The sequence below is a fragment of the Lolium perenne genome, chromosome 1 (assembly GCF_019359855.2).
Source record: "Lolium perenne isolate Kyuss_39 chromosome 1, Kyuss_2.0, whole genome shotgun sequence".
Taxonomy (NCBI): domain Eukaryota; kingdom Viridiplantae; phylum Streptophyta; class Magnoliopsida; order Poales; family Poaceae; genus Lolium; species Lolium perenne.
Window position 1 is genome coordinate 269,702,791 of NC_067244.2, and position 70,178 is coordinate 269,772,968.

Genomic DNA, 70,178 nt, shown 5'->3' on the forward strand with positions numbered 1-70,178 from the left:
CCGAGAAGAAAATAATAGTAGTAAATAAAAAACAATTTAAATGCCTGCTAAAAAATATGCGGTAATCAAGGACACGGAAAATTGTTTGACTAGCTACCCACGTCCGAGCTCTTTTACGGTGATTGGCACGAAACCTAGGCTCAATCTAATTAAATCTTGATTCCGTTTAATCTAATATTTTTTGGGTGTTGATTAAGGATAAATTTTCTGTAACTTCTATAATGCTACATCAATTCTTGACGAGCGTTTTAAAGTCAACTCGTCAAATTAAATCAGAATCAGAGCATCAAATCAGAATAGACTCTCTGTACCTATCGTGGAATCTTTCGCACAAGCGCCGATGCCGACCCTCCCCGTGGCTTTTTTGTGTAATTTTAGCTCAGTGGTTTTGGCATGTTACTTGTTACCACCCAAATCTAAACATATGCCCTTTATGTAAATGCCCGGTTTTCCGCTCTTGCTTAGTGAATAGACTGTGCTCCTGTCGGTTGCTCAAAAATAAAAAAACATCACAAAAAAGGTTATAGGATTTAATCCTACGAGTTTCCTATGTGCATTACAATCTTTGAATAAAAAGGCCCTTAAGCTTAGCTTAACGTCGTGGAAAAGGAAAGTGATCACTGGCGGGCTCCTTGCATGTAAAACTGGTCCTGGCCGCGCCAGCGTGAGCCCAGTACAACACGTGCACGATACCGGAAACGAAACGAAGCGAAGCGAACGTGGTCTTGCTGGCCGTGTCCGACTCCGACTCCGACCTGACCTGGCATCATCGTCTCGTGTAGAACGATGTCCTTGTCCTCAAGCCCAAGCTACACTCGATGTGCACTGAAACAATGTCGTGCATTTTGGTAGCACGAGTACTTGCACTTGCCTCTCCACGCCACGTGCTTTTATCTGCCAAATTACTCAAAGGCACGCAGAAATATCAATGCAAACATGCATTTTTCATTGATTGGGGATAGGGTGAGAAATGGTAAAGATATTTTCTCACGAGGAGGACTTGACTTGAACACGGCGAAGGACGGTTGGTAGTCTACCATCGCTTTAGCTCGCATCTGTATACACTTTTTTTTTGTCGGTCTGGTTGTCTAGCCTCACTCGCATTCTTACATGTCACAGGTTTTAAATCACCTCTGGGACATCCCTAGAAAAAACATCCAGTTTGGCGGTTACTAGAGGGCATGTCCCCTTCTGGCTACTCCTTGGCTCGACAATGCACTCTACACATTCTCTCTTCAAATCAATACAAATATATGCCGAATCAAAATAAGATGTACATAAAAAAGATGCGTGTAGATGATACGAATCAATTCCCACAATCGGTTTCAAGTTTCGTTGATCATAAATCGTCAATTTTGTGTATGAAGTTTTAAGCGAATTTTGCCAAATTCGTCGCACACGCTCAACCGTTTGAAATTTCCTTTGAGGAGTAGTTTTCACATCATCATTCCGCATGACTTTCATATTGACAGGTTTTTATTTCGGTGTACATGCACGGATAGATAAATGACTCGCTAGTATACTATAACGTGTATGTATGTGTGAGTATAGTTTGGACTTTGGAGTACTCTTGCTCAACTTCTCGCTTGCCATCTTCATGGACATCGACGTGATGATGATATGTGATAATTGAGAGGTGATAATCCATGGTGGTGGCGGCATGCTGATGTTCATCTTCGTGGTCGGTGACATGGTGATGCTTTTGACCGGCGTGACCGGCGGTGTCATGGTGGTATTCAGATTCTGTTGTGGGTATACTTCATGGGTGTACCATCGACAGTGCCTAGATCCGGCAAGCCCGGGTGGCCCACAGACGGTGATGAGGCATGTGGCCCATCGGGCGGCCCAGTTGCTGTTGATCATGCAGGAAGAAGTCCAGCCCAGGATCGCAAGCGGATCCGTACCGACATAGGAGTAACCCGGATCCATGGAGGCCCATGAGGAACCCGGATCCAGTACGACGTGTATGGAAGGCGGATCCGTGACGTGCACGGCAAGATATTGTACCGTAGCTAGGCTATCTGTAATCCGGCTAGGACTCTCCATGTAAACCCTAGATCCGTGCGCCTTTATAAGCCGGATCCCGGGAGCCCTAGAGGCACAACCACAACTCATTGTAACAACGCGAAAGCGCCCAGATAATTCCAGACAAGCAGCAGTAGGCCCTGTCATCGTGCGGTGTGTTCCGGGCTGGGTAAATCGCGTACCACCGTCCCGAGAGCACTCCGCCCTATGGCCCCTACTTCTTCTCCCCTCGTGAGGATCCCTCCTCCGAGGTACCGTCGATTAGGCAACGAGCGCTTGGCGCCCACCGTGGGGCCTGTGGCGTCTGGAGGCCGGAACCGGGAGGGTTCCGCCATGGGAAGCTACGACGACACCATCGCTGTGGGGCGCGTCCTTTACGCCGGGAATCTGCCGATCGTCCCTCCGGATGAGTGCTGGATTCCGGCTAGGACAAACCCCGTCAAGCTCTCCATCGTCCCAATTGGCGGCATTCACATCTTCATCGGGGAAACCGTCGATTCCGACGGAAACCCACTGGTAAGTAACGCAGACGCGACCGCCGCAGAGCTGGACGCTGTCGCGAAGATCCGATCTGAGATGCAGGAGCTTCCCAAGGAAGATTCCGCCTCGGATCTGGAAATTTTAAAGCCCACCCAATCCGCCCCTGTGCAGGAAACAATGGTGGAAGACCAATGCAGATCCGCTTGGGTCTCCCAGGTGTTAGAAAAGCAGAGGTGCCACTTCGTACACTTCTTGGCCCATACCGCCGGAACCGCCCCTCAAGAAGCCGGAGCTGGTCCTGAGCAGGTAGAGGCACCGGAAAACGGCGCAGATCTGGATCAGGCTCAGCCTGTCGGAAAAAGCGAAGCTCCGGTTGAAGAGTCGATTTTGGGCAATCTGAGCCCAATTTCCGGAGATACCTCCTCCATGGAGTCTGATGACTTCGTTCGCAAGATAAGGGAATACGGATACAGCGATCAGCCTGAAGTCGACTCCGCCCAGCCTAAGCAGGTTCTCGCAACGGTAGCAGCGCTGGGACAAACTGGATCTGGAGACCAAGCCAGCCAATCTGACCCCCAACCATCCCAACAAGGATCTCCAATGTCTCGGGTGCGACCCCAAAGGGATTCTTCCTCGGAGGAAATCCTGTCAGCGAGAGGAGGTGGCCGCGCGAGCAGTTCTTAACACACCTATAACCCTGGGCGACGCCGCAGATCCGGGAGGCCCTAGAGACCACCGGAAAGGAAATGCGGCCACAGCCAAGAAGCTCGCCGATACCGAAGCTGCGTTAAAGGTAGGGAGGGCAGATCATGCACTCGGGCGGAAAACTTCGACGGCAGGGACCGCGAGATTGCTGCCACGCTCGAGCAGGTCAAGAGCATGAGGGCTGAGTGGGAGGTAAAGATGATCTATGCGCAGGCGGAGGCCGATCGAATTGTTAGAGAAGCAATTCCGCCTCGCAGGATACCCTTCAACACGCCCGCAGATCACCGGCTACTGAAACCCCAAAGGACAACATGCAAAAAGCTGCGGAATTGTCGAAGAAGAAGGACGAAGAGGTTGATATCAACTATCTCCGCACACTTGTCGCTTCAGCAATGCAGCAGCAAAGCAAGGCGGATACTTCGCGCAGGTTGGAATCCAATCCGGATAACTGTGTATCTACCGCGCAGAAGGACGCCCGCGCTGATCGGCATCCCGACGATGAATCACACACCTGATCCTCGGAGCGCAGAAGAAGGAAAGCCAGGGAACACCCAAATCCGATCCCCGTACCATCAAAGACGCCACCGTCAGATCCAAGAAAGGGAAAGGATGCAATGTACTCTGGACGAGACAAATACCGCAACCCCTCTCCTCCGCCCAACGGTTACCCGCGACCCCCTCGCCGCCGTAGTCCAACCGGAAACACCAGGCCTCCAGGGCATGGTGGGATTGTTATCCGCGACAACGTGCTGCCAAGAAACAGAAACAGGGAGCGCTCGCCGGAACCTCGCCGGAACCAGAACAATGTTCATGAGCCCGAGCCCAGAAGGAGTCGGAATGAGGACCGTGGTCCAGAACCTCGCCGGAACCGCGATCCAGAACCTCGTCGGAGCCATGACCCAGAGCCTCGCCGGAGCCGTGACCCGGAACCGCACCGGAACGATCAGGGCAGCCAACGCCAGGGCGAAGGCAGCCACAGGAGCCGGAGCCAGCACCAGGAAGGCCGAGGAGATTCAGATGGCGGAAGCAAGAAGTCAGACCGCCCACCTCGCAGGTCTCCCTCACCACCACCTAGCGGTGGCGGCGGAGGTGGAGGCGGAGGCAATGGCCGGAGATCTCGCTCTCGCTCAAAGTCTCCTCGCCACGGCTCGCACGACGCGCGGGATCGCCTTAACGAGTACAGAACCGACTACATTGGTCCGAAGTGCTTTGGCAGGATGATTCGAGAGGAACCAAAGCCAAGGATGAACCTCAAGCTACCCGGAAACCTGAAGCATTATGACGGCACCGAAAGGCCGGATACCTGGATTGAGGATTACTACAATGCTGTAACCTTCGCCGGAGGAACCCCTAACATCGCCTGCCGCATGCTTCAGTTGTACCTTGTAGGTCCAGCCCGGATCTGGCTCAGCGACCTCGAGAAGAATTCCATCTTTCTGGTTCGACACGAAGAACGCTTTCGAGAAACACTTCAGGGGCACCTACAAGAGACCTGCCACAACAAGCGACCTGCAGGCATGTATCCAGAAGAAGGGCGAAACATCGAGGAATTTCCTCACCCGATGGTTGGCATGCAGAAACGAGTGCGAGAACGTTGACAACCGCACGGCAATGCACGCTTTCATTGGGGGCTTGCAGCGAGGAGGATTGCTACGGCACAAGCTAACTTGCATGGTCAATGCAAATCAACTGACGTTGGACGACATGATCACCATCGCCAGCGATCACACTGCCGCCGATGACGACGCAGGCGGTGATCTCGCAGCCACGGCAATCCTTGCATCAAGAAAAGAAGAACCGTGACAACGGTAGCAACAGCAGCCATAAGCGCAAGAACCACGATGACCGAGAAGAGTGGCGGATCCGAGATGGTCGCCATGGCGTTTCAACGCGGAGGTCCAGGGAGGCGGAAGAGGACGCGGACGTGGAGGCGGAGCCGGCCGGGGTCGCAGCATACCTCCGAGGTCATTGCTGGCGGATCCCGCGCTCCGCAAACCTACGAGGAGTACAGAGACATGCCCTGCCTGGCCCATCTGGATCCGGTTACAGGGAAGTCCACTCACACCAACCGCAACTGCAAATGGGTCAATGATCTAAAGAACGACCCGGAGGCAGGGTACAAGCGCGCCCGGAAGCACCGCCCACGCGGCAAAGGTGGCAAGGGCAAGAACAAGGACAAAGAGGACGATAGTTCCGAGGCGATGGATGAGGATGATAACTCGCCGGATCCCAAGGCAGGAGCCGCAGGTAAATCCAATCCATTCGACCAAAAGAGCGTGGGGGCTTACCACACTTTCCTCGGAACCCCAACAGTACGCGCCTCCAAGTCGCCTACCGGATCTGAACGCCATAGTTCCGTGCCGCAAGATCGTCAGTGGTCGGAAATCCCGTGCACATTTGATCGGAAGGATCACCCCGCAATCGTGCCAAAGGAATGCTACGCCTTGGTTGTAAGTCCCCGCATAGACGGGTATGACTTCTCCAAGTGCCTCATGGATGGCGGAGCCAGCTTGAACATCATGTGCACTGGAGACTCTAGAGCGGATGAACCTCACCAAGGAACAGCTCAAACACAGCACCACTGAGTTTCATGGTGTGGTTCCGGGTAAGAAGGCGAACTCCCTCGGCAGCATCACACTTCCCGTGGCCTTTGGCGATGTTCATAATTTCCGCGAAGAGAAGATCACGTTTGAAGTTGTGCCCTTCAAGAGCTCCTACCACGTCATCTTCGGCAGGCCCACCTACCACAAGTTCCACGCAAGAGCGTGCTACATCTACAACAAGCTCAAGATTCCGGGTCCTAAAGGTATGATTACCGTATCCGGAGACTACAAAAAGGCTCATGAGTGCGAGTTAGGCGAAGCCGCCTTCGCAGAGTCTGTGATATCCGGAGAAGAGCTGAAAGGCTACAGAGCCGCGGTGGATCCGATCGAGATGCGGACCACCAAGAAGCAGATCTCCGAGCGAAAACCTCCTTCAAGCCCGCGATAGAAACCAAGAAGCATGATCTCATCCCAGGTGACTCTTCCAAGCAGGTTTCAGTCGGAGCCAACATGGACCCCAAATAGGAAAGCGCGCTCGTCGAGTTCCTCCGCGCTAACATGGATATCTTCGCATGGCAACCTTCTGACATGTCCGGAGTACCTAGGGAACTCGCCGAGCACTACCTCAACATAAATCCGGGGGCCAAACCAGTGAAGCAAGCTATGCGACGCTTTGGAGATAAGAAGCGCCGCGCCATAGGAATGGAACTAGCAAAGTTACTAGAAGCGAGGTTTTGTAATAGAAGTTATCCACACCGATTGGGTCGCGAATCCCGTCCTTGTACCCAAAAAGAACACCGAAATACTAAGAATGTGCATCGATTACTCTGGCTTGAACAAACATTGCCCGAAGGATCCGTTCCCCTTGCCGCGCATTGACCAAGTCATTGATTCGACGGCGGGGCGGAACTTCGTGTTTTCTTGATGCGTATTCCGGGTATCATCAGATCCGGATGAAGGAATCCGACCAAAAGGCGACTTCATTCATTACCCCGTTCGGTACTTACTGCTATGTTACTATGCCCTTTGGTTTGAAAAATGCAGGTGCTACTTACCAACGTACGATGCGGCGGTGCACGAAGGACCAAATTGGCCGAACGTGCACGCTTATGTCGACGACATCGCGGTCATGACCCGGAAAGGATCCGACTTGATCGGCGACCTCACGTAAAACCTTCGACAACCTCCGCAGGTACAAGATGATGTTGAATCCGCTGAAGTGCGTCTTTGGCGTGCCAGTAGGAAAACTCCTTGGCTTCATAGTCTCTCACAGAGGCATTGAAGTTAACCCGGAAAAAGATCAAGGCAATCCTGTGCATCAAAAGGCCAACTTGTCTCAAAGATGTACAACGACTAATCTGGTTGTGTTGCAGCACTCAGTAGGTGTGTTAGCCGTCTTGGCGGGAAGGCACTACCTCTGTACAAGCTGCTGAAGAAAACAGACAAATTTATGCAGGGACGACGCAATGACGCAGCTCTTCGAGGGTTGAAGGAAATACTTACCTCCCCACCTATCTTGGCAGCTCCAGCAGAGTCGAGCCAATGCTCCTTTATCTGGCAGCTACCAACAAAGTCATCAGCCTCGTCATCGTGGTGGAGCGAAAGGAAGAAGGTCATGAATATGACGTCCAAAGACCTGTCTACTACATTAGCGAGGTGCTGACGGAGTCAAAGCAAAGATACCCTCACTTTCAGAAGCTAGCCTATGGAGTATTCCTAGGCAGCCGGAAGCTGAGACACTACTTCCAAGAGTATCCAGTAACAGTCGTGAGCAAGGCTCCGCTGTCAACAATTCTCAACAACGCTGACGCAACAGGACGTACGGCTAAATGGGGCATTGAACTATCCGCCTTCGACATCGCTTACAAGCCCAGGACTGCGGTTAAATCCCAAGTCTTGGCAGATTTCGTCGCAGATTGGACGAAGCTTCGGATGCAAGTCCTGGAGCCGGAACCGAAACATGGGTCATGCACTTCGATGGATCCAAGCAGCATCAAGGCTCAGGAGCCGGAGTCACCCTGAAGTCCCCTACCGGAGAAGAACTGCAGTATGTTCTGCAGATCCACTTCGAAGCTACTAACAACATGGCGGAATATGAGGCTCTACTACACGGTCTGCGCATCGCTAAGGAAATTGGGGTCAAGCACATCATATGCTGTGGAGATTCCGACCTGGTGGCACAACAAGTAGCCGGAACCTGGAACGCCAGAAATTCCGTCATGGCGGCCTACAGAGACGAAGTTGATGAGATCGCCAAGTGCTTCCTCGGATACGAAGTCAAGTACGTCAGGAGAGACGATAACACAGCGGCAGACATGCTATCCAAGCTCGGATCCGGTAGAAAACAAATTCCGCCTGGCATTTTCCTGGAGCATCTCCGGATACCCTCAGTTAAGGGCGCTAACCCGGAAAACCCAGAGGTGGCAGTGTCTCCGGCTAGGGAAGTGATGGCTATCATTCCGGCTTGGACACAGCCTTTCCTGGACTACCTCATCGATCAAAAGTTGCCAGAGGACGAGGTCCTCGCACGACAGATCGTCAGACGAGCAAGAACCTACACAATAGTTGATGGACAGCTCTACAAACGAAGTGCAGCAGGGGTATTTCTCAAATGCGTCTCCAACCAAGATGGCATTGAAATCCTCAGAGAGATCCATGCAGGGGATTGCGGGCATCACGCCGCTCCCAGATCACTCGTTGCAAAAGCTTTTCGGTTAGGTTTCTATTGGCTTACAGCTAAAGAAGATGCTGATAAAATAGTCAAGACCTGCCGAGGTTGTCAGTATTACGCTACTCAACCAAACGCTCCAGCCCAAGAGCTGAAGACCATACCTATCACCTGGCCATTTGCGGTCTGGGGGCTCGATATGGTTGGTAAGTTAAAGAGATCATCTCTGGCGGTTTTGAATACCTCACTGTCGCTGTTGACAAGTTCAGCAAATGGATCGAGGCTAAGCCAGTGAGAAAAGCCGATGGTGCTACGGCACTAAAATTTGTCTGCAGCCTCGTGATGAGATTCGGCATCCCACACAGCATAATCACAGATAATAGCACAAACTTCGCTCAAGGAGAGTTAAGGGATTACTGTGACACAATGGGGATTCGACTGGACCTTGCATCTGTGGCTCATCCACAATCTAACGGTCAGGTTGAAAGGGCTAACGGTCTAATATTATCAGGAATTAAGCCGCGCCTTGAAGAACCGCTGCGACGAGCAGCCGGAGCTTGGGCTGACGAGTTGGAAGCTGTTCTGTGGAGTCTACGAACTACCCCTAACAGATCAACAGGGTTTACCCCATTTTTCCTGGTATACGGATCCGAAGCCGTGCTTCCCTCCGACATCATCCACGACTCACCGCGAGTTTCCGCCTACAATGAAGAAACAGCTGATGAGGCCAGACAGCTATCTGTGGACCTGATCGAGGAAGCTCGGAACTTAGCTGACCAGCGCTCCGCCATCTACCAGCAGAAGCTCCGACGCTATCACAGTCGTCGAGTTCGGAAACGATCCTTTATGGCAGGAGACCTGGTCCTCCGCCTTCGACGGGTGAAAGACCATAAGCTGCAATCTCCATGGGAAGGACCCTTCGTTGTTAGCAAAGTGCTTCATAACGGGTCGTACTACCTTGTTGATTTCCGCGAGCTGAGGGATAGACCTGCTAACTGGCACCGGAAACGCAAGCGTGAGGATCCGGATGATATCTACGATGAAACAGATCGCCCTTGGAACATCGCACAGCTACGTCCTTTCTACACTTAGCATATATTTTCCGAGTTAAAAACTCTGTAATAGTTATACATGATCAATGAAATAAAGCTTATGGTTCACTCTTCGAGTCTTTTACCTCCTTTACTTGTTCATTTTAGATCGTGTATGTTTTTTCCGACTAAAACCGCAGAGCTGGATGTTTCCGCCTAGGCGTGTATGAAAGTTGTGATTTTCAAAATCGTCCTTTAGGACGTAAGCTTAAGTTTTCTGATTAAGTTGTTATCTGTTGCGAACTCGTGGATTCCTAGTAGCGATTTCCGGCACCTATGCCTGGGGGCTTGTTTCCGCGGTTATGGACGGATTGCCATTAGGCTTCGTCGCCGCTGGCGAGCGTTTCCGGCTAAGGTCTTCCGGCTCGCGGAAGGTCAAGCGAGTGAGCCGGAAAACAATGAAGTCAGCACTTGCTTTCCGACATAAAACGAAACATGCACATGATATTAAAGGATAGCAGGATAAGTATTTCCGCCCCATGCATAATCGTTTTGTTCCTAGCTACTTAAGAATTTAAAGTATTATTACAAACCCACTACGGGGCCAAAATGATGCAACTTGTTTCATTGTTTAAAATAGGAACTCTACTCGGAGTCCTCCTCTTCAGATTGCTGGTAGCTGGAGCCGTCGTCGCTGTCACCAGATCCGGCTTCAGAGTCGTCTCGAGTTTCCTCCGGAATGCTCGCTTCTTTGGACCGGATCCTTCCCCATAATACTGCTCGCTCGCCTCCTCCTCTGCATCGGAAAATCCTTCGGGCAGATTGTGCTTGTTATACCAGAACGAGTGATCCACTCGCCTGACAAACAATTGCTCGTAGCCTTCGGTTTCCGCGAGGAGGGCACCCATGTCGGAACTCTCAGGGGCTCCGCGTGCAACGTCTGCCAGGTTGAGCGAGGGGAAGTGAGCCTTGCAGGTGGCCAGGACTAAGGAGGCGGCTCCGCGTCCGAAGACTTCGCGATCCTTGATGAAATCCGGCACCTGTCGCATAAGCTTGGTCATCGTATCGATGACTGTGGTTCTGGCCTTCTTCAGCGACAGAGCCGTGGCGATTCCGCGACAGGCTTCAAATAACGCGTCAATTGAAATCCACGCTTCATCGTATGCCTCCGTCCTCGTCAGGTTTGAATCTTTTGTCCACTCAAAGCCAAGGCTTGCTGTGAACGAAAGAGGTTCAGTTCCGTCAGAGAGAAAACATACAAGGTGGTCGGAGCAACGACGCGGAAAAATGCTTACGGAAGATAAGTTTGTCAATGGCTTCCGCCTCCGCTTCCAGAGCTTTGTTCTTGGCAATTGTGGAAATCACGCGGCCCTGGCTTTTCTCCAGTTTATCAATCAGCTCCGCCTGCTCGCGGGCATGCTTCTCGGAGAGTTCTTTCCTCGCCTCAGTCTCCTTGCTTGCGGATTCTTGCATGAAGGTTCTGAGGGACTCGTTCTCCGCCTCAAGCACCTTGACCTTGGCGGATAGTTCATCAAGCGAGGAGTGCTTCGCAGTTTCTTCTGAAAGCAGAGTTGCACATATTATGCACCCTGAACAACTATGTCAGCACAAAAAATGTAGACCCGGATCTCGTACCTTGGAGGCGGGTCTCAAGCAGCTGGATAGCCTTTTGGCTATTTTCCGCATGCTGGCGCAGCCCCTCGATCTCCGTGATTTGCTCCAGCACGTGCACGCGCAGATCTTCGTGCAGTTTCCACGTGGTCTGAGAAGCAGCAGAGAGTTAGTCGGATATTATAATCTGGGGGGCTGGCGAAGATTTCAAATTTCCGCCTAAAGGCACATTTTGGGAAAGCATCGGCTAATACATGTTACTCGGAACTATATCACCCAATGCTTGGGGGCTAGTATTACCTGCCGCACTTCCTTGTGCTTGACGAAAAAATCCTTCAGGCCGTCCTCCAGTTCCGCGAGCTCTCGCATCTCCTCGTCCGGCTTTCCCCATACCTTGTTCAGCATCGCGGAGACTTCCGCGTGACGTTGTGCGAGGGTAAGCTTTTGGAGGGACGGAGTTGGTTGGAGGTTGACTTGGGTCGCGTTGGTAACTCGGAGGAGCTTAACCTTTTGCTCTTGCTCTTCTCCAGTAGGCCCCGCGAAAGCGGAACTTGGCTGATCTGGCGGTGGAATGGGTGAGGAGGTCCCCTGGGCGGAGTCGCCATGGTGGGCAGGATCTTCAGGAAGGTCATCAAGGTCGATGACATCTTTTGGATCCGGCTTGCTGGCAGATGAAGCCTTGGGCGGAACTTCCACCTCAGGAGTGATAGGAAAAGAAGCCGGAGATGGTCTGGCCTTCTTCTTGGGGACCCTTGGGGCCTTGGGAGGCTGGCTTCCAGAACTTCAGGAAAAACATAAAAATATAAGAGCGAGCGTTAAGCCAGAACTTGGGTCTCGGAAGTAAACGCTTACCCGGAAGGCTTGAAGAAATGCTGGATGGCAGGCTGCCCCTTGTTGCTGGTATTAATCAGCGAGAGGCGCTTCTTTTTCGCCTCAGCTTTCCGGGTAGCCGCAATGCTAAGCGTTTCGCGAGGGCGTTTCGCATAAGGGCTGGAAGGGGCTGGCTTCTTCCTCTTCGCAGGACGTGGAGCTTCAGGAGCTTCCGCCTCTGATGCGGCTTCCGGATCCGCGTTGCCGGTGGATGGGACTCGGAGGAGAGTTCCGAGTTCATTTTCCTCAAGCGCCTCGAGCTAATGCAAAGTAAACACTTAGGCAAAAAAGTGGATGCGAAGAAAAACAATAAACCAAAGTCAAGACGACGTACCGCGGTTCCGGATCCTTCCGTGTGGATGTCTCTGTTGCATACGTGAACGTGGAGTTCACGTGGGACTCTGATGAGGACCCGGATCCTCTTGTCGATGGCGTCACGGAGAGATTGTCTTTGGTGGCGCGCATTGGATCGCCGCGCCTCGTGTATTCAAACATCGGGCGGTCCTCGTGTGTTGCAGCGGGGCTGGATCCGTTTCGTGAACCAGAAAGGGTTAAATCCTTCCCCGTCAGCCCCTCCTCCGTGAGCTTGCAGATCCGCCGACGCCGCGGGTCACCTGAGGCGAGTCGGAGAAGTGGGGCGCAAGGCGTCCATGACGGAAGCTCGGTGGCGGGGCAGTTCTTGAAAGGCGGCAGCTTCCTGTCGCTCGCGGGGTCGGAGACGTCCTTCAGGTAGAAGAAGCCCCCGGACCAGTACCTCGCGGATTCGTGGCGGTCGGTGGGGGGGGGGGGGTAGACGCGGCCCGGGCGGATTATGAAGGTGACGGAACCGCAAGTCGCCAACTCGGAAGTCTGGCGGATCTTCTCCTTCTTGACAGAAAAATAGTATTGGAAGAGGGGAAGCTCTGGAGTTACCCGGAGGTGGCCTTCGCAGAGAGCGACGTGGTTGCTAATGGCGAGCACGCTATTCGGAGATATGTTGTGGGGTTGGAGTCCATACGTCTTCAGAATCTCCCGAAAGAAGTCCGAAGGCGGAAATGAAAATCCGCGCTCCACCAGTGCCTTCGTCAGCACCATCTCGTCGTCCCTTGGAGCCGGAGCTGGTTCATTTGGAACTGACCTCCAGCTTCCGGGTTGCAGGAAGCCCTCCGCCTCGAGGTTCTTCAATTCCATCTCGGTGGTGGTGCAGGGCCACCACTTTCCCTTAGCTTCGGAGTCGCACTTCCGAGCTTTTGATTTCTTGGCAGCCTCTTCCGCCTGCTGCTCCGTCTGACCCACCCCGGAGGTTTTCTCCGGGTGAGCAGAGGTCCCCTCAGCTTCCTTGCCGGAATCCTTTGAAGGATCCAGCCTGACTGGAGCGAAGGGAGGAGGGGCGGAGGAGATTGGCGTCGCCATGATTGGTTCCGAGCTCGGAGGCGGAGTCGTTGAAGACATCTGAAGAAAAAGAGTTTGGCGGAAAATGTAATTTAGCCGGATCCAACGTCATCTTCCCCAGGTTCATCCCTACCAACTGCGGCGCGAAGGTGAAGCTCGAGGACTTACCGTAATGGCGCGTGCGGTGGTCGGAGCTGCCGGCGACGAGTTCTCCGCGCGGTGGCTCGCCGGAGTTAAGAACACGAAGAACACAGCGGAGGTGGGCTCGCTCCGGTGATGCTCCGGCGACTTTTCCGGCAGGTTCCGGCGCGGCGGAGGAAGAACTCACGGGCGGCGCTCGGCAGAGAGGTGAATAGGGGGGTGAATGGGGGTAAGGGGACTCGACGGCAGATATTTATAGGCTGAAGGGATAAGATTCGTGTTCCGCATCCTGTGGTCGGAACGCAAGCGGCCGCGCCGTTGGATGCGTGACACGTGTCCCAAACCCTAACAAGAAAATGGCTAGAGATAAGTTACCGCGCAAATCGCGCGAAAATGGCGCCAGAATTGGCGGAACCGTTTGAATCTTTAAGATTCCGGGTAATTGCGTGAGGATAAGTTGGCTCTCGTTCGCGAGCAGGGAGTAACCCGGAAGTGTTCTTTGGAACGTCGATGGATGAAGTCCCGCAGGATGAGAGCATTTTCCGGCTGTAAGTTGGAAAAAGAAGAAAATGCAAAGTTGGAGTTCTTCAAGTTTCTCCGCGTTGCCAACGATGCCGGAAACCTAAGGAACAAGCATGGCGGAAACTGCAGGCGAAACTCGGAGAACTCTGGGGGCTACTGTTGTGGGTATACTTCATGGGTGTACCATCGACAGTGCCTAGATCCGGCAAGCCCGGGTGGCCCACAGACGGTGATGAGGCATGTGGCCCATCGGGCGGCCCGATTCTTGTTGATCATGCAGAAGAAGTCCAGCCCAGGATCGCAAGCCGATCCGCACCGACATAGGAGTAACCGGATCCATGGAGGCCCATGAGGAACCCGGATCGATTTACGTGTATGGAAGGCGGATCCGTGACGTGCACGGCAAGATATTGTACCGTAGCTAGGCTATCTGTAATCCGGCTAGGACTCTCCATGTAAACCCTAGATCCGTGCGCCTTTATAAGCCGGATCCCGGGAGCCCTAGAGGCACAACCACAACTCATTGTAACAACGCGAAAGCGCCCAGATAATTCCAGACAAGCAGCAGTAGGCCCTGTCATCGTGCAGGTGTTCCGAAGCTGGGTAAATCGCGTACCACCGTCCCGAGAGCACTCCGCCCTATGGCCCCTACTTCTTCTCCCCCTCGTGAGGATCCCTCCTCCGAGGTACCGTCGATTAGGCAACGACAGATTCATCGTCGGCGACATGGTTATGCTAGTGATGCGCGTGAACGGTGGTGTCATGGTGGTGTTTGTCTTCGTGGTCAGCGACGTGATGATGCTTGTGACCGGCGTGACCAGCGGTGTCATGATGGTCTTTGTCTTCGTGGTCGACGATATGGTGATGCTTGTGACGGGCGTGAACAACAGTGTCATGGTGGTGTTCATTTTTGTGGTCGGCAACGTGGTGGTGCTTGTGACCGGCTGCGTCATGGTGGTCTTCGTCTTCATGGTCGGCGATGTGCCCATGCTTGTGACCGGCGTGACCGACGGTGTCATGGTGCTCTTCGTCTTCGTGATTGACGACGTGGTGATGGTTTTGACTGGCGATGCCATGGTGGTGTATGCCTTCGTGATCATTGACGTGCCGAAGCTTGTGAATGGCGGCGTGAGGCTTTGTGATATGTGAGGAGGTAAGAGGTAAGATCACCATGTGGATAAGTGGTGAGGCTAAAACTGGGCTCGTAAGAAACCAAACAACCTGAACCTCACGTTTCTGTTGGGCCAAAAGCTTTGGCCTAGGCTGCCAAACAACATCCCAAACCTAAACCTCGAATTTGATTTTTTTCACATTTAAACACATATTGAATTTGGACAAGTTTGAATTTAGAACAAAATCAAATTTGCACAGTTTAAAATTTGAATACTTTATGAAACTGAACAAAAGTGAATTGAAGACCATTTCGAACAGGGTAAACCGGAAAAAAAAACCCGAGAAAACCACCAGAAAAGAAAAAATAAACACCAAAAAGCACGTTAAATGGGCCCGCCCAATAGGACGTGCAGGTTTGACGTACACGGGTTGAGCACAAGCAAGTTAGCCCGCACGTATGGGCTGGGCTTGATGACTTGACGGTTTTCGGAAGTGTCTGTGTAGTGTGTTGTGTACGGTGTACCATACCACCATGAATAGCCTACCCTCAAAAAGAAAATCAGACAGAGCCGCACTCGGTGGCCCCTCTTCCTGTCGAAAAAAGAAAGAAAACAAAAAGAAACTCTGCTAGAGCATCTTTATCAGCGTCCGTAAACGTGTAAACTGTAAAACGCGAGATCAGATCACTGAATTTGTGTTTACGGATCGAAAAAGTGCCGACGCAGATTAGAATCCGTAAACTAAGAACATATTCCTAAATATACCATTAGACCCACATGTCAGTTTTTTTGTTCTTTTTTTCCTTGCTTTCTTCTTCTACCTCTGCCCCGCGCTGCCCTGGTGCCGCCCCGACGCCGCCCCGACGCCGACCCTGCTGCCCCCGCGCCGGCCGTACGCCGCCCCGGCGCCGCCCCCGCATTGTCGTCGCGCCGCGCCGATGCTGGCCTCCCGCCGCCCCCGCGTCGGCCGTGCGCCGCCCCACCGCCGCCCCCGCGTCGGCCTCGCGACGCCCCAACGCTGAACCCGCGCCGCCCAACCGCCGCCCCAGTGCTGGCCCCGCGCTGTCCCCCGCCGACCCGCGTCGGCGTCGCGCCGCTCCGGCGGTGCCCCCCGCATCGGCCTCACGCTGGCCCGACGATGGTCCCGCGCCGCCCCAGCCGGATTTTGCCGAGTTTTGGTCCTTTTCCGGAAGTCCTCCGGTGGAACTGCACTGTTCGGAGCTGAAGATTCAGCCCGCCAAAAGGTCACCGGGAATACAGTTTGTTTAGCCTTCATTTCGACTTATCAACCCCTACAAATAGGGGGCGGAGTTTGGTTTTTAGGCTCGACCTGTAACTTTTTTTCAGTTTGGTCTCATTTACAGTAACTAATCCGTGTCGATTTTCAAACTGAACTCGTATCCTGACGGTTATTTTTCGGCTTTGCCCCTTTTACGAGCTAGCGGTGGAAGGTAGGGGAGGGGATCGATCTGATCTTGCGAGGAAGCCCTAGGTTCGCCAGATTCCTTCCTCCAATATTTGCAAGGTATTATAAGTCGCCAGAAATTGATTTTCCCCTTCTTTCCAAGTGAGCCTTCGTAGACATACACAGCGCGAGGATCCGAAGAAATCGAGAGCAGCCATGGCCGCCGCGATTCGACATGCGGCGAGGAGGATCAGCGTCCAGCGGGTCGTTGAGCCTCCAAGGCTTGTCAACACCGGCCCCGTCAACCCCAAGGTACTGCGTGCAAAAAAATTCTGTCGATTTTCTGTTCGTAGCCCAAACTCAAGTCGATGCTTAAAGCTGGGATTTTTCGTTGCAAAATCTAAAAAAGGAAGGAAGACGAAATAATCGCCGTATATTGCTTTGCATCTGTAGCCGCATGGGCTCACGGCCGACCAGAAGGATGCCGCGATTCGCATGGCTCTGATCGACAATAAGACAGAGGAGCTCTACAATCTGGTTGCTGGGTTCAACGCAAAGTACACTGTTAAGGGCAGCGTAGGCCAAAAATACACCAACCTGATGAATCAACTCTCTGTACAAATCCAACCCAGGCACGATGACCCTGGCTGGTAACTCCACTTATTTTCTGTCTCCCATGTAAAATTATCTCTATGCTATGCTATGCTATGCGATGCTTGCTTTAGTGTTAACTCGATGTCATCTGATCTGTAGGCGCTCGTGCCGGCGATCAGCCATCGTTCATGATCGCTTCGAAACCGTGGGAGGGCTTTTCATTGGCTATGTGCTTGGAGATGCCTCGTTTCACTGGTACCATGACAGAGATCTGTAAGATGGCCAAGCTCTCAAGAAGCATAGCGTCTTGCATCACAAGAATTCCTAATGCTGTGTTTGGATGCGCAGAATTTGGCCATGGAATTGGAATTTGGGGCGAATAGGCCCAATTCGACTGTTTGGATGGCCTTGGAATTGAGGCATGGAAACGTTGGGCAAATTCCGAGCTGCCCCCGCGCGCGTACCGTTTCACTTGGAAACTTTCCGAGCTCGAGACCTCGGAAACACGTGGAATCGCTGCCCCCTGCTCGCGTACCCCTTCGTCAACGCAAAACGCATCAGAGGACGCGAGGGAGTCGGGAGCTCGGCCTCCTCCGCCGGCCAGCGATGCAGACGTTCCCGGCAGCGGCGGCTCCAGCTCCGGTAAGCCACCCATCTGCGCCCTCCTCTCCCCATCCTCGCCCTCCTCTTCCCATCCGCGTCCTCCTCTCCGGCTCCGGTCGTCCTCAGTGACTCTCCTAACCCTAGAACGGCGGCGGCAAGGAGGGGAACGGCAGGACGGCGGGCGGTGGCCTCTCCCTGGTCAGTAGGGGTGGGGCGACGGGCGGTGGCCTCTCCCTTGCTGGTACGGGAAGGGCGGCGGGCGGGGAAGGGCGGCGGGCGGTGGCCTCTCCCTTGCTGGTACGGGAAGGGCGGCGGGCGGGGAATGGCGGCGGGCGGGGAAGGGCGGCGGGCGGGTTCCCGGCGGCGGTTGGCGATGGTGCATCCGAGTCGACCTCTTCCTGCCCTCCCTGCCTCTCTCCAATTCGATTCCACGGGTTGTGCATCCAAACATGAATTATAATTGGGTGTCAATTTTTGATTCCAACCATAAATACCACGTACATCCAAACAATAGAATTGAAATGGAGGTCGTTTTCTTTCCATCTCGGATTTGGAATTTTAGTCGAATTCAATTCCACAGCTAAATTCTGCGCATCCAAACACAGCATAAGTGTTTTTGGTGTAACATGCTTTGCTCGACAGTCTAGACAGGTTAATCAAGTGTCTACTGTTGATACACCTTCCAAGGGGTATTCTCGAAAAAATCAAATGCCTAATGATCGCTCCATGTTTTCTTCCCCTATTTGTCTCGTTGCGTTGCTACTAGTTGTGATCAAACTATATGTTTTTATATGTTGCAGGCTTGTCTTGATGCTGCAAGATCTATTCATTCAAGGTGTTGTTTGTTATAATGTCTTGTAGAACAGCAGGCGGTTTGTTTATTATTCGTCACCCCTTTCAAAAATTATTGACAAACATTATGCAGAAACTAATTGTAGTCAGGCTATTTTTTTTGAAAAGTTAAATCTTCAGAAAAATGCTTGGTTCTTATTCGTAGAAACACAGGGTTGTTTTATGGAACCAAGAGAGTATGCAACCAGTTGTTGTGTGCCTTTGTACAGAGAAACAAAAGTGGGTTTCAAAGAAATTCTAATAAAGGCCCGTGCCTTGCAAAGCTTTTCTGTAAACATGGGTGATAGTTAGCATCCGGCCCTTTAAGGGCGGATGAATTAACACTCAGACCTTTTCAACGAGGCCGACATAGCGGGACCCGTCCTCCAGAATGCGTAGTCTGAGGTCGACGCGGAACGCGAAGCGGAAGAGGAGGAGCAGGAGCCAGTTGACGATCCGGAGCAGGCATCGATACTTGAGTCTTTTCGGCTGGCACAAGACCGGAGGAACGCCACCCGCAGCCTAGATCAGGCTGACCAACAGCTACTCCAACGCGTCATGGCGGTCTCCCACGAGGGGTTGCCTACCGAGGAGGCTGGACGGCTGCTCATGGAGGCCAAGCGATAGAGGATCCTTCAGCTAAACGCTCGAACCCTCGCCGAGTATCCGCGAAAGCAGCTGTCGGGGGCGCAAGTAACTGCAGGAGCTGCAATGCATCCGATTTTGAAGTCAGATTGAGATTGTGTGGAGACGAGGGTTCATGCTGGTGACTGGGGCACAACTCGTACGTTGAGCATGCGCGTGGAGACTGGTGCCGAGCTGCCGGCGGTGGGCAAGGTGCTGTAGGGTTCGCGGATGGAGGCATGGATGGGGATGCGTCGATGATGGACGAGTGGAGTGAGAGAAGGGAGCCTAATCTGCGCTGGTCGGCAAGCGGCGGATAATGGGGGTGGCAGGAGAGAGCTCTGTGCTCATGAGTGAGTCGGATGCATGGCCGCATCGAGGGTGGACCGAATCCGGGAGACCGGTCGGTACATAAGTCAAATCCAAACTACCATTTGTTCGCTGAAGTTAGGGTTTATGGTTCTCTCGCGGGGTAGCTAGCATTGTGATCTACCTTCTAGTATTACATCGATCTCCTTGCCGTTGGTGCTCTTGGGCTGAACTCGGGGCAATTTGGTATTGCTGCCCAGCCTTGGTTCACACTAGCGGGAGGGTGGAGTTAGGGTTATGTGAGTGGATCGTGTTTTTGGACGTGGTTTTGTGACATGTCGAAGGAGAAAAACGGGTCAACTTCGAGCGAAGGTGATGGAGGCTTGAAGATGATGATGAATCATCTGGGATTGAGAGAAGAGGACCTTGATGATGTCGTTTTTGAGAGCGAGGACCAGCCTAGGGTTAAACTACATGTCAGAAACCCTCTAAAAGCTGCGGCATAAATGGTTCGTGGTGGAAAACATGAACCGTTTTTGGTAAAGTATGAAAGGCTTCTGAATTAGTGCCAGGTTTGTGGCAACATGGGCCATGAATGTAAGTGACAACCTTTTGGAAGAAGATAGTCGTCTGGGACATCGTGTACGATTATGCATGCCCACTCTACTAAGTAAATCAACACCATATTTCGCTTGTGTTAAGACTAATGTCCCATGTACTTTCTTCACTTCCATGTCCAAAATGAAGTGGTGATGTTTAACCCTCCTCTCCCCCCGACCTAACCCTCCTCTACCCCCACGCCGCACCGGGGCCCTCCTCCCCCGCCGCCATCTCTTCTCCCTAGGGCGCCCTCCTCCCTCGCTGCCGTCGCCGGGAGCGCTGCTGGGCAAAGCCCTGCGGCGTGGCGGCGGCCTATCCTCTCGCCCCCACGACCTGGAGGGCACGGCGGCGGCGTCTGCCCGGCCTCTCCTTGATGCGGCGGCGCAGGGAGGCGACGGCTATGGCGTCGATCTGCAGGCGGCGGCGGCGGCGAGGATCGGGTCCAATCTTCGTTTGGGCGGTGGAGGGGGTCGATCTGCCTGTCGTGGCTCTGCCTCCTAGGCAGGGAGGCGTTCGTGGGCATCCCTCGCGCCATGAGGAAAGCAGGGGCAGCAGCCCCGGGCATAGTGGTGGTGGTCATCTTCTTCGTCGGAGGTGGTCGGCCAGGCTGGTAGTCCTATGTGGGGGATCATGGGATCTCACACATGTTTTCGACAATGGTGATCTAGTCCGGGGTGTCATGGCGGCCGGTGAAAACTGAGCCCCGACCTCGGTATTGGCGGATGATGGCGGCGTCGATCGACGTCGTTACCTTGTCGAAGGCGTCATCTTTGCCCATCTTGGCACTACACTCGGTGAGTTGGGGATGCGCGGCTGCCGGTGAAAACCGTGCTCCGACCTCGGTTGGCGGACGATGGCGACGTGTCGCGCCGCTACCTTCTTGAAGGCATCGTCATCGCAGTCTGCGGTTTCTCACGCGTGCTGCTCCGGGGGAAACCCTAGGTCCGGGTCTCCCAGATCGGACGATGGCGGCGCGTCCTGCGTTGTTCTACCTCTTGGGGCATCGTTTTTGGAGCAACTGCTGGATGTTGGCGGATTTCGGTAGAGTGGTGTTCATCTACCACATTGTTGGCGCTGAGTCTCAGTGGCATGGTGTTGCAGGGTATCGACGACAGTTGCGGGATGATGTATACGTGCAGGATGGTGGGGCCGTCTGGCGTCATGGTGGCATCGACGGCAGGTCTTGCAAGGTTAATGCGACGATCTCTCTTGAAGATGGAGTTGAGGAAGACGGCGGAAGCAACTCCTGTGGCGTGTGCGTTGGCGTGCGTTGAGAGTCTACTTGACTGGATGTGCTTCTCACCTGCTATTGGGCGGTTTGGGAAGGCATTTAGTTTTGGATGATGTGAGTTGGTGTATTATCACCCTCTTCATCCCACTGTAGGTATAATAAAGTTTCTTCGAGATTGATCCTTTTTATTGTTTCTTGTAAGGTTTCGTGAATAATCTACTAAAAAAAGCCGTGTGCATCCTTTGGATGCAGAAGCTGGGGCGATATTTCCCCCATTTCAAAAAAATGTCCAAAATGAAGTGAAGATTCATTGAAATCATGCGGAGCAAAATCTTGACTGAAATCATTTAATAGAGCAGCCCGATCTAAGGAGCCTGGTCATAACAATGTCATCCACATAGATCAACATAAATATAGTAACACCTAACTTGTAGAGAAACAAGGACATATCTACTTTGGATGACATGAAGCCAAGATCATGGAGTTTAGCAGTTTGGGCACGCCATTGGATGACATGCTTGTGGTTGCTCAGCTAGCTGGACCCACTTGCCAATAAGGTTTCGCTCATGTTCTACCTCTTGACACTTCTCACAAGAAGATGCAAGCTGGAGGTGGACGAGATTGGATTATTGCTTCTCGCCGCTGCGGGAGTGCATCTAGGAGTTGCGGTGCGAGTCAAAGAATTTGGAAGGATGGCTCCCCGAAGAACACTTCTCGACAACATCACCTCGCCCTACCCTTCCATCAAAGCAAGACTGCAATTCCTCACCTAGCCGCATCTTATGGGGAAGGCTCTAGAGTTGTTCTAGGTTGATTCAGTCGGTGCATTTTTTTGGAAACATCCATGGATTTCAAATTTCTAAACAAATTTCTTCATTCTACCTTGATTACAATACTAAAAACATTCCATTCTTCAAGCCACCAATATCATTTTTTATTTTTTATACTAACCATTTTAATTTTTATACAATATTATGTCATCAACACAATAAGCTCAATATGTTGCATAGTCTATATAGTTAACCATATCATGTCACTAAAAATTAATAAACATGTCCATTATTAGGATTTATTTTGTGTAATGTAGAATCATACTAATCGCTACATGCTATATTTTTATCTTAAATGTGATAATAAATTTTGTTTTGATGACATTGTCACATTAAAAAAGTTCACTGACAAGTGAAACATGTGGATGTTGACATTTTCAGAAATTATTGTGTACATGTGGTTGTGCATGTAGATTTGCATATATTAAATGAAATATCACTACTCGTCATGATACATATATCCCAAATGTACACTTTAATACAAATATCTTGCAAGTAGTATCAAATAAATGATTTGAGTAATTAGAAAATTCTAGCAAGGAAACAAGTACATCCTTATATCTCATGTGGTCCCCTTAGGACACATTCTTGTCAGGACATGTACAACTGCGGATGCCTATCCAAATGCTTACAGAGAAGAAAATAGTAGTAATTAAATCAAAATTAACTTAAGCGCCCGCCTGCTAAAAAATGGGGTGAAAACTGCCCAACCAGCTACCCACATCCGAGTTGGATGATGTTATTTTACAAGGATGATCATACTTTTATTCTCTGATTCTTGACAAATTCTTTTAGGTAGCGGCTACCTTGACCTTGACCCATTGTTTATCAACTTATGTTGGAGTAGCGATAATTTTTTTTTTCTGTTTTGTAGAATAAATAATGAAACATTATAATATTAGGATATATTAGTAACTACTACCTCCATACCAAAAAAAATCTATTTAAATCTTGCCAAAAGAAAAAATGTTACATTTGACCAAATTTATACAAGAAAGTATCAATATTCGTAATATTTCGTAAACACACTCTATAAATTATTTTGTACCGGATAAATTTATATTGGTTTACTACCATAGAAGTTCATCTTTTAGTCTGGAAAAAATGTCAAATTTCAAAAAACTTAAATGTATGCTAAACTTTATTTCCTGCATTCCAATGAAAAAAGGCTCACATGATTTTTGAGATTTTATTTTGACCTAAAATTTGAGAAATTGTTTGCCAATTATGTTACATAGAATTGGTACCGCCAGATTCATTCTGAAAACCATGTTCTAGTGATACCAGTTTTATATCAAATAATCATCATATAGTCAGGCTATTTTTTTTAAAAAAGTTAAATCTTCAGAAAAATGCTTGCTTCTTATTCGTAGAAACATAGGGTTGTTTTATGGAACCAAGAGAGTATGCAACCAGTTGTTGTGTGTCTCTGTACAGAGAAACAAAAGTGGGTTTCAAAGAAATTCTAACAAAGGCTTGTGCCTTGCAAAGCTTTTCTGCAAACATGGGTGATAGTTAGCATCCGACCCTTAAAGGGCCGCTGAATTAACACTCAGATGATGCATGGAACCTTTTTCGCATCCGAAAAATCAATACATATACTGTAAATCGTTAATTTAATTGACGATCTGTTTTCATAGCTGGGTTCATATAACGAGGGCTTTAGAATAAGATCCCATCTTAATATGTTTTGGCGGAACTTTTGTTTCGACATCAATTGCTAGGTTATAATACTACAGCTACTAGGTTACTAGTTAACTGTTACCAATCAAATTCTACATAGTTACGAGGTAAGTTTACATGTTTTTTTTGTTGTTGTTGTTATAGAAATGATCTACATGTCCAGAGAGCGTGTATTTGATCCATTAATTCTAAACACGAATAGATTTCTATTTGCTGGAAGTTTAAAAACTGGCAATCATGGGACTTTGTCGTGACAATTATCTTGGGCTAAACTGCTGACCAAGCAAGTATAATCTGGCTACTAGGGACGAAAAAATATTGTTAAAATATATCAACATGGGGTTTATTTTCCAAAATCTCGTTGCGGAAAAGATAATAGTAAAAATGGTTCTGAATATCGAATTACAGTTCAAGAGATAAGATATTTTAATGTTTAAAACCCAGAAGGAATCCCAGGTGAGTGGGCTGCATGCATGACCGAGTTGCCATATTAAATTCCTATAAATAAAAAAATAATGTGATATATGTGCCCTAGATAGCACAATCAAGCCAACAATTTATATGATTTTCCGTGCAATACAAGGATTACAAAACCTATGCACTTTGGAAAGTTTGAATCCAAAGTAACCCATCTCTATCTAAACTAGATGCGTTTCCATTACCATTAGTCTCGTATTTAAGTCAACCCTCCATATGTCCTTGATCGAGCACGAAGGGACTCATTTCCATTATCTTGTTTTAGTCCTACAACTTGTAAGTGATCCTGCATCTGAGTATTTCTTAAACTGCCAACAATAAAGATATGATAGATAATATATCACGCAATACATGCATGCAAAAAATACCTAATATGTTAATGTAAAAGTGGGCCTGGACGGGCCAGCGTGAGCCCAATACAACACGTGCACGGTTCCGAAAACGAAACGAAACGAACGTGGTCTCGCTGGCCGTGTCCGACTCCGACCTGCCATCGTCGTCTTCTTCTTCCTCCTACTCCGCACGCAGTCCCCCACCAGCAAGCAAGGCAACCCCCACAACTTTCCTCACGCGCAGAGCGACGCCCGCCGGCTACCTGCCCCCGCCCCTGCCGTCGAATCCAATCGAAGCGCAGCAGACCGAGGAACGCCGCCGGTTACCTGCCCTGCCCCCGCTATCAGCTGGTCAGGTTCGTTCCGTCCCTATCTTTAGCTTCCTCCCTCCCTCGGTTTCTCTACCGCCGAATCGACTTGCTCTGATAGGTCGCGGATCGATTCGCTCCGGCTATCGACTGTCTGTTAGATTCAGCTTCCACTAATTCGTAATTTAGACCTCACTCTTCATGGCGTCAACCTGAGGAGACCAGCTCCCAGTCGCGTCCGAGTCTGCTACTCCCCGTAAACACAGCAACTAACTTAGCAAGCTTCCTAATTTCCGTTGACTCAATAACAGATACATATAGTGCACTACTAGCAGAGCACTTTGAGCATCAATTTTGATTAATTTCACGACTCTTAGTTTTGAAACACACTGTGTAGGGAGTATTAAACAGACGCCATGCGTTTCTGCTAGCATCTTGCTTTCTCATCTCACTTTATTATGCTATTGTCATCGTCAACTGCTAGCTAGCTTGTACTAGTATATGTATGCATCCATACCCATATTCTCTTAGTACATGGTACATCCAGGCGTAACACCGAGTAATTAACTAGTGCTGGTAAACACCTTCTCCAGACTACTCTAGGCCGGCCTGGCATACCGCAGCAGTGAATATCCTGAAAATGTAAACGCCTGAAACACACTGATATTGGAGTCTCTTATAGTTAAGAAATTCGACGCTGGTTGTTGCTACCTTGCCACTTCTAATCGATTCTTGGCGTATTTCATGTTTTGCACTGAATAACCAATACTGCTCCATTAGCCTACTCTAATGTACTAGTAAAAGCACTTGTCCAATATCAACTTGCTTTACAACTAGTTTACATTGTACTAAACAGATACTACTTTACATTTCTGCTAGCACTTGCTCTATCATCTCCACTTGTGCTATTATCATCCAAGGGTGGAGGTCTTTGGGCTTACCCTGATGCACATGCATGCCACGATTTTTTGTACTAGTACTCATATGATCAAGCTAAGGCGATGCATCAGGTTAGCCAGAAAAATGTGCATCATGGAGGTATTAATTCAGCTACCAAAGGCAGCTTGCTTGAACATGCATCAGGGAAAATTTTCCTCCAGCTCCGCCCCTGTTATCATCAACTACTAGTAGCTTCTATACATGCACCCATAACCATATCTTTTTAGTATGCATGAACACTGAATAAGTAGTGTTGATAAATACTTTTTTAGACCACTCTAGGTGCATAAGAGTGATTTATTCCAAGAATAAACACCTAAAAAATGGTGATACCGGAGTTTCTTACAATTAAGCTACTTTCGACCTCTAATTGATTCCTGGCGTATTTCTTGAGACCCCAATTTGCATTCATTATCGAATGTGTTGAACTGAACATCTAGTGTACTAGTACAACAACTTCAGTATCAACTTAATTTTACGACTCTTAATACATATACATCTGTATTAAACAGACGCTATGCGTTTCTTCTAGCACTCACACCCTTGGATGGATGATGTTTATGGAAGAATAGAGGTCTTCCCACACCACTTCTCGCCACGGACAGAACCCATGGATGCTGCCGCTGACGGCCTGTCCACGAGTACGAGCAACATGAATCCTTCCCCAAGGTGATACTTCTGATGGAAAAACAAGCTGTGGCTGGATTCGATTTATTTTCCAGACCTCTTTTATGGGCGTAATGAAATGATGTAATTGCCGTGTATGCAGTCCTTCCCGCAGACGTTCTTGGACCCCGAAACGAGTCATGGGAGCCGCATCGCTTCTGCAGCTGCTGTCGATCCCTCGCCTTAGGTGGTCTTCCAGCAACGAGGACGACGACAAGGTTCGTAAGTTCCCAGTACAGAAATTATACGATCTCTGCTTCTGTCCTGTATTGTGAACACTGTGTTATGACACTAGCATTTTTCACTGTTATCAGATCGAACTGACCAGAGCTGAGGTAGAGTCATTACGGAGCGAAATAGCTGATGCCGATGAGAGGGAGTCCCAGTTAAAAGCTCGGTATGACTGAATACCCCCTTCGTTCAGTATTCAGTATTTAGTTTCATCGTTTGTTCGTGTGGAAAATGAACATGGGCATGATTTTCAGCTGAATGAAATCCTATATATTCAGTGTTTTTTTGTGTGTCAGATTTGATTGATCAATATAGCGTTGCATTCCAGGTTGGAAAACATCGACGAGGTCTTGAGATACGCTCGTCTCTGCGGGTACCTTTATATCAGAAGTGTACGTGACAAACCACTGCACTTGTGATTGCCCCCAAATAGCTTTGTTCAATGGACTGATGACTAAAAGTAATATTTGTTGATGCGTATAGAGATGGAGTCAGCTTCCAGGGGAGCCACCCATCATAGATGACGCGGAGGTGGATGACTGGCTCCCTCGCTTCGTCGTCCTGCAGGGGCAGTGCATATACTACTACCTCAAGTCTACAGGTAAGCAAAACGAAAACGTTGGAAGTATCCATCGTTGGCCAGACGAAATAGGCAGCAGCATATTTGGCCGATACATACACCTCTTAAAATCGCATTTCCCTTGCCATCATGTTTTTTTTGTCATACCGGTGACCTGAATTTAAAGGCTGGCTGAGAGGGAAGTAATGTTGCATTTTTTCTTCAGACCTGAGCCCTCTGGAGTCCACCATGCTGCGTGACGTGGTGGACGTAGGAGAGCTTCCAAACTTTGTGCCGGAGGACGGGAAGACCCGGCACGCGTTCTACATACTGACCCGGGCGGGCCTGAGGTTCGAGTGCTCGAGCAACTGCGAGATACAGGTAAGCAAACCGGCATGGTTTTCTTCTCTGAACCTAACCGCAGATAGCTTTTGAGGGGATCTGTCCGTAGAGAAAGTGGGTGATACAAGTTGCAATTTGACAGGTGGATTCGTGGGTGCGAGCAGTAAGGAGTGGCTGCACATTGCGGAGCGACGCCGATGAGGAGCTTAAGAGCAAGACTAGCGGATCATGGTGATGTGTACACTGTAGGTTTCTGTGCTAGGATTTGGGTATTATTATGCTGTCAGCTGGAGAGTGGCCGCATGGTGATGGATTTCAAATGTGCATGCATTGTAAGTAAAGTATAGTAGAGCGGCAGGTGAGAGAAGCGTGTGCAGAATGATATGAGGAGGGTAGGAATGAAGTGTTGACGAGTATAGTTGTGCAGAATATACAAATTCGTTGTTACTATTGTCGGTGTTGCAATGAGCACATAGTTATATATATCAGGTGGGCTGAATTTGCAGTTGCGTTTGGTAGTTGTTTTCATTTGTGTGAAGTGAAACTGAGTGAGCAATGCTGTGTTGTTGAGATGTTCATTCTGGCACTACTGAGATCATCGTCCTAACAAGGGAACCAGTCATGACGGTGCGACCGATGGAAGGGGAGGGGCAAAGGGGTAAATAAGCAACAGGTGCGCCAACCACCGCTCGACTCGAGGGCGAGGCGCATCAGATTCAGATCAGATCTGAAGCAAAGCAACCAACCAACCAAGCGATTCAATTCTTTGCTTGCCACTCGCTCGCTCGCTGCCTTTAAACGAACCCCCATCTCGCTCTCGCTCTCGCTCTCGCCCGGCCCTCCACCTCTCGCAGCCATGAGCTCTTCCAAGATGTACCAGTCCGCCTGCAAGGCCGCCAGGTCCCTCCTCGCCTCCTCCTCCTCCGCCGCCCGCTCCTCCGTCCTCGCTGGTCAGTCTGTCAGGCGCTACCCATTTCGCTCCAAACAGCACCAGATCAGATCGCACCAGGGATTCAAATTTCGATCTTGGTTTTCACTCGCTGTTGCAGATGGGAGGAACGCCGCGCTCGCCACGCTCACCAACATCGGCAGGACCAGGCTCCCCGCCGCCTACTCCTACCACACCAAGGCCTCCGGCGCCGCCAACGCCGCCCACCGGTACGGGTGGATCGCCGGCATACCCGCCGCTGGTCAGTCCTCTCGTTTCTAGCATCTAACACCTTGCAAATCCCCACTGCTGTCTGTCGCGCTCTTATCAGTACTCATCATGTAGTATTGGTTTCCTTTACTATTGGATGCAGCCTACATGCTCCAGGATCAGGAGGTGCATGCGGCCGAGGTACCCTCCCTCCCTCCCACATCCCTTCTCTTCTTATTCTACCCTACTGTCATTCCCTTCAATCGATAGGAATGCAAATGCAATGTGTAACTAAGCCAGCCCTCACGCTCTCCCTCTGCAGCTGGAGCGCACCTTCATCGCCATCAAGCCCGACGGCGTCCAGAGAGGACTCGTGAGTACCGACCAGCCCACATCTCACATCTCTTCTCATCTGCTTACGAGTTATCAGTCTCTTCCTACCACAGTGTTTACTATCTTCTTTGACATATTATAACAGAAAATTGGACACGTAGATCAGCTGAATGACGTTTCATAGCATTGGCGGGCTATACATATACCCATATATATTCTATTCTGTGCACGGACGTTGTCTTCAAGATCCATCTTTGGCTCCACCTGAACAACTAATCATGGTGATCCCATTGGCCGACTAGACATGTTTGCGTATTATGTTTCACGCACACGCATTGGCCTTGAGATCTGTTCTCGGCTACCCATTATTCTGTACTCTTGCAAATCTCATCACCGCTGTCTGTCGCGGTGATGAGATTTGCAAGAGTACAGAATATGCAGCCCATCACAGTAGTACATCAAAAGGAACATATGCAGCCCATCACTAGTTTGCACTGTTTAGTTTCCTATAGGATCATGATGTATGTGTCTTCTGGTTTCTCTCTTGGGACAGGTTTCTGAGATAGTGTCCCGATTTGATAGAAAGGGATACAAGCTTGTTGCCATCAAGCTTCTGGACCTTTTCCTTAATTAGATAGTATCATCAGTAGGTGGGCAGGATGCACTGATGCATTATGGCTCATAAAGTTGGTCTGATAATAATGCCACACATAGTATCCAGTTACCGGTAGGCTGATATGCAAATCTAGTTTTACCATGAAGCCCATCGTAAGCTTGTACTGTTTAGTCTCGTCTCTATATATATATTCTAGTATTTCACTATAGTGTCATGATGGATGTCTCTTTTTTCTCTGGGACAAATTTCTAATACAGCATAATTTTCTCTTTTCCATCTGTCTTGTTGGATTGCACATTTTCCTTAGTTCGGTAGTGTATGTAGGGGGCTTGTTAGCTCCTACCCATACTAAATGTTGGGTGCAGCCTTCTCTCAATCTCTCAGCTCATTCTTAGTGGGCACACACATGAGCAAGGAGAACAGGGGAGAAACTTGCTTGAGCAACAAATGCTCTTTCACTATTATATAGCAACATATGCTACATCTTGGCTTACAACTTACTCTCCATATGGGGTGCCTCTCCTTATATAGAGGCTTTAAGTTGGTGCTAAGTAACCGACCTAGACAACTAATGTCTAGTTGGCTTCTACTAGTCAAATCCAACTTGGAGACTGCTAGTCAAAGCCAACTTGAAGACAACTGCACACAACTCATGTGCCCTGTTCTCACACACAGCAACCGCACAACCTATGTGTGCTATTCACACTATAGCATGCACTCAACCTACGTATGCAGGTCACACCATGACAAGATTATATTTAGGCTAACAATCACCCCCCTAATCTTGTCATCTTCTTCCTCGTCTCCAGGATCTCCTTGTTCAAGGCGACCAACGCCGCAACTTCTTCCTGCCACTTCATCTTGAGACGCACACTTGGCTGCTTGATCCGCAAATACCGGCCACACGCACAACGCGCTCCAACGCGCACAACGCCGCAGGCCTTCAACAGATCACCAACGCGCTCAGACGCACGACGTGGACCGGATACATACAAGCTGGGCACACCCGCCACGGGCACACCTAGCCACCCTGGCTACCCACAAAAGCTAAGAAGCTCAAGTCGGCCTATGCCAAACAGATGGCTCTTCGAGGAGAGACCGGCAGCTCCGATTCTGAAGACGAGCCTCGGAGAGGGGATGCGCAAGATAAGTGCCGAAAAAGGCCTTCACCGGACTGCCCCTCGAAGGTCATCGTACACCGCCCGAGGGCAGCTTCGACTTCGCAGCAAGAGGACACCACCACGAAGACATTCGGACACGCCGGAACGGAGCCGACTAACATGACCTTGCCGCAACCAAACCTTGGTCACCACCATCGTCGTTGCCTCTCAAGCCTCCACCCGGAACACCCGCCATGGCCACGTACAACCTAGATGCGGAGCAGTGCCGCCAATGCCTGCTTGTCCTCTTGCCGAGATCGCGGCGTCCTCGATCGCGTCCCCGGAGCGATGCCGCCCGCAGTTCACCTCCATCACCATGGCCCGATTGGTGTAGTCTCGCGCTTGAGCATCGGGAAGACGAGGCTCGTACCGCCGCCTCCGCCGTTAGTCATCTCGCGGATCACCTCCCGCTGTACCACGACCTCGACCCCTGCCGTGTCGCACCCTGCTCCGTCCCCGACTTGGCGATCGCCGTCGCTCGTTTGCCGGAGGAGGGGTTGCGGACGCACGCCGCTGCTAGGGAGGTGGTGGTGTCGCGGCTTTTCGACGATCGCCTGACGTCTCCCAACCCGGTGCTCTAGTGCTGGTATGAGGCCGCTGCGCCACGGCCGCCGCAGCCTCCATACCGCTGTGCAGCGCCTCCATGCCGCCGTGCGCACGACGTCACAACGCGCCGCCTCCACATCCGCCGGGTTCGCCGCAGACTCACCGCTTGCCATGGCCCCGAACCATGAGGCTCTGATACCAATTGTTAGCTCCTACCCATACTAAATGTTGGGTGCAGCCTTCTCTCAATCTCTCAGCTCATTCTTAGTGGGCACACACATGAGCAAGGAGAACAGGGGAGAAACTTGCTTGAGCAACAAATGCTCTTTCACTATTATATAGCAACATATGCTACATCTTGGCTTACAACTTACTCTCCATATGGGGTGCCTCTCCTTATATAGAGGCTTTAAGTTGGTGCTAAGTAACCGACCTAGACAACTAATGTCTAGTTGGCTTCTACTAGTCAAATCCAACTTGGAGACTGCTAGTCAAAGCCAACTTGAAGACAACTGCACACAACTCATGTGCCCTGTTCTCACACACAGCAACCGCACAACCTATGTGTGCTATTCACACTATAGCATGCACTCAACCTACGTATGCAGGTCACACCATGACAAGATTATATTTAGGCTAACAGGGCTTGGTTGTACTGGCCCATTATGGTGTCGGGTTTGTTTGTTGGTAGTGTTAGGTATCTTCTAGTTACAGTCAGACTGACATGCAGATCTACTTTTACCATGCCGTGCATCACAAACTCACAATACCTCAAATTTAAAAGTGCAGCCCATCACAACACCCTCAAAAAGACAAAATGCACCCCATCACTAAACCCTGAAAGGGAAAATATGCAGAGCCCATCACACTAGCTCAAATAAAAAAATATGCAGCCCACACGATACCTCAAATACAAAATATGCAGCCCATCATGCTCCCCCAAAATTAAAATATACAGCCCATCAGGATCCCTCAAAAAGAAAAATATGCAGCTCCTCAGTTCCCTCAGAAAAGAAATGGAGCCCATCATGACCCGTCGGAAAGAAAATATGCAGCACACACTAGTTTGTAATGTTTAGTCTTTTTTTGCATATGCATGTCGTTAATTTCCTATAGTATCATGATGGATGTCTCTCTTTTCTCTTCTGAGACAGATTTCTGAGATAGTGTCCCGATTTGAGAGGAAAGGATTCAAGCTTGTTGCCATCAAGCTGGTGGTTCCATCCAAGGAATTCGCCGAGAAGCACTACCATGATCTCAAGGAAAGACCTTTCTTCAGTGGATTGTGTGACTTCCTTAGCTCTGGCCCTGTACTTGCCATGGTAATCAAGTCCTCCATTTCTGTACACAAATAAAATTACCCTCTGCTCTTGATGGCAAATAGTGATATATTTATCTGTTCCGTATATCTGAAGGTTTGGGAAGGAGAGGGTGTTATCAAGTACGGCCGGAAACTGATTGGTGCCACGGACCCACAGAAGTCTGAGCCAGGAACCATCAGGGGAGATCTCGCTGTTGTTGTTGGAAGGTACACCTCATTCTCTGTTCAGTAGGCCTAGCAATGACCCAGTATTCAGAATTTCCGCGCATCAACCTTGTATGCCCACCTTGCATCTAATCATGCATTATTTGATTCCTACCGTCGCTGTTTAGTTGTAGTCTTGTCGATTAGAAAGATTGAGACACACTGAAATAAACTTGATTCTGCATTTCTTAAATGTCTGTGTTTCTACTCACACTGTCACCTGAACATCAGAAACATTATTCATGGGAGCGACGGCCCAGAGACAGCCAAGGATGAGATCGCGCTCTGGTTTACGCCCAAGGAGCTGGTCTCTTACACCAGCAACGAGGAGAAGTGGGTTTATGGCGTGAACTAATGAGTGAATCAACCGTGTTCGGAAGAACAAACAGAAGTCCACTCCCTTTCCATAATCGCCATCTAGACCATGGCTGAGTGTAATAACGCTGGCTGCGACCGCTGAGCTTTTGTCCCTTGTGCTCGATGCAGTAAGTCCTGATGAAAAGGAATTGTACTTACCTTGGAATGTAGATCGTGCATTGAGCAATCGTGATGTTTACATCGAACTATCGTTTTCAGCCACTTGATCTGGAAGGATGTCCTTTATTTTTGATCTATTCTCCATTTTTGGCCTACATTCCCTGCACTTCTTCTGCAACTGTAACCTGATGTCTATGTTTTCCTTTCTTTTTCGTTCCTGGGTGAGTGATTGTGAGATGTTTTTTGGGGCTCCAGGATGGGAGAAAATAAAGTTGTACTTTTACCACTGACTTCTCACGTGAAACAAAACAAAACAAAAATGTATCCAAGCTCCAAATACACAATGTTTGCTGTTGATATTTACAAATTACTTGCTGTTGATATTTACAAATTACACCAAGTCCTACTTGTAACCGATCTGTCAATAGAAATCTTGATAGCTGTGAATATATCAAACTTGAGAAAGCTTGTAGGTGGCGATCATAAGATGCCAAGTATATAATATAACAGCTGGTTTTGCTTTGTGGTGTGGACTGTTCAAATTTGAGGAGGCATCGAGAAAGATGGTCAATTTGTTTGTAGTAGCTGAAGATGAAAGCGAAAGACTCTTCTTCTTGACAGCAAGCACAATTTACTTTATCAGAAGGTCAGCTTCAGGAATCATAGAAAGAACAGAGATGTATTGGTAATGATACTAGTAGCAAGATTAAAAGATTATTCCATGGCTGGCAAGAGAGTGTCCCAGAAGTTTGATTACTAAGAATGCTTTTCATTCTGGTTCAAATTGTATCTGGGTCGATGAACTCCCTAGATTTTATACCTATGCCCATCAACGATGTAACAACAGTTTGCTGATCAATAAAGTGCTTTAAAAAAAACATCTTCAAGCCTTTGTACACCAGAGGAGCCTAGTTAGAGGAGCTAATATTCAGTCTCTCGTTCTAATAAATAGGGCCTTAGAAAAAAGCCAAACTATATAAAGTTGGACCAAGATTTTAGAAAAGAAAAAAACTATGAACATGTACTTCCTCAGTCCCTGAATAAGCCCTCGCTAAGCTTTTGTATTAAGTAAAATTTTCTTAAATTTGACAAACTTTTTACAAACAAAATGTACTGAAATGCACTTAAAACAATGGCCTAAGGAAGCTCGCCCTTGTATTTTGGAAAAGGATCTCTTGCACAAAACCAACTTAATCACTGTCAAGCCAGTATCAGTAAGACGCCAAGTGATGTAGCTAGCGAGGAGGCAGGGGGCGCGGTGCGGGCGCGGCGGCGATGAGGCCGGCGATGCACGGCGGCGGCGAGACCGCGGGCGTCCGTGGCTGACGCGGCGGCAGGGTTGGCCGACAGCGTTAGGATGCAGTATGGGTAGGGCGTGGACACCACGGACTTGGCCACGGCGGCGCACGTCGACCTGATGAGGGACGAAGTGCGGGCCGAAACCCCGCCGGCGGTGAGGAGGAGGAAGACGGGGAGGAGGAAGAGATGGGACGCGTGCATCGAAGCCATGGCTTTGGCTCTTCTTTTCTTCGCGGGAGAAAAGGAAATGCTAGGCTAACTCTTCTTCTATGCATTCATTCACAGTGCATGCAATTGGCTTGACCAGTCCAAGTGACGCCACCATCGCTTTATCACTTGGCCGCCCGGACTACTCTCCACCACCTCCATCACTTGGCCTTGTCAATCCCAGAAACAATAACGCTTAATTTCCATCAGATGGGAGCTGTGGACCACCGCTCCGATTGATGCGTCTCACTTGAGAACTTGGTACTATTGTAAAATCTAGAACTGAATCGGTGGGAAGTAGGTTGTTCGATGAGATTTTTAATACAGAAGTTGGTAACCTGAAAATGATTCTCTGCTTTATTTTTTACAAACAATTTGAGACTCGATAAAGCATCACTTCAAAGCACGAGTACAGGTTTGGAACTTACTGAAAAATGATTTCAGTTACTGCTACATTTATTCAGACTGTCAAATCTACCCAAGTGCGTAACTGAATGTTCAGTTCCCTCTATGCCAAAATGTAGTGTATATAAGTATTTCTCAAAGTTAAATTCTACTCCAAACTTTCACCAAGTGTTAAGAGATCTATTCGGTTACTTGTATTTGGTAGTCTAGGATTCTGTTGTCTGAACCTACCACATCTCTGGTAGAGCCTTCTTAGCCTTCAAAACTTGTACCCTTTTTATACTCGTTCGTCCGAGAGGCCTAATAATATATCCGCCGCATTACGCCAAATATCATACTCGTTCACCAACTATATAGAAGGGTGTATCAAAATAAACAATGTCAAACACCTACCATATGAATCGACTCTACAGTGTAATAAAGCCCGTTTCAAAAAAAAGTGTGATAAAGTAGCGAACTCTAGTGACCTCTGATTTGGTCCGAACGAAAAAAAATTTGTACTCTCTATATACTAAAATAAGTGTCTCAGATTTATCTAGATACGGATGTACTAGAACCATTTTGTAGAAAAAGTTAATACACTTATTTTAGAACGGAGGGAGAACCTGGAAATGTAGTAGACCCTGCACCGAGCAATCGTAACGTCTAAATCAAACTATCTCCTTCCTCCAACTTGATTTGGATGGATGTTCCTTATTTTGAACTATTCTCCTCCAACTTGATTTGGATGTTGAACTTTTCCTTTAGTCACTGTAGCCCGGGATGTCCATTTTTTGCTTCCGTTTTCGTTCCTGGGTGTGTGGGGGGGAGGGGGGGAGTCTTCGAAGATGCGATTTTCACCGGGATGGTTTTGGATCTATGGAACTTCAGAGTAAGCTTGGCCGACGCCAAGTGTAATAGGGCAGAATTTTGCAAGGCTAGTTTTGCTTTGAGGCTTACACCGTTGAATGCTAGGGCCTTGAAACTGATAGGTCAATTTGTTTTTTAGGTAGATAGGTCATCACAACTTGTGGCTGAAGTCTGAGGATGGAAGAGAAAACTCTCTTCTTCTTGACAGCAAACCACAGTTTACTTTATGAGAAGGTCAGCTCAGCAATCATAATAACACTAGTAGTAAGATTAATAAGACTATTAAGATTATTACATGGGTGGCAAGAGAGGAGCCGAGTTTTATTATTATTACCATCTTCAAAGCCTTTGTACACCAGAGGAGCCTAGCTAGCTAGAGGAGCTGCTCTCCACTCTCTTGCAGCCAAAAGGATCATCATATTATTACACGGGAAATAGAAAAGGGTGTGTCTATGTCTAAGTTGACTGAGATTTCTTAAGTCTCAGTCAACTCAGAAAAGTGCAACTGCAGTTTAAAGAAAAGTGCAACTCGGTCCAGTTGCACATTTCTGGCAGATAAGTGCAATTGCATTTTTTTAACAGAAAAGTGCAACTCCAGCACTTTTTTGTAATTGGCTTAGACTTAATAAAATCTCAGTTGACTGAGACATAGCAAAACCGAATAGAAAATGCATGCCGCCCGACGGAGCGGATCGATGAAGCGAACTAAAATTAATTCCGACGGGCAGCTGCGCGGCACGGGAGCCATCCTAGAAGGTCACCTAGAAGCTTCTAGAAGCCGCCGAGCATGCTGGCAGCTCGGCAGCGGCTTAATCCCCTTGCATGCAGTCTTATCTTCCTTCTTCCTTGCAGGCTTGGCTTTGCAGCGGCCTTCCATTATCTACTTGCTAATTCCTCGGCTTGAGCATGTCGCCGTCATCCATCTTAGCGAACCGCCCTCGCACCCTTGGCTGGCTGTCTGCCAGAACCTTCCTGCAGGCGTACTGCGACAGAGAATTGCAAACATTTTATTACTCACTTATCTTGCATTTTGCAAACCTTCATTGCTTCTTTGTATAAAACTAGGAAGAAAACAGTCTTTGCATACCTTGATCTTTCTGCCAAAGTTTCTCTTGATCTTCTTCTTCCTGTACCTGGAGAGCTTCTGCTTCCTTTCCTCTGTTTTCAGGTCGCTGATGGTCACAAGCCTGAAGCATCTCAACATTTCCTGAATTCCCGGGCCTAGGGGTATTGGCACTAAGATTCTTTAACAAAAATGTAAAATTTCTATTAAGTAACCAATAGTAGGCCTGCAATATGACAAAAAACGAACTTTACATGCATGATAATCCTACCTAAACACATATCCGAATGACATGTCATTTATCTACCAGTGCGGAATACTTCACGCAAGCGTGTAAATTGGAAAATACATACTAATATCTTACAAGTTATATTAAGTAGTAATTTTAAAAAGTAACATGGTAGGTGTGTGCACAGTAGGTATATGCCTCCCCTGTATGAGCTAAAGGGGAGCCCAGGTCATTAATGGGAGAGTTTGCTTTGGGCAGAATTAGTAACATCTGAAATCACATCACATCAGTAGCTAGCTAGCACCATGTTCATAGCTTTGCTTAACCGCCTTTTCTCTTGCGCAAAAGCACACAACTCAACTACATCTACAGCAAGCTTTGTCCAGTGCAGTGCAAAAGCAATGCCTTTCTGGTTCGGTTTTTGTACTTGGCGTCCCTTTTGTCGACAGCTGGGCTCTTCATTTGAGATACAACAAGAGCCAGCCAGTGCTTGTCACAATAATTCCATATCCGTGTGGTTTTGTGTAGTGCAGTGCAAGAGTGAAAAGAAAAGTATCATCGATCATATCATACCTGGATGTCTCCCTCGCTGTAAGCCCTCCTGAGCCCGAACGCCGCCTCGAAGTCGAGCCCCTGGAAGTCCAGGAAGTTGGGCCTCACCGACCCGTTCATCCATTCCGCCGAGTTGAGGCTGTTAAACGAGTTGTATTGTTGTACTTAGGAGAGTACATAGTCGGTACGTTGTGTACCGAGTCCTACTTGTATAGGATGTAATCTGTATGTCCAATATATATATATGTCACGTCGAGGCCCTAGAGGCTAGATCGACAACCACAATATCGTGAGTTACTTTCATATGGTATCAGAGCGATTCTTCTTCAATCGCATCTAGGTTGCCATGAGCTTTGAAGCCTCGTCGTCCTCGTCGGCCATGGCGCCCGCCGGTTCGCTCGGCGAGTCGGTTTCTGAAAAGCTAACCGGTGAGAACTTCATGATCTGGAGGGCTCAGGTGATGCCGGCAATCAGGGGTGTAAAACGAATAATCTGATCAGGTAGTCTGGGCTACTCGGATACACATCGAGTCCCTGTTCTCGTTTATTTATATGCTGACATAGGTCGGTGCTAGATACAACGTATAGGACTAGGTAACTTGAGTCCTATTACAACTAACATAAGCTAAACGTATCACAAGCGATTACGTTATCTAACACCCTCCCTTAATCACAACTTTCCTAAGTTGAGATTATGTTTAAAATTTTCAAATGCTTGAACCGGAAGTGCTTTCGTAAACCCATCTGCAACCTGATCTTTAGAAGAAATAAATCTGACTTCCAATTGTCGCCTCATCACACGCTCTCTGACAAAGTGAAAATCAATCTCTATGTGTTTTGCTCTTGCATGAAAAACTGGATTTGCAGATAGATACGTAGCTCCCATATTATCACACCACAAACATGGTCTTTGTGTCAACTTAACTCCCAACTCTGTGAGCAAAGACTGAACCCAGATCATCTCAGCTGTAGCATTGGCTACTGACTTATACTCTGCTTCAGTGTTTGATCTTGACACAGTAGCTTGCTTTTTAGCACTCCAAGAAATTAAATTCGGTCCAAAAAACACAGCAAATCCCCCTGTGGACCGACGATCATCAAGAGACCCTGCCCAGTCCGCATCGGAGAAGGCACTAACCAACATGGACGGAGACTTGGAAAATGTGAGCCCAACCGTAAGAGTATGCTTGACATAGCGAAGAATACGCTTAGCAGCAGTCCAGTGTACTGTGGTGGGAGCATGAAGATATTGACAGACTTTATTAATCGCAAAACGAGATATCTGGCCGAGTGAGAGTAAGATATTGTAAGGCACCAACCATACTCCTGTAATTGGTGCTATCATCTGGCCCCAATAAATTCCCCTGATGAGCAGTAATCTTCTCAGAAGAAGACAATGGTGTTGTAACACCAGTGCAGTCTGTCATACCAACACGTGTGAGAATGTCCTGAGCATACTTTGTTTGATTGAGGAGAATACCGTCATCCATCTTGTGAACTTCAATACCCAGAAAATAGTGCAAGTCTCCAAGATCTTTGAGAGCAAACTCATGATGCAAATCTTTCAACAAAGCAGAAGTAGCAGCTTGAGAAGAACTTGCCACAATTATGTCATCAACATAGATTAACATGAAGATCGTAACATGGGACTTCCGGTAAATAAACAAAGAAGTGTCAGACTTAGCAGCAACAAAGCCAAGAGCAAGAAGTTTCAGACTCAACCGGGAATACCATGCTCTAGGCGCCTGCTTAAGCCCATATAACGCCTTGTCAAGTTTGCAAATATAATTAGGTCTCAACTTATCTTCATACCCAGGTGGTTGTCGCATATAGACTTCCTCTTCCAGAACGCCATGGAGAAACGCGTTCTTAACATCTAACTGGCGCAAGCTCCATCCTTTAGAAACAGCAAGTGCTAAGACAAGACGAACTGTAGCAATTTTAACAACTGGACTGAAAGTTTCTTCATAGTCAATACCATATCGCTGCTTAAATCCTTTGGCTACCAGACGGGCCTTGTATCTGTCAATAGTTCCATCAGCCTTCCTTTTTATTTTGTAAATCCACCGACAGTCAATGATATTTGTACCTCTCTGTGGTGGAACAAGCCTCCATGTTTTATTTTGCATAAGCGCATTATACTCTTCATCCATGGCACCTTGCCAGTGCGGGTCAGCCAAAGCAGATGTAAGGTTGGAAGGAATATCAGTAGTGCAAGAAAGGAGCCAACGGACTGTCCCATCCTTGTATTCTCGAGGTTTGACAATACCACGAGAAGATCGCGTATTATGGCGAACAGGAGGTGGCACAGGAGGTGGCACAGGCGGAGCCACAGCTGTGGTGGACACAGCAGACCCGCTACCATCGCTGCTGGTAGCAGGGGATAGCGATCTGTCGGATGGCGAGGGTGGAGCCACGGGAGATTCGGTCGGGGATCTGCTGCGGCGAGGAGTGGCGGGTGTGGCGGATTGCGGGGCCGAGGAGGAGGCCACGGGCGAGCGGGCCGCAGAAGATCGAAGAGAGGACTGCGGAGACCCGTGGGGCTGCCTGTGGGCGTGTGGCGCCGACCCGGTCTCGATTAGATGGCGCGGATCCCGATCCCGATCTCGGCTGCAGAATCAGCACCGAAATGCGTCTTTGTCGTTTCCTGCCGAATCTTCAAAGGACCAATTTGAGCGACTTGAGGCAGCGTTTTGCCCCGAATTTTCTCCTGCTCGATCCGCATCACCTGGTACCTGAGGAACAGCACTAGCACTTGTATTAGAAGCATGAGTGTTAGACACATGTACGACATCAATTAAATCGTTGCCCAACTCAAAATTGCGAAGAGTGGGATCAAGGAGGAGGATTTCTTTGCGAAGAAGTGCACCAAAGATTGGGGTGTAGAGACTTGAAAGGAAAAACAGCCTCATCAAAAACTACATCACGAGAGACATAAACCCTGCCAGTAGCAACTTCAAGACATTTAACCCCCTTATGGCGAGGGCTGTACCCAAGGAAGACACATTGTTTGGAGCGGAATGCTAGCTTGCGTTTATTGTAGGGTCTAAGATTGGGCCAGCAAGCGCAGCCAAACACACGAAGAGAGGAATAATTTGGGTGTGTTCCAAGGAGACGATGCACAGGTGTATCATTGTTGATGACTTTACTAGGGAGCATATTAATGAGATATGTGGCAGTAAGAAAGGCTTCATCCCAAAATTTTAAGGGCATACCGGCATGTGCAAGAAGGGCTAGTCCAACCTCAACAATGTGACGATGCTTTCTTTCAGCAGCACCGTTTTGCTGATGAGCATGAGGACAAGACATAAGATGAGATATTCCCTGTGTTTAACAGAGGGAGTTGAACTTGATGTATTCACCCCCTCCATCAGATTGTATGGTTCGAATTTTTCTCGTAATTTAATTTGCGTTCAACGAGTTTTTGAAAGTTAATAAAGGCAGCAAGAACATCAGACTTGTGTTTGAGCAAATAAATCCAAGTAAATTTACTATAGTCATCAATAAAGCTTACATAATAATTATGACGACCAACAGAAGTAGGTGCAGGACCCCAAACATCTGAAAAAAATCAACTGTAGGGGAACTGTGGAAACACTGGTGGAAATAGGATATGGAAGCTGATGACTTTTAGCCTGTTGACATGAATCACAAACGGACATACTAGAAGTATCTTTAACATAGGAGAGCTTATTCTTGCCTAAAATTTGCCTAACAATATCTAAGGAGGGATGACCTAAACGACTGTGCCATTGAGACTGGGACGGCTTGGTGGCTGAGAACGCATGCTTGGAGGAATTTGATGCCACCCAAGAAGAAATCAGAGGATAGAGGCCACCAACGCACCGTCCTCTATGGATGACTCTCCGGGTGACCTGATCCTTGATCAAAAAGAAGAAAGGGTGAAACTCGATAAAGACATGATTATCATATGTGAATCGATGGACGGAGAGTAAATTTTTGGAGGCATTAGGAACATGGAGAACATTACGAAGATGAAAATTTTGAGTAGGGTTTCGAATTATTGAGTGACCAACATGTGAAATACTCATACCTTGTCCATTAGCAGTGTTGACCTTGTCGTACCCTTTGTAGGTGTCCCGGAGGGTCAAATTGTTGAGCTCCCCGGTAATATGGTGAGTGGCACCGGAGTCCTGGTACCAATTGGTGTCAACGCCATAGGCAGCATGAACTTCTTTTTCTGCATAATCATCATTGGAATATCGAGACCAGCAATCCTTTGCATAATGCCCCTCTTTGTCGCAGATCTGGCAAGTGACATCTACCCAGGGTGTGGTGCGGCGACGTCCACGCCCACGACCACGGCCACCTCCTTGATAGCCACGGCCACCACCACGGCCTTGGTTGGGACGATCATCCCGTCGTCCGTCACGGCGATCATCTCGACGACCATCACGACGGTCATCACGGCGAGGATTGTTGTTATAGTTGCCATCATTGGAGGGGCGAGAGCGCCATTGCCTGGACACGGCATTGGCGGAGGATTCAAACTCTGGTTCAGCAGGGCCGGCAAGCAAGAGCTGACGCTGATCATAGGAGTGAATCTGTGAGTATAGCATGCTGAGCGAGATTGGAGTAGTGACATCGCCAAGCGCGGCAACTAGGGCATTGTAGTCTTTGCCGAGACCGGCAAGTATATAGGACACCAATTGCCGATCTGGAAGGGGGTGTCCGGCGGCAACGAGTTCATCAGCGAGACGTTGCATCTTTGAAAGGAATTCAGCTGTTGTCATCTGTAGCTTTTTTGTATTGGCGAGGGCGACCAGAAGGTTGGTTACTTTGGCCTCGCTTTGTGCGGCGAACATCTCTTCGATGGCACGCCAGACTCCCGCGGTTGTCTCAATGCGATGGACGTGCGGAAGAACTTCCTTCGGGTGCAGGGATTGCAGCAAGTAGGAAAGGACTATCTGGTCCCGGGAGATCCATGCAGCATACTCCGGATTTGCCTTCATCTTGGCCGGAGTTCCAGTAGCAGGATCAGCGGGGACATCGACGATTTGGGCAGGCGGGGCGATCAGTTCCGTCAAGGCACCGACGAGTTGGGCGCCACGAATCGCAGGTAGGACCTGAGATCGCCATGTCGGGTGATTCTCGCGAGTAAGAAGCTCGCGCGGGGGCAGGCCGAGGTTGATCGGCGGATTCTGCGAAGAAGACGCCATGGCCGACTCGATGAAGACGGCGGCGAGCGATGGAGCCTGGCGATCTAGGCGGAAGAGCGGCTCTGATACCATGTAAAACGAATAATCTGATCAGGTAGTCTGGGCTACTCGGATACACATCGAGTCCCTGTTCTCGTTTATTTATATGCTGACATAGGTCGGTGCTAGATACAACGTATAGGACTAGGTAACTTGAGTCCTATTACAACTAACATAAGCTAAACGTATCACAAGCGATTACGTTATCTAACAAGGGGCGCTCAGCTGGTTGGCTACCTTGACGGCTCGATCAAGGCGCCGGAGACAGAGATCGTCTCCAAGGACGACAAAGGGGATGAAGTGCAGATTCCTAACCCCGCCTACGCAAGATGGATCTTGCAAGATCAGACAGTGCTGGGCTATCTTCTCAGAAACATGACGAGGGAAGTTTTGGTCCAGGTTGCCGGGCTTGAAAGATCGGCAGAGGTGTGGGCGTCGGTGACAGAGATGTTCTCCGCCGTCTCTCAGAGTCGGATTGTGCAGCTACGTACTGTGCTGGCCAAGACTCAGAAGGAGAACATGACCGGCAAGGCATATTTTGGCCGGATCAAAGCCCTTGCTGATGAGATGGCAAATGCAGGGCAGAAATTGGATGAAGCACAGATCATCTCTTATATCCTGGCTGGTCTAGATGATCAGTATGATGGATTTGTTGCGTCAATCACTGCGTTGTTGAAGACTGCAACGAAGGTTTCAATCAGTGATCTATACTCCATGTTCCTACCTTATGAAGCACGTCTAGAAGGAAGAATTTCTGGGAACAATGGAAACCTTGGCGGCAATGATCTCTCTGTCAATGCAGCCTCACGTGGTGGATATGGAAGTCGTGGAGGCGGTGGTGGTTTTGGACAGCGCGGAGGCCGCAGCGGTGGCGGGCGTAGCAATGATGGAAGACGTGGCAATGGGTCACAATCCTACAATTCTGGAGGAGGGTACTATCCTCAGAACAACAGTGGAGGAGGTGGTTATTCCTCACATGGCGGACAGTACCAGAATCGTCAAGGTGGGGGAGGACGTGGTCAAGGTGGAGCTCCTGGCGTAATTTGCCAGATCTGTGGCAAGATAGGGCACCCGGCGTTTCGCTGTTGGAAGCGCTTCAATAAAAATTATCAGCCTCAAGGTGAGAAGTCTGTTGGTGCAGCGACAAGTTCCTATGGTATCGATACAAATTGGTACAGCGACACAGGAGCAACGGACCATATTACAGGAGAACTCGACAAGCTGACTGTAAGAGATCGCTATCACGGTCCCGATCAAGTCCACAACGCCAATGGTTCAGGTATGGGTATACATCACATTGGTCATTCCTTATATCATACCCCTAATCATGATCTCCACCTTAATAACATCCTTCATGTACCTCAAGCCACCAAAAGTCTCCTTTCTACTCATCAGCTTACAAAAGATAACCATGCCTTTGCTGAATATTGGCCTAATCACTTCTTTCTTAAGGATCAGGACACGAGGAGAATTCTTCTGGAAGGTAGATGTGTTGGGGGCCTCTATCCGCTTCCTCCTTCGTCATTGGCATCCGGGAGACAAGCACTTGGCGTCCAACAATCTTCCTCTCATTGGCATCGGCGTTTAGGGCATCCTTCCTCAGCTATAGTTCATCAAATTCTTCGGGACAATGATATTCAGTTTAGTGAGTCAAATAAAGGGTCAGTTTGTGATGCCTGTCAAAAGGCTAAGAGTCATCAGTTACCTTATCCCAAGTCCACTAGTGTATCTTCTGCTCCTCTAGAACTTGTGTTTTCTGATGTTTGGGGTCCTGCCCCAGCTTCTGTTGGTCGAAATAATTATTATGTCAGTTTTATTGATGACTATAGCAAATACACTTGGATATATTTATTACGCAATAAATCTGATGTGTTTCAGAGATTTCATGACTTTCAACATCATGTAGAGAGACTCCTTGATAAGAAAATTCTTGCACTACAAACTGACTGGGGTGGTGAATATCAAAAACTCAATTCTTTTTTTCAAAAGGTTGGGATCACTCATCATGTTTCATGCCCCCATGCTCATCAACAGAATGGGTCTGCTGAGCGTAAACATCGACACATTGTTGAGGTTGGCCTATCTCTTCTTGCACACGCATCCATGCCTCTCAAGTTTTGGGATGAGGCGTTCTCCACGGCGGTCTATTTAATTAACCGTCTTCCAAGCAAAGTCATTGCTTCTCAGTCTCCGCTTGAGCGCCTCTTTAACACCAAGCCTGACTACTCCTTTTTGCGAATTTTTGGGTGTGCGGTTTGGCCTAATCTTCGTCCCTACAACAATCGAAAACTTCAGTTTCGGTCCAAACAATGTGCCTTTCTTGGTTATAGTAGTCTTCACAAGGGCTATAAGTGTCTTGATATCTCCACTGGGTATATTTCACGAGATGTTGTGTTTGATGAGTCAGTTTTTCCGTTTGCTACTCTTCATCCTAATGCCGGTGCACAAATTGCGTGCTGAAATTTCCCTTCTCTCTCCACATCTCCATTTACCTATGATTGGGGGTGATGATTTAGGAGCTAATGTTGATGCTAACCCTGCTAATCCTGTTCCTGCTGAGTCTGTTACACAGGAATCTGATGATTTTTCGTCAAGCAATGATCATGGCGCTGATTCTGCTAATTTCCCCTCTGAGGAGACAAGATCTGCCTCGGGATCGTTGGGGTCCGCTTCGGATCACGTGCCAGGCGCTGACGCTGATTCTGCTGTCTCCCCTGGCCATGCGGCGTCTTCTGGTTCGCCGCTGTCGTCTGCGCCAGATTCGGTGGGACCCGTGATGGCGACCTCTCCTGGTCCTGCTGCCCGACGCGCGGGTTCCCGCTCTGTGCCCTCTGCGGCTGACTCTGTGCCCGGATCTTCTGTGGCCGGGTCTGGTGGTTCTGCTGATTTGCGTGGATCTCCTCCGGCTGTCACGTCTGCTGCTCCGGCTCCTCGCCCTGTTACTCGATCTCAACGAGGAATTTTCCAACCCAAGGTTCTTACTGACGGTACCATCAGGTATGACAAGGGTCGGTTTGCACATTTTTCAGCCACTAGTGAGCCGGCTAATCTGCAGGATGCGTTGAGTGTTGCTCATTGGAAACAAGCCATGGATGATGAAGAGTTTTCTGCGCTTATGAGAAATCAAACCTGGCATCTTGTTCCTTCTGATCCTAGTCGCAACATTATTGATTGTAAGTGGGTCTATAAAGTGAAGAAGAAGGCTGATGGTACTATTGATAGGTACAAGGCTCGTCTTATTGCAAAAGGGTTCAAGCAGCGCTATGGTATTGACTATGAAGATACATTTAGTCCTGTGGTCAAGGCAGCCACTATTCGTTTGGTTCTTGCTCTAGCAGTCTCTCGTAATTGGCAACTACGGCAACTAGATGTGAAGAACGCGTTCCTTCATGGTGTTCTTGAAGAAGAGGTCTATATGCGGCAGCCTCCTGGTTATGAGGATCCTGCTCGTCTGGATCACATCTGTAAGTTGGATAAGGCTCTTTATGGCTTGAAACAAGCTCCTCGTGCTTGGTATGCACGCCTAAGCTCTAAGCTTCATGCTCTTGGTTTTTCTGCTTCCAAGGCTGATACTTCGCTCTTTTTCTACAACAAAGGGGGAGTGTCTATCTATATGCTTATATACGTTGATGACATTGTTGTAGTCAGCTCTTCTAGCCAAGCTGTTGATGCTTTACTTCATGATCTTGGCATGGCATTTGCTCTCAAGGACTTGGGTGCTTTACATTATTTTCTTGGTATAGAAGTACACAAGACTTCAGATGGTATTCTTCTCTCACAGCAGAAGTATGCTCATGATCTGCTTATGCGTGTCAACATGCAATCCTGCAAAACTGTTGATACCCCCTTGTCCGTGTCAGAGAAGTTGTCTATTGCTGATGGTGAAGTTTTGAGCAGTGAAGATTCCACTCGGTACAGAAGTATAGTTGGAGCATTGCAATATCTTACTCTTACAAGACCTGATATAGCATTCTCTGTTAATAAGGTTTGCCAGTTTTTGCATGCTCCTACCACGCTTCACTGGACAGCAGTAAAGAGGATATTGAGATATCTCAGGGGAACTATCTCTGTTGGACTGAGACTTTGTAAGTCTGACGCTATTCTGGTGAGTGCATTTTCAGATGCTGACTGGGCAGGATGTCCAGATGATCGAAGATCTACAGGTGGATTTGCTGTGTTCTTGGGGTCAAACTTGATCTCATGGTGTGCTAGAAAACAAGCTACAGTTTCACGATCTAGTATAGAGGCTGAGTACAAAGCATTGGCTAATGCTAAAGCTGAAGTTATATGGGTACAAACTTTGTTGAAGGAGTTGGGAGTACCATAGCCTAGGGCTGCATGTTTATGGTGTGACAATATTGGAGCCACCTATCTCTCTGCTAATCCAGTGTTTCATGCAAGGACAAAGCATATAGAAGTGGACTATCATTTCGTTCGTGAGAGAGTGGCTAAGAAACTTTTGGACATACGCTTTATACCGTCAGGAGATCAACTTGCTGATGGGTTTACTAAATCTCTTTCTACTAGACAACTCGTGATGTTTCGACGCAATCTTAACTTAGATAAGTTATGATTGAGGGGGAGTGTTAAACGAGTTGTATTGTTGTACGTAGGAGAGTACATAGTCGGTACGTTGTGTACCGAGTCCTACTTGTATACGATGTAATCTGTATGTCTAATATATATATATATGTCACGTCGAGGCCCTAGAGGCTAGATCGACAACCACAATATCGTGAGTTACTTTCATAGAGGCACCCAGAGCTGACGCTCTTCTGCAGCGAGCACTCACTAGCAGCTGAGGCTCGGACATCGTTTCCAGCAGTGACTACATCTTCGATCTGCAGCATGGGGATCTTGACGTCCAGCAGCTCGGAGATGGTCTTAAGCTAAAATGGCAAACAAAAGAACTTGATTTCTGGCACTCGGAATGAATTAAGCTACTGTAGTTCATTTCGAACAAGTATAATAATAATAATAATAATATCTAACTTATCTGAAACTGAGTAACAGACATGGGCAAGGTAGTTCACTCACTCATTGAGTTAAGAGACAAAGCCAAGTACTAGTTAGAAACAAGAGGTTTGTTGAGTGGGGACTGTAGGAGTCGTGTTAGAGCTAGCTAGCAATATCATGCACATGTCAACTTACAGCAAGTCACTGTCATGCTCGTCTGCTACTAGCAGAGCAGAAGCATATACGGGCATCTGATCAGCATCTTAAATTGGTCCAGAAGAAGTCGATTTGGCAGCTAAAGGGAAACTAATATCCCAGCACCCTGTTTGTCACTTTGAAAAGATTGGGGAGATTTTTGGTGAGAAGATTCAAGGCCAAAGGGGAAACGAAAAGATGTATTTTTATTGGAAAGGGTGAAGGGCCAATGAGGGAGGTTAATTAAAATGGCGGCAGAGAATTTGAGATATTTTGTTTTGAAAAATTGGAGAATTAATTTTGTATGTGATTATGTATGTATGAATCCGTAACTTTGGGACTGAAATATTTTATTTTTAGACTTTATCTAGTGTTTTTTTAAAACACTATTTTAAATATAGCACGTTATTAGCACGATATAGCATGCATAGCATTTGAAGGATGCCGCCGCTATTTCTTTTAGCACGCTATTTTAAACCTTGGTTCATTCCCTGCAATTTTCCTTTAGTCACTGTAGCCCGCGATGTCTATTTTTTTGCTTTCGTTTTCGTTCCTGGATGTGTGATTGCGAGTTGTTTTTTTTGGCGGGAGGGGGGAAGTCTTCGAAGATGCGATTTTCACCAGTTGATTCTTGCAAACTAATAGGACAGAATTTTGCAAGGTTAGTTTTGCTTTGCGGCTTGCACCGTCGAAAGCTAGGGCCTTGAAACTGATAGGCAATTTGTTTTTTTAGGTAGATAGGTCATCACTACTTGTGGCTGAAGTCTGAGGATGGAAGAGAAAACTCTCTTCTTCTTGACAGCAAACCACAGTTTACTTTATGAGAAGGTCAGCTTAGCAATCATAATAAAACTATTGCTAAGATTAATAAGACTATTAAGATTATTACATGGCTGGCAAGAGAGGAGCTGAGTGTTATTATTATTACCATCTTCAAACCCTTTGTACACCAGAGGAGCCTAGCTAGCTAGAGGAGCTGCTCTCCACTCTCTTGCAGCCAAAAGGATCATCATATTATTACAGGGGAAATAGAAAATGCACGCCGCCCGACGGAGTGGATCGATGAAGCGAACTAAAATTAATTCCGACGGGCAGCAGCGCAGCACGGCAGCCATCCTAGAAGGTCTCCTAGAAGCTTCTAGAAGCCACCGAGCTTGCTGGCAGCTCGGCAGCGGCTTAATCCCCTTGCATGCAGTCTTGTCTTCCTTCTTCCTTGCAGGCTTGGCTTTGCAGCGGCCTTCCATTATCTACTAGCTACTTCCTGGGCTTGAGCATGTCGCCGTCATCCATCTTAGCGAACCGCCCTCGCACCCTTGGCTGGCTGTCTGCCAGAGCCTTCCTGCAGGCGTACTGCGACAGAGAATTGAAAACATTTTATTACTTACTCATCTTGCATTTTGCCAACCTTAATTGTGTAAAGAACAGAATGTTTGCATACCTTGATCTTTCTGCCAAAGTTTCTCTTGATCTTCTTCTTCCTGTACCTGGAGAGCTTCTGCTTCCTTTCCTCTGTTTTCAGGTCACTGATGGTCACAAGCCTCTCAACATTTCCTGAATTCCCGGGCCTAGGGGTATTGGCACCAAGATTCTGTAAAAGAATATAAAATTTCTATTAAGTAACCAATAGTAGGCCTGCAATATGAGAAAAAAAAACTTTACATGCATGATAATCCACCTAAACACATCAGAATGACGTGTCATTTATGTACCATTGCGAAATACTTCACGCGGGCGTGTAAATTGGAAAATACATACTAATATCTTACAAGTTATATTAATTGGTAATTTAAGAAGTAACACAGTAGGTGAGTGTGCACAGTAGGTATATGCATCCCCTGTATGAGCTAAAGGGGAGACCAGGTCATTAATGGGAGAGTTTGCTTTGGGCAGAATTAGTAACATCTGAAATCACATCACATCAGTAGCTAGCTAGCGCCATGTTCATAGCTTTACTTAACCGCCTTTTCTCTTGCACAAAAGCACACAACTCAACTATATCTACAGCAAGCTTTGTCCAGTGCAGTGCAAAAGCAATGCCTTTCTGGTTCGGTTTTTGTACTTGGCGTCCCTTTTGTCGACAGCTGGGCTCTTCATTTGAGATACAACAAGAGCCAGCCAGTGCTTGTCACAATAATTCCATATATGTGTGGTTCTGTGTAGTGCAGTGCAAGAGTGAAAAGAAAAGTATCATCGATCACATCATACCTGGATGTCTCCCTCGCTGTAAGCCCTCCTGAGCCCGAACGCCGCCTCGAAGTCGAGCCCCTGGAAGTCCAGGAAGTTGGGCCTCACCGACCCGTTCACCCATTCCGCGGAGTTGAGGCACCCAGAGCTGACGCTCTTCTGCAGCGAGCACTCACTAGCAGCTGATGCTCGGACATCGTCTCCAGCAGTGACTACATCTTCGACCTGCAGCATGGGGATCTTGACGTCGAGCAGCTCGGAGATGGTCTCCTCGATCGCCGACTTCTCCATGAGCTCCTTCTCGCACTCATACAGCACCTCGCTCAGGCCCATGGACGAGGCCTTGATCGTGTCGTCCATTGAGTCCATTGCGTTGTTGGACATCATGGAGATGGCGGCCGCGACCGGGTCGTCGAGGCCGAGCAGCGGCGGCTCGTCGATGATGGGCTCGGGAGCCTTGAACAGGTCCCCTTCCCCTCCCAGGTCGTACTCTGATATCAAGGATGGCTGCCCCATGTCTCCCTGTTAATTTTTCACATCAAAGATGATATGTCAGGGTTGAGGAGTAAGCTTGATGAACTTAAAATGAAATGACAAACAAACGAACTTGATTTCCGGCACTCAGAATTAATTAAGTTACTCCATCTGATCCATATTAGTTGCCACTAATATAGATGCACCTAGCCATATTTTAGTTCTAGGTACATCCATACTAGTGGCAAGTAATATCAATCAGAGGGAGTACTTCATTTCAGCACAGGTACAATAATAATAATCTCCAGCTTAACTGAAACTGAGTGCTAACAGACATGGGAAAGGTAGCTCGCTCACTCATTGAGTAAAGAGACAAGAGTAAATAAAGCCAAGTAGTTACAGACAAGTGGTTTGTTGAGTGGGGGCTGTAGGAGACGTGTTAGAGCTAAGGTAGCAATATCTAAGTCTGCATCTGTTGTAGTGTAGTTAAGGTGGTGTGCTTATGCACATGTCAACCAAGAGCAAGTCAGTGTCATGCTGGTATGGTAGTAGCAGAGCAGAGCATATACCGCTGCACTTCACTGATGGACAGGGGCATCTGATGAGCATCTTAAATTGGCCAAAAAAGGACTCGATCTGGCAGCTAATATCCCAGCAGCCTGTGTGTGACTTTGAAAAGATCAGAGAGGTTTTTGGTAGGAAGATTCAAGGCGAAAAGGGAAATGAAAAGTTGTACTAGTATTCTTATTGGATGGGGATGCTCATTTAGCGGCGTGAGTAGTGTTTGCAGGAAGCAGAGCAAGTGACATCTGAAAACCAGCAGCAATCCAACAGCACAAGATGGATGCATCTGAGCGAAATCGCCCTCTGTCCATCAGTAGGAGAGTTGCAGGTATTTAAGACAAGAGTGTACTGATTGATGCTGATGAATCATCGATCAGCGAGGACGTAGACGATGTGGATGTTTATGAGTAGCTAAAAATGTGCCTGCAGCCTATGTGCGTATTTGTTTGATTGATGTTGATGACAAGCACTTTAGTAGCACTTATTTATTAGCATATACTTGGAACAAAGAAAGGGCCAACGAGGGAGGTTAACTAAAATGGGCGACATAGATATTTAGTTTGATTAGTGGAGGAAGAAAAGGGGGAGGGTTCTAGTTGACACCTCCCTTGTTGTGTCCATATAATTAGTGGTGCATGACATGAGGTGAGGAGTTTGCAATTAAGTTAACAATTCGGCCCGACAGGCGGTCGATTTCAGCGGTGGGGGCGCGAGCGAGAACAAGAAGCGGAAAGCGACGTTCCGGTTTGTCCAAATGACGGCGGCCCCGGCAGCGGCAGCGGCAGTGCAAAGCGAATTGAGGGTGCACCAGCTTTATTTTATTTTACTAATTTAATTTTCAAAGTTGGTCTAGGACGCAGGCAGATTCAGACAAGCACCCGCCGCTGTGTTCTTCTTGTTCATAGGAGAGAAGACAAGTGAGGGGGGAAACCACAAACTGTTTTGTGTAAATTATTATGAGTTTGTTTTGCTTTCCGATGGAACAGAAGACAAGATTATTACTTACTGCAACCAAGCAAGCATCGAGGTAAGAAGGGGGAGGGGAAAGATACTCACGAGGTGGGCGTAGATGGCGTCTTCTTGCGCTGTAGGCAGAAGAGGAAGGGGAGACATGAGGCCAGGAGCAGCGGCAGTTGGCTGCGAGGCGGTGAAGGTGGAGGAGAAGTCCGGGTGGGTGAAGGCCGGCGAGTAGCCCGGCGGCGAGTAGGCCGAGAAGCCGAACCCCGCGTCGGCGAACATCCTGGATGCTTCTTGTTCTTTGGTGATGTGTTTCTTGATATGAGAAGGAAGGATGGATGGGTGGTGAGTAGAGCGGCGGGTGGCGGCGGACCTAGCTGGGGACGAGGAGGAGGACGAGCTTCACTGATTGGAGTAGGATGGGGCTGGGTGGTATGAATGAATGAAATGAATTGAGAGAGGAGAGATTGGAAGGGGTGGAGGCCGGCGGAGGCGAGCTTTATAGGCGGAGCAGGGGAAGAAGAGCGGCAGGGGAAGAAGAGGAGAGGAGAGGAGAGGAGAGGGATGAATGGGACAAAAGCCGTCCGTCACATCACCTTCACGAGGGTCCACCCATGCGCCCGCCTACAGACTACACTGGGCTGGCCGCTGCCTGATTCCATCATCTACCATGTCGCCTTCTGCTGCCTCTCCACCTCCTTTCTTACTGCCAGTGCCAGCCACCACACTCCACACTTGCTAGCTGGAGCAGTAGATGTTTACTGCTGTGCTTGATACAAAACCTGAGCTAACCAGCCAGGGCTGTCACATGGACGGACCTTTTGCCCGCAAGAAAACCCACGGAGAGGGCGCCTCTCCTCTCCCTCCTCTTCCTCGCTGCTAATACCATGACACGGCCCGACCCAAAATAACTCGTAAGTTATTGTTTATAGGTGCGAGCGACCAAAAACTCGTGGGCACGGGCGTCATCTTGGAGCTTCTTCTCCGACTCCAAGGACTCGACGAGCACTCGTTGCTGATCCGCCGCCTCGTCCGGGTGCGACCCATCGTCGTCGGACCACTCGAAGTCGTCGTCGTCCTCCGCCTCCTCCTCCTCCTCCTCCTCCTCCTCCATTTACGCCTCCAGTTGCGCCGCCAACGCATCCGCCCGCGCCCCCAGGCCGCCTCCGTTGCCACCAGCACCGCCTGCCGCTGCTGATGCTCCTCCGCCGCCTGCCGCTGCTGACGCTCCACCGCCTCCCGCCGTTCACGGTACTATAGCTCCCACTCCATGCGCTAGCGCTGCCGCTCTACACACCACCGCTCGGCCATCTCCTCTGTCCGCCGCCGCCGCGCCTCTTCTGCCGTGGCAGCGCCGAACGCCGCAATGGTGTCCGCCAGCGCAGCCTCCTGCCACGCCACGTTCTCCTCAGCTTCGGGGTCTCCCGCTGCTGACGCTCCCGCCGCCGCCTCCCGCTGTTGACGCTCCCGTTGCTCGATTGCCTCCCGCCGATGCCGCCGCTCTGCACGACACCGCTCCGACCGGCGTCGCCGCGACTCTTCCTCCGTGGCGGCGTTGATGTCGAACTGCTGTGCTTCCGGTGGTGGAGGTGGTGGTGGAGACGGTGGTGGAGGGAACTGGCCGGCGCCGGGGCGGTTCATCATTGCGGAGTGGTGTTCGAGCGACGAGGACTGTGCTGGTTTGGGAGAAAGGGGTGCCGGCGGCTGTGGTGGCTGCCATTGAGCCGGGGGGCCTTTTATACACGCCGGCGAGAAGATAGCGCGGGAAGAGGCCAGAAGCGGCGGTAAGAAAGCGCGAGAACACGCGGTGGCGTGCGAACGCCAGCAACGCGTGGAGGCTGCGCAGCACCGACGAGACGTCTCGCCTGCCCGTCCTCGCCATGAAAGGCAAAGCTGCGACGCTTCGTTCGTGTGTCACTGCGCGCCAATAACTTCCGTCGTGAGGTAGGCCACGGTTAGGTTTTAAACTTGAATGACCCGCTGACGTGCCGGTCCCGCCACGCCTCGCATTTCGGTGTGTTCGGTGTGCCCCGAGCGTCCCCTGTGTACCAGGAACGGGCTCTGGGTGCCGGACACCGTATTGGGCCGCCCCGGACAAAAAGAGGCTTTGGGGCACGTGGCTGGAAATGTTTTTTTGTCCGGCATGCTCCAAATCCCTTTGAAGACGCTTTGGGAGACGCGGCTGGAGATGCTCTAAGAGTGTCTCCACACCGGTGCTCCTTAAATAGGCCCCCCCATATGTCAGCACCTGCTCCCTAAGTTGGGAAGAGGTTGCACAGATCATCGACTCCAATGAGAATCCCTACAAATAACTTTTAGCAGGAATTTCATTCGAATTTAGGATTATTTACATAAAAATTGAATGGAACTTGAATTTTAAACTATACTGAATTAAACCCTGATTTACTAGCCATCGGTTGGGATGCACGACAGGCATGCCTCCTCATCGTTATCCGCCCTTTGTTGCCACTAACGAGACTCGTCGTTCTGGGCGAGCCTCCTTTGCTCGCGGGCGACCGCCTCGGCCTGACGCTGTTCGTTCAGCTGAACCAGCCTCTGACGGCCGGCCGCCATGAGCATGAGATTTTCCCCCTCCATGGACGCCCGTTGGCGCGAGATATCGGTGGCGTACTTCAAGTGGGCTTGGTTGGTATACTCTAGCTCTTCCTCATTCATTCTCCGGAAATGATGCGCGTTGAAGGAGGCCAAGATAGCCACCTGCCCCGGGTCGCAGTGGAACGGTTGCTCCTCGCCCCACCGCGCCACCTCTTCCGCCGCCCCGGGTCGCGTCGAAAGCCTTGTTCCACTCGTCGAACTGGGAGTCGTCGGATTTGTCGAAGTTGAAGTTCCGGCCTAGCATCGAGTATGTGGTCGCCAGCCGGCACGACATTGTTGTGGAGAGGCGAGTTCGACGAAGGTGAGGAGAGCGACGGTGGTAGAGAGGCTAGTATAGCGGAGGTGAGCGAAGAGGGCACACTAAATAGGCGGTGCTGACTCGTTGCAGAGCATTCGAGGTGTTGCATTTATGGCGGCGCATGCGCGGGGAGAGCCGGTGGCTTCATTAACAACAACCTGCCGCAGAGCATCCGAAGCGTCGCATTTAAGATGGAGCCGGCCGTAGAGTCGCAGACATGCTTGTCCCGCCCTTGGAATCCGACATGGCATCGTGTGCCGGCGCGCCAGTTTGGAGCCCCGCGCGAAGGGACTAGCACGGGTTTGTCGTCGATTGTATTGGGCTCCAAATGGTGCTAACGCATTATTGGGCGCGTCGGTGTGACCCAAAAATGGCGCTGGACCACCAAATTGCTATTGGGGTCTCTATGGGGCGCGCCGGTGGAGATGCTCTAACGCGGCCTAAATTTGCAGAGAATACGCCTTCGTGGACGCTGCGCGGTCATCGCACATGTGCGCCTTGTCATCCTTTGGGCCCACCTACCAACAATTGCGTATTTTTCGTCTTCTGCGTGCGAGTAGTAGCTCCGGCGACTGTTTGGTCCTCGCGCCGCGTCAATGGGGCTTTCCCACCTCCACGCACGCCAGTGTTGGCGTGTGCGGCGCTTGGGCGTCCCGTACGGTAGTTGAAGGTGGCACCCACCTTTTAAATAGGGAAATTCTGGCCACACTTCTCCGACAACCAACCGCCACCGACATCTCCATGGGAAAGGGATGGCCATTCATCAAGACAAAGCACGACATCGAGTCTAGGTCCTCGGGTGCCAAGAAGAAGAAAACCCCGCACAACCGCCGGTACCGGTGGAACTCGCCCACTGGCTGTTCGAGGAGAACCGGCCAATCCCTTGGCAGGATGCGGGCATGCCGAGCGGTGGCTGGTACCTCAACCACCGTTGTGTCCCGGTGCCTCCGGTTGCTGCACGAGGAACGAAGGCGCAAGTACGAGATCCCCCACGGTAGATTCATCCTCCCGAAGTATCTACGCGATGATCCGGCCTTCTCCCTCGACTCCTACAACTGGCCCACCTTTGGGAGGTGGGAGTTCAACCCGCACCGCTGCGTGGGTTACCTAGGCGACATCGACTTCTTCAACCGGGAGCTCATTGTCCGCTTCGACGATGACGAGGACGAGAACGATGCCTTGGATGAGGAGGATGAACTCCAACTGCCGAACCTCACGGAGGATGAGGCCATGGAGATGGCCATCGGTAATAGCGAGGTCGACGACCTTGCTCAGTGAGATGACCTGACCAACCGCGGGCCTCCGCTCTGGCCCAAGGGAGACCGCCGACTCCTCTGCCGCCTTCGCCCACACCAGCACCGACTCCTCCCTCCGTGGATCGCCTTTTTGGATTTGAAAACAATAATAGAAAATGATAGAAATTTGAAAAAAATCCTTCGATATGACCATGTGTTATGTGTTCTAGTTGTTAGGAAAATTTACAAACATGAATTTTAACTTTATTTTGCAAAATGATGCCATCTTTTGATAAAACGGCTTTTATGTCTGATGAAAAAGTCTTTTTATATGAAAATGTATCAAAAAGGAAATAGGGGTTTTTCTGGTTTTAGATTTTGATGATTTTTTTTAAATACAACCGGTGCACGTACCACATATATTGAGGACAGTCCGATACACCACCCATTATTCTCTTCCTCTCACTTTATCCCCTCCTCCTCCTCTTCTTCATTTTCTCCTCACCTCCACCTCCTCTCTTGCACCGATGACCTTCTACTCCTCCCCGACGGCTTCCTCCTCCGGTCTCCTCCACGATGGCTACCTTATCCTCCTCCTCCGGCCTCCTCTCCTCCTCCTCCTACACCTCCTACATCGGAGCGGCGTCGACAACATGGCCAAGGGGTAGCCCACAGCCACGGTTTTCGAGCCCGAGTCCGATCTAGATCTGGATCACCTTTTTCTGAATTTTGAAAACATGCGTCGGCGCACCAGGATGGTGGGTTGGCGATAAGCCATTACCACGGGCATGTTCCCACCGTCATGCGTTGGTGCGTCGGCGATAGAAGAATTTGGTGTGCCGTCAGTAGCGTTTTTCCTAGTAGTGTTATCTCCTCTAGTCTGTTTGACTCTGAGTATTAGGATCATGGATGTCATGATGTCCATAGAGGAAGTGTTCAAAAGAGGCTATCATCAAAGAGGCTATTGTCATGCTATGGTCTGTTTCACCATGAAATTGAAGTTCTTGATCAAAGAGGCTATCATCATGCTCCTTCTCGACGATCATGTTGTGCATGATCATACATGAAGTCATCACCGCACACATGATCTGATGGCTCCATATTCTAGCAGGGTGCCAAACAATAGCCCATTAAGATTAGAGCACACCCAATGCCTGATCCACATTCTTCCTACAAGTGTTTTGTCACAAACCTCTTACTTTTATCTTCTTCAAGGTTGCGGATTGTATTCACAAATGTTGACCGCTCAGGATAGATGCCATCAGCTACATAATACCCCTTGTATATGCATGTACATTGATATCATAGTGAAGCTTTGAAGGATTGCCTTTTGCGGGACTAGAAAACACGGGAGAGCAATGGAGCACGTTGATGTCATTTTTAGAACATCTCGTAACATGTAAAAGACAAAAGTAATGTAGCGCACCTGGCCGAAATGGGTTTAAACAATTCCAGCAGAAGATAGCGTGACACATGAGAATCTGATTGAGCCGTCATCACACTGGCAGGGACGTCAATGATTTTTTTTTTTGTTATACCTTCTCTATTTTAAATAACAACTAGTTACGTAGTACTGTTTAATGACTCTTTCGACTGTAGCCACTCTAGCTCATCCGGGTTCGATAGATCTGGATGTGTATACTTAAGGTGCTTGATGTAGATGCATAGCTCCTTTGTTCCTCAGGTTCAGTAAAGTATAAATGAACCAGACAAACAGAGAAAAGTAAGCCATGAGCTAGAAGCTAAATTTCTTCCTAATCGCAGAATATAAAAGTAACCGGAACGTCATTAGACATGCATATCTAATCAAGTGGCACTGTTTAAGTAGTATACATTACTCCACCAAAGAGAGCTAATCATCATCTTGTTGGCCAGAATAACATGCATGTCACAATTGTTGAAGTGACCAGAGAAGTATTTTATTATTACTTCTAAGAATATAGTATGATTAATTGGGAATGAGCCAAACTAGTGTCAGATCGAATTTGGTAGTTAGTTTGTTTTCCATATATATGGTGATCAAGGACGATCTTTAGGCCTTTGGCATTACATATGGTTGTAAATTAAGATATCTTATGGGTTGGTGCGTCTTTATGTGAAGGAATACATAACATAACCAGTTTAATTTGAAGAAGAAAATATAGTTCATAACGAAATGTTAAAAACAAATTCTTTGTCTCACAATTCTGATTCAGAGTTGCCTCTTCACGCGGCAGCAGCCGCGCTGCACGAGTGGCCAGATGGAACCAGATTCTTGAAAAGGGCATACATCAATCGGTTTGTTTTTCAACACTATTTGTCTCTAGAAAAAAGGAGTTGGATGATGGTGAGTTCAAAGTACACACTAGGAAGCTTTTCTAAATTGGAAAGCAAAAGGTCATGCATGTACAGCTGCAAGTTATTCATTTGGAATATCCTGTCCTCCTCTTCCAATATATATTTCAATTCATCACGCGGTTTGCACCAATATATTCGAATTCCATATGTATATCACAGCCTAGCTGGTAGCTAGCTAGACACCACTGGCATACCCATGACGAAAACGACCACATATGCATTGGCATGGCTTAAGAAAGGACCAATCATCACATATATAAATATATAAAGAGTATATATTTTGCTAAATGAAAGAGGCGTGCAACATGCAATACATAATAGGAACTTATTTTATCTTCTAGACCTGTCTTTGCAAATTAAGCCCTATGTTGTTCACACTAGTGGAAAAGAGGCCTTTAGTCCCGGTTGCGCAACCGGGATTGCGCAATCGGGACTAAAGGCCTCCACCTGTTGTATTGTGATCCAAATTCATTCTAAAGAGAGGCTAACTTCTGACGAGCGGAGCGAGGCCCGTCACCGGTAGGCTTGGGTCAGCATGCGAAGGGGGCTGCGGGAGGTGGCAGCCCCCCTGCGGTACGGATCGATGCCACCGTCTATAAATACCTCTTGTAAGCCGTTGGCTAGGGTTTATCAGATTATAAGATAATCCACGTCGTTTGTAATCACTCCTCGATATAGTGAAGTTTTGCTGGCTGGCGCCCGTGGTTTTTACCTCTCTTTGTCGGAGAGGGTTTTCCACGTTAAAATCTTGTGTCCCCTGCGTGTATTCCTTCATCGTTCTTTGTTATTTTGCTTGTCGCTTTTATAACACCACATTTAGTCCCGGTTGAAATATAAACCGGGACTAAAGGGTCCTCCACGTGGTGCGGCCAGGGGGCTAGGGGTGGAGGAGATTTAGTCGACACAACCGTTTCTCTGCCGCGGCGGATAAAATAGTCGTTTGTCTGCCACGGCAGAGGTTCAGGGTTTTATGTTTTTTCATTCAAATATGCATGCATACATCATTCAAGGAACCACAACATCGTCATGAATATATAGATAAAGCCACGAACGACGCAAAGTCATACAACAACGCTTCCAGGTTTCACATTACAGACCAAAATAACAAGGGCTCGAACATAGATATAAGTCCACGATACTACATGCCTAAGCCCTTCAGTCATTGCACAATCTCGCATACAAGCTTTGCAAGGGTCCCATCACTTCATCGAGAGCTTATTTGTCCCCGGGCTTGCTAAGCAGCCTCCAGTCCTGCAAGTAGATAATCATTTTGAAGATACATTCAGCCGGTTGCGAGATGAACTTCTTTTCAATAGTCATCTTATTCTTAATGTTCGACAGCGGCCAACACATAGCGAATATACAAATCCAAACTATTCTACGTGTCCTGCCCAGTGGCGGAGTGTGACCAAAAACAAAGGAGGGGCAAATTGTACCTTTTGGGGAAAAAATTTAACTATGCATCCAAATTTCCCTATAATTTCAAGTTCTATTTAGTATAATAAAAGATGATTTTCAAGCTTGAAATGCACTTAATTTGTTGATTTAAGCACGAATAGACCTAGCAGTAAGTGAGGGATTTTTTATTTGGTCAAGATCCACCGATAATTTCTTGATTCACGTAGGAATTGGTACGGTAAGAGACTTTTGGTTCCATTTGTAAGAGCATCCCCAGCCGTTGGGGCTCTCCGGGCCGAAATCCAGCGCTAAATAGCGCCGGATGAATGTAAAAATTGGCCTGGGGAGGCTCATTTTCCCAGCCGCGAGCCCAGGATGGATGAAAGTATTTTGATGAAATACGGCGATTTCAGACAAATTTGGGCGAAACTCGTTCAAACATAGCGAAATTTAATGATATTTAACATATATAGGCCGAATTCGTACATATATTTGAATTCGGGGATGGGATAACTTAAACTTAAACTAAAACCGGCCTCCTACATGCCGAAATGGCGGTAGAAGGTCGTGTAGTCCGTGCCGTCATCGTCGTCGCTCGAGCTGGCGGCGTCCTGGGGCGGCGCCGCCTCGTACCAGCGGCTCGAACCCTGGCCAGCATCGCCGGCGCGTGGCGGCGTCGGCCGGTAGATGTCGTCGTCGCCGCTCTCCTCGAGCTTGATCACCTCCCCGGGCGCGGCGTTCCTTCCCGCGGGCCGGGTGCGGCGGCACGGGCGGCGAGTTGCCGCGCGGCGGCCAGGTCCATCAGCCGCCGCTGCTGCTCCGCCTCCTGGCGCTCCCAGTCCCGCCTGGACCACTCCAGTGCGGCGTCGATGGGGAGGCTGTTGTCGGCGGGCACCAGGTCCGTCAGCGACCTGGCGATCGCCTCCGCCACTGCGGCGTCCTCCGCGCGCTTCGCCTCCTCCTCGGCGAGCTGGTTGGCGGCGGCCTCGGTGGCCTCCTTCTTCGACGACTTCCTCTTCCGCCCGCGCTGCGGAGAGGAGGGTTGGTCGCGGATGACGAGGGCGCCGCTGCTGCGCCCTCTGGTCGGCGGTGGAGACGCCGGTTCCTTCTTGACGACGGCCGGTGTCGAAGGAGACGCCGGCTCCTTCTTGACGAAGGCTGGCGTCGACCCGCCGGACCTGGACGCCGATCTCGAGCCTGACGAGAAGGAGGACGGCGCCATCCTCCTCGGCATCCAGGAACTACCGTGCCGGCACGACACGGTAGCCGCCACCGGCGGCGGCATCCCTAGGACGGGGTAGTTTCCGCCCTCGATGTGCGCGAGCACATTCTCGAGGGTGCGGTCAGGCGCGCTCCACCACCGGTGGCGGCCCGCGGCGTTGTTCCTTGCCGGAGGAGGAGGAGGGCCGTCATACGCGGCGAGTTCGCGTTCGTACCTGCGCCGGAAGAACTCGGTCCACGCTTCGTAGTTGTCGGGGAAGAAGCGTGGCTCCGCGCGCTGCTCGTCACTGAGAGTGACGAGCACCGCGTCGATCTCCGCCTCGAGGGCGGCCCGACCCATCGGCGGCGGCGGGATCGGCACGCCGCCCGCGCTCAGCCTCCATCCTCCCGACGCGCGGAAGTCGGGCGGCGCCGGGTAGCCCGCCATGTGGAGGAGCCGGCCCTCCCATTGGTGGAGAGAGCGGCGGCCGAAGCCATTGTTGGCCGCGCCGCCGTTCGCCATTGCTTGATCCCCGCTGGTTCGTTCGAGAACGGGGAAGATTTGGGGAAGGTGAGCGAGGTGAATGCGGGGCAGACGCGGTAGTTCGGCGATAAATAGAGGTAGCCGCGCGTGATACCGAGGCGACGGCATTAACTCGCCGCGTGGAAGCTACGCGTCCGGCGAATGCTGACCGGCGGCAGGCTTTTACAGCGCGCGGAAGACGATGCGATGAGGACGACGATCGGTGTCTCTCGCCGACAAGTTGGGGCCACCGGAGTCATCCAGACGCGCGGGAAGTTTTCTCGGCGTTTCCCGCGCTTTCGTTTCGTCCGGAGTCCCCGAGCGCTCCCCGGGGGGCCGGGGATGGCCTGGGCTCTCCGGACGGATGAAAGGCCTAATCCGGACGAAAACGGGGAACCGGGGGCGCGACTGGACCGTTTTCGTCCATCCGGATGACAAAACGCGGTCCTGGGGGCCTCGTCGGGGAGACGGCTGGAGATGCTCTAACAAAAGAAATCTTACCCAAGATTCATCCACTAACGGTGAGAAACAAAAGAAAACACCATGAATCAGTTGATGGCCCAAGCCCCAAGTAAATCAAAAAGTAACCTACTACCCAGCAGGACCCATCCTGCATGCCAACAGTTGATCGATTTGTACACCCAACATTGTGCACAACAAACAATCAATGCGTTCAATTGTGGAAGCAAATGCAGGCTAAGAACCATCGCGGTCTATTTCTACTTGCTCCCTTCTGCTTGACCACATGTAGGAAAAAAAAAGACGTCGATGAAGAATATGGCTAGAAAAATACTTGCACAATGGTCCTTTGCACAATCGCCGTAAGGTCCCCTGCCTCTACAGGTTCCAGTCCATCCTAAAAGATCTCTAACACACACCCACATAAATTTAGCAAGTGTTCAGTTGATTTTGGTACTTATTATTTTAGGCATGCAACATGTCATGAAAAATAGGAACCTATTTTGATTTTCCGAAACGATTGGTCCATGACTTGTTCATGTATGATTTGTACATGCATGTCGCATGCACGGAGTACACAAATTTGATGCAAAATCAAACAAAAATGAAAAAGCTTCACGAGTTAGTTGGATTCTATACCTTGTCAAGGGATCGCAAGTGCTCGAGTGAGTGGGAATCTTGTGTGGTGGGCACTCACCAGCTGCTCCAAACTCTAGTGGCACATACATTCACTCCAATTTCTCTCTCACTCTACACAAGCTAACAAAGGTAGCTAGCAGCAACACAAGCTAACAAAGCTAGCAACAGCGTCTCGCTCTCAACTTGTCAATTTGTCAGTGTGATGTCTAGTGCATGGCCTTTTCACACATGCCAACTGCTGACGCTATAAGCTAGGTGCAACTAGTAGCAGCACGGGTCCCACATGTCATTTGGACAAAAGCTTCCCTTTGCTGACCTTTTATTTTCTGGTAAGAAAAGTTAACTTTACTTACTGGCAGCTTGCATCATGGCATCAGCTGCAAGCTGCTTTGATTGACAGCTTAGTTAGGTTAGTTCAAGGATGGGGATGATATCATAGCAACCTAGCTAGCTTGGATAAATGGTTAATTACTCTGAATGTCTAGATGCATCATGCCTCGAAAAAAAAAGTCTAGATGCATGCATGGATGCAACTTGCATCAGCTACAAATTTACAAAGTCGCCGCTAGGTAGCTACTTAGTAGCGGATCAATCTCTCACTAGTCTCCAACCAATCACCGTATGTATATATTGGGGCGCCAAAAGGAAATCAAAAGTATAACCTTGAGGAAAGAAAAGATGCACCCGGCAAGTTTTATGTTAGTGGAGAGCACCTATTTTGTCTTGTGCTACCACACCTTTTAGAGGCAGCAACAACCAAGGGACACACCTTGTTTCTTAACCGGCAAGGCTTTTCTTTCTTTCCATTCATTGTTACATCATATATACACTGGCCTTATATATAATTAATTACATACACAATTGCTATAAGTGGTAACCACTTTCCTTTTGTTCTTTTGGGGGACCTGTCGAATGTCGATCAGTGAAATCATATATTAGATCATTGACTCCATGCACCACACTACTGCTAAGACATTCGAGGTTTCGTCCCTGGGTAGTTAGCTGACAAGCTAGATGCGGATATATGCATGCATGCTCCCTCTAATCTAGCTACCCCTCCACTTAAACGAATACTCCCTCTGTTACCGTGCACATATGTGTTGTCTACTGACACTAGTATATACCGGGCATTTTAAGGCCCCCATCACACATGGAAAGATGTGGATAACATGTGCGGTGCGAAATATCCCTTGGGGGTCAAAAAATCAACCGCGTGCTTGCAGCCCAGGCAGACTCTTGAGTAATACACTAATACACATCACGTACGGTCATATAAAACTGAAACATCAACGGTGGGGATGGTTAACCCCCAGTCATTCTTGAAAAAAAATTAAAACATCGGTGTATGCCCATATCATCGCAAATGATTCTCTAATAAAATAGGGTGAAATGTATTTGCTACGATTTGCATATGATCTTTCTACTTTTAGGAGCCGATCAACATCTTGTGCTTTTCATCAAATGAACCAAAAAAATAAAAAAACACTTAGCACACGGTTAAAACACTACTATTTTGTCATTAAACACCCAAAACTACTTAACGAGTGAAATGCCTTTTCAGCGCTTATACTTTGTGTCGGTGCAATTTTTTTTTTTTTTTTTTTTTTTTTTTTTTTTTTTTTGGTTTAGAGAGGATTTTTGCAAACGAGTGCAGAAAAGCTTATGGGGCAACGATCAATGAGATATCCTTTGGCTCCTTATTTCTTGGGAATAAGAGTGCTATATAAGCCTGATTAATCCGGGGATGTAAACTTCCATGTTAGGTGACTCACCGTTGAGAAGAAGAGCTTTGGAGTTCGATCAAATCGGGGGAAGAACGTTTCCCTCGCGCCGCCGCCCGTCCCCCTTCTCCTCCCCCTCCTCTCCGCGGCCGCCGGCGCGTGCCATCGGGCGTTGCTCGTGCGGTGCCGGCGGCCGGCCATTCCCCGCGCGCGTGGCAAGGAGGCACGGAGCTCGGCTCCGCGGCGGTGCTCTTCGGCGGTTGTCGGTCCGGCGCGGCCGGGTGGCTACGGTAGCGGTGGCGCAGCTCCTTGGCGGCGGGGAGGCGTGGCGCGGGTAGGCGGCAGGCTGGTCGCCGGCGTGCGGCCGGCAGGGTCGTCTCGGCCCAGATTTGGACTAGTTGGGCCCAATCTGGGCTTGGGCGGGCTGCCCTACACGCGTTGATGTCGTTCCCTGGAGGTTGCGGAGGTGCGTCGGTGGGGATGGGTTGTGGCGGCATTGCCAGCCGGCCTGCTGCAGCGCGGTGGCGGAGACTTCACGGGCCATTTTGGGCCCGGCCGGCTAGTACGGGCCTGGTGTGTCTCTGCTACTACGTCCGGTCGGCTACTGCGAAGGCGGCGGAGGTAGTGCCCTGCCCCTTACCCGTTGTCCCTTTCCTTCCTCTAGGCCTCGCGACGGTGTCCACAGTGAGACGACGAAGATGTAGTCAACACCGTGGTGGCGCATGCTGGTGGACGACAAGTTGGGTGGGCTCTTTGGATCTTCCAGGGTGGTGTTGGTTGGGGTCAGGAGAAATCTTTGCCGGCTCGTTCGGCACCGATGCGGTGACACCTGCGGGTGCCATCCTTCCTTCTTGAAGGGCGTCGGGTGTACCTCCCTCCTCACCCAGCCGCGTACCGGGGGAAATCATAGGACTTGTTTGGGCAGCAGCGGCGTCGTCGTTGTCGCTTTCCTTGTTGGAGGTGTTGCTTGGTATGTGGGCGATCCAGAGTGCTAGGAGCGTGGTGGGACTTGTCCGGAGGGCGCATCGGTGGCGAATCGTCTTCGTTTTTCCGTCTAGCTGCCGGTGTTGGCATTTTGTTTCTCTTTTCTTTCTTTTCATGTCTTTTCTTTTGGGCTTGGTTGTGCTGCCGCCCCAGCGTGCTTGTTGTACCTTGTAGTTGCTATATTAATATAGCGGGACGAAAACATATTTGGAAGAAGAAGGTGACTCACCGTTGCTGTCGTATCCTGCTTGATCAGAGGCCAGAACACTTGATAATTTTTTTGCTGAAAAACCAGTGGGCATTGATGCTTTGTCAGCTAGAAGTTTTTATGTTGACCTCCTGACCTCCTCATCCAAATTGAGATGTGAGAGCCGCACTGCATCTAGGTTCAGTTCGGCGTCTCTGTTTTCTTGGTGTTCCAGTGTGTTGTTCAAAAAAACGTGGTAGCCAAGCTCTCCATCTCTGTTCGATCACCGACTTGTCTGTCCCATCTCTCTTGAGCTGAAACGTGTGATTACGTCTTCTTCTTTTGCTACCAGGGCATGGAAGAGTGGTGTGTTCGCATCCCCCTCTCGCAGCGCGAGCGTCCGCGCTGTGACCGATCGATGGTTCAGTTTGCGAACTTGGACACCACATGCCAGCGCGAGTACGCTCCAATTTATTTCGTCGCCCACCTGCAGAAATCAGATTTAACATTTCCCCCCGACTCTAGGCAGCAGGTAGGCCATCTCGCTTGCTAGCCGCTTGTGTGTTCTGACTGCTAGCTCCATTGCCTTTTCTCTTTCTTTCTTCGTGTGGGACGACATACGGTCCGATGGATGCGACCCGTGCCTTGCCACTCGGCAGCAGCTATGCACACCCTTTGGTCCTAGATAGTGCAGATTTAGAAAAATGTAAGCTATAATATGTCGATTTTTTTTAAACGGAAGGCTCGAATTGAGCCCGACTTTCAATTAATGAAGCTATCGACCGGTTAGGAGTTACACCGGAAGTTACAACACACATGCCAAGCGCACAACGAAACTCAAATAGAAGACAACATAGATAACATCGAGCCGAAGCGCCAGTTTGATCCATGAGGAGGGAGCCTTGTATTCTGCAGCACCGGAGCAATCATGATCATGTCCACACCAAGACAACCTTCACCGCACCAAAACTGCAACCCATGGGAAACTCAACTATGGGCCGGCCACCTAGCACAGCTTGAGGAACCAAATGAGGGGGGGGGGGGGGGGGGGGGTCTTGCGGCGACGCCTCCAAGAAGGTGAATGGCGCAAGAATGCGTCATCGTCATCGGCAGAGACCGAGGTCCTGCAAAGTTTTCACCCAGACCCGAGAGCCACCACCCCTGGACCTCGGCAGGTGCTACGACCAGACGGTGCCCTAGCAAATCCCCCCCAAGACGCTAAGAAGGACATCAGCTACCGCATCAGACCGTGTAAAAGCAGCCATGCCGATGCTGCGATAAGGCTGCGACACCAACGCGAGGTCACATAGTGATCCACAAGACACTACTAGAGAAGCATGCACAGAGTGAGGTCCCCAAGGAGAGCAGATTGGGGCGGAGGGACAGAGTCCATCACTTCGAATAAGAGATACATCACCGGGATGCCTTCAACAAGGGAGCGACACCTGCAGGCGCCGTCGCCACAACCATGTGCAGCTTTCGCTGAGGTCCAAACCCGATCAAAATTCCGGTCGCCATCGCGAGGACATAGAGTAGACATCACAGTAATCACCTCCGCACTCCCAACCAAAGCCGCACTATGAATTAGCCCCGACTAGATTCATCCGCAGGGTGAAAGCACATGCTGGGTGACAATGCCCAGCCAGACCCAGATCTAGACGCCAACGACACTAGAACGATGGCAACCAACGACCTCACCATCCCCAGGCCGCCAGCACCTGTACTAGTACGACCAAACTGGTCGGAGGGAAAACCAGACTACCGCCACAGGAGCAACAACGTACTGGGCACGCTGCCAACCCGGCAAGCATGCGCCGACCCATGGACCCATCCCGGATAGCCATCAAGGTCGCCCCCAAGCGACGTCAAACCGCCGGAGAACCCCGAGAACGCAGGACTCCGACAGCCGCAGACGGACATGTCAACGGGTTCGGGCCCACCAGGAGCAGACGAACATGGCGGTGGGGGAGCCACCAGGAGCACCCATGGCCACCCGCAGCACGAGCCCAGATCCCGCCGTCGCACGCCAACCCTAGGTGACCCTGCCGTCGGTGGACCAAGCGGCGCCGCGTCGGAGAACCTCCACTCCGCAGCCGTCGACCACACGGCCTTCCACGGCCGGAGCAGCACCAGGGCGAGCCCGCCCCGACGTCCACCACCGCGCGGGGGAGAGAGGAGCCCTGCGCCCGAGTCCCAGGGGATCAAGCGCGTTCGGAGCCGCATCGGCCGAGGCTGGAGCCGGCACCTTCCACCGTCGCAGGGACGAGCCCGCCCCGTCGGGTCGCCACCACGAGCGGGAGAGAGGGAGGCCGCCGCCGCCAGCACCGGCGACGGGGAAAGGGGGGAGGAGAGGGCCGCCTGGGCTTGGAGGCGGCGGCGTCCCGGCCGCCCTCTGGGGGGGGGGGGGGGCGACGGGAGCCGGGTTAGGGTTTTTTCATGTCGATTCTTTAAGTAATAAAGCGTTTTTTATCGAAAAATAATATGTCGATTCATTAAACATGCGGCAACTGTTTAGTGTGGGAGGGAGTACATGGCCTCAATAATTCTAGATACAAGGATGTACTGGAAATGAGACAAAGTGGGAATAAGTGAGATATGTGACATTGACTTCACTTGATTTTCATTCTAGATTCTGGACTCTGTTTTTCCTAATTAATAAACTCAGATTTGATTATCGCACAATCTCACTTTCACACCCCTATCTAGATATACATATATTGTACACAACATATACTACTGTATTTACGAACGGCGGTACTAGCACATCTATATGTTGGCCTCAATCTCCACTTGGTTTCAGTTTCAACTCGATGGGACAATGGAAACTAATCAAGACCGATCACGGTCGATGGACCGAGCTATCTTGCCAGCTCGCACTCTCTTGAGGCGGAAAAGGAAAAAGCGCGTGCGCCTTATTCAGAAACCGAAGCAGTACGTGTCAGGGAGTGAGGGCCTGGGTGATATGCGTGCTACGCGTGTCATTTGGGCAAACGTACACTGTGAACTGATTAAGACAGGAGGGCAAGTGCATAATACCACAAGTACTTTAAAATTAGAGCGCACACTGACGACGATATCTATTACTACCTCGGTTTCAAGGAATAAGCCGCATGCGTATTTCAATGCGAACCTTGACCATAAAAATTGAGCAATAACATCTTAATTATATTATATGTAATTAGTATCGTTGGATTCGTATCGAAAAGAACTTTTTAATGATACTAATTTCCTACAAGCAATGTTTATCTATTTGAAGTAATTCTTGGTCAAACAAAAAAAACACGTAAAACGAGGACGTCTTATTCCTTGAAACGGAGGTACAGGAATCTAAAATAGAGACTCGAGGTTAATCCATATTATTAGAATTATTTTAGCTCTTAGATCTATAATTTAACGATCAAGATTCAAAAAAAAAATGTAACATGTACGAGCCCATATTTTATGGACATACGTGATATGCCACGTTTGTCGCAACTAAAATAGTACCTACCTTTTCGTTTGATACGGAAAGGTATAACACTAGTAGAAAACTAGCCAAAGGATTTGACTTTAGTACCGGTTTCTTTACGAACCGGTACTAAAGGGTATATTAGTACCGGTTTGACTGCCTAGGGCGCCGGGAATCTTTAGTACCCGTTTGTTTAGGATCTATAGTACCGATTCGTGATACGAACCGTACTAAAGGGTTTCGCGCAAAATTTGAGGAGGAGGTGGGGCCAGCGCTGCACCTTTAGTACCGGTTCTCTGGACCTATTTTTCCAATCGAGCCACCCGAGCCAGCTCCATTTTTGCTTCTCCTCTCACATTTCCAAATATTTCCCTCCTCTCACACTCCAATAGATCTCCATTTTTCTCCACCATTTTATCAAGATTGACGGCACCCATCTATCTAAGGGTTAGCAATATCATGCTTTCTTTCGGCGTTCCTAATTTAGCTCATTTCTTTGCTAGTTCACTTAATTATATGATATAAAAAATTAAAAGAAGGATA

The 70,178-nt window shown here is 49.3% G+C and overlaps 4 protein-coding genes across 9 annotated transcripts; 3 read left to right on the forward strand and 1 right to left on the reverse strand.

Annotated features, from left to right (window-relative positions):
• Positions 1-16,524: 16,524 nt before the first annotated feature.
• LOC127328219 (uncharacterized) lies at positions 16,525-17,898 on the forward strand. 3 transcript variants are annotated; one of them, XM_051354836.2, is made up of 4 exons: positions 16,525-16,604; positions 16,661-16,796; positions 16,938-17,134; positions 17,238-17,898. In XM_051354836.2, exons 2-4 carry the CDS (start codon positions 16,701-16,703, stop codon positions 17,353-17,355), a joined length of 411 nt encoding a protein of 136 aa, XP_051210796.1. In that variant the 5' UTR covers positions 16,525-16,604; positions 16,661-16,700; the 3' UTR covers positions 17,356-17,898. The 3 variants fall into 3 exon arrangements, with proteins under 3 accessions (XP_051210796.1, XP_051210801.1, XP_051210807.1); XM_051354841.2 differs by having other exon boundaries at positions 16,671-16,796; XM_051354847.2 differs by lacking the exon at positions 16,525-16,604 and having other exon boundaries at positions 16,617-16,796.
• A 6,849-nt stretch (positions 17,899-24,747) lies between these two features.
• LOC127340705 (uncharacterized) lies at positions 24,748-28,157 on the forward strand. Of its 4 annotated transcripts, none has more exons than XM_071825045.1 (8): positions 24,748-24,954; positions 26,378-26,514; positions 26,615-26,729; positions 26,826-26,908; positions 27,071-27,134; positions 27,226-27,343; positions 27,528-27,682; positions 27,786-28,157. In XM_071825045.1, exons 2-8 carry the CDS (start codon positions 26,393-26,395, stop codon positions 27,876-27,878), a joined length of 750 nt encoding a protein of 249 aa, XP_071681146.1. In that variant the 5' UTR covers positions 24,748-24,954; positions 26,378-26,392; the 3' UTR covers positions 27,879-28,157. The 4 variants fall into 4 exon arrangements, with proteins under 4 accessions (XP_071681146.1, XP_071681145.1, XP_071681147.1 ...); XM_071825044.1 differs by having other exon boundaries at positions 24,748-24,949; positions 26,358-26,514; XM_071825046.1 differs by having other exon boundaries at positions 24,748-24,949.
• Positions 28,158-28,414: 257 nt separating this feature from the next.
• LOC139835064 (nucleoside diphosphate kinase 3-like) lies at positions 28,415-33,575 on the forward strand. Its single transcript, XM_071825047.1, has 7 exons — positions 28,415-28,593; positions 28,693-28,833; positions 28,945-28,982; positions 29,104-29,154; positions 32,591-32,758; positions 32,852-32,964; positions 33,193-33,575. Exons 1-7 carry the CDS (start codon positions 28,500-28,502, stop codon positions 33,314-33,316), a joined length of 729 nt encoding a protein of 242 aa, XP_071681148.1. The 5' UTR covers positions 28,415-28,499; the 3' UTR covers positions 33,317-33,575.
• Positions 33,576-49,255: 15,680 nt separating this feature from the next.
• On the reverse strand, positions 49,256-53,076 carry LOC127327932 (uncharacterized). The gene is made up of 4 exons (XM_051354753.1): positions 52,690-53,076; positions 50,617-51,117; positions 49,850-49,999; positions 49,256-49,761 (listed from the first exon to the last, which is right to left on the reverse strand). The coding sequence occupies exons 1-4, from the start codon at positions 52,870-52,872 to the stop codon at positions 49,666-49,668; spliced, it is 930 nt and encodes a 309-aa protein (XP_051210713.1). The 5' UTR covers positions 52,873-53,076; the 3' UTR covers positions 49,256-49,665.
• Between the last annotated feature and the right edge of the window lie 17,102 nt (positions 53,077-70,178).

Bases quoted from the DNA above. Each gene is read 5' to 3' on its own strand.
- LOC139835064 (XM_071825047.1), top strand. From the start codon at position 28,500: ATGAGCTCTTCCAAGATGTACCAGTCCGCCTGCAAGGCCGCCAGGTCC. The intron at 28,594-28,692 runs GTCAGTCTGTCA...TCGCTGTTGCAG, and splicing joins CCGCTCCTCCGTCCTCGCTG to ATGGGAGGAACGCCGCGCTC. The intron at 28,834-28,944 runs GTCAGTCCTCTC...TATTGGATGCAG, and splicing joins CGCCGGCATACCCGCCGCTG to CCTACATGCTCCAGGATCAG.
- LOC127340705 (XM_071825045.1), top strand. From the start codon at position 26,393: ATGGATGATGTTTATGGAAGAATAGAGGTCTTCCCACACCACTTCTCG. The intron at 26,730-26,825 runs GTTCGTAAGTTC...CACTGTTATCAG, and splicing joins GCAACGAGGACGACGACAAG to ATCGAACTGACCAGAGCTGA. The intron at 26,909-27,070 runs GTATGACTGAAT...GTTGCATTCCAG, and splicing joins GAGTCCCAGTTAAAAGCTCG to GTTGGAAAACATCGACGAGG.
- LOC127328219 (XM_051354836.2), top strand. From the start codon at position 16,701: ATGGCCGCCGCGATTCGACATGCGGCGAGGAGGATCAGCGTCCAGCGG. The intron at 16,797-16,937 runs GTACTGCGTGCA...TTGCATCTGTAG, and splicing joins CCGGCCCCGTCAACCCCAAG to CCGCATGGGCTCACGGCCGA. The intron at 17,135-17,237 runs GTAACTCCACTT...TCTGATCTGTAG, and splicing joins AGGCACGATGACCCTGGCTG to GCGCTCGTGCCGGCGATCAG.
- LOC127327932 (XM_051354753.1), bottom strand. From the start codon at position 52,872: ATGTTCGCCGACGCGGGGTTCGGCTTCTCGGCCTACTCGCCGCCGGGC. The intron at 51,118-52,689 runs GTGAGTATCTTT...AAAAATTAACAG, and splicing joins ACGCCATCTACGCCCACCTC to GGAGACATGGGGCAGCCATC. The intron at 50,000-50,616 runs GTATGATGTGAT...ATTCTTTTACAG, and splicing joins ACAGCGAGGGAGACATCCAG to AATCTTGGTGCCAATACCCC.